At 44.1% G+C, this 66,480-nt stretch overlaps 2 long non-coding RNA genes across 3 annotated transcripts; one reads left to right on the top strand and one right to left on the bottom strand.

The window, feature by feature from the left end:
- Positions 1-21,782: 21,782 nt before the first annotated feature.
- Positions 21,783-59,553, top strand: LOC107978653. Of its 2 annotated transcripts, none has more exons than XR_004769724.1 (3): positions 21,783-22,035; positions 52,224-57,635; positions 59,425-59,553. It is a non-coding gene; the product is annotated as an uncharacterized LOC107978653 (long non-coding RNA). The 2 variants fall into 2 exon arrangements; XR_004769725.1 differs by having other exon boundaries at positions 21,784-22,035; positions 52,224-57,439; positions 59,425-59,516.
- LOC118238707 lies at positions 49,339-56,298 on the bottom strand. Its single transcript, XR_004769723.1, has 2 exons — positions 56,162-56,298; positions 49,339-50,369 (listed from the first exon to the last, which is right to left on the bottom strand). It is a non-coding gene; the product is annotated as an uncharacterized LOC118238707 (long non-coding RNA).
- Positions 59,554-66,480: the final 6,927 nt, after the last annotated feature.

Consider the following 66,480-nt stretch of genomic DNA (forward strand, 5'->3'; position numbering starts at 1 on the left):
AGGGGTGGCTGGCTGGGGCAACCTCACCCATGATGGTAGGTAAACAACGGGCCTCCAGACCTGTGGTTGTGTGTACAGACTGTGAGAACGGGTATTGTCAGATTCATGAATGATGCAATGGGCCCAGCTAAACCTTTTGGGTTGCTTGTTTGCAAAGATGAAAGGGGAACAGGTTCGTGGATTCTTTTTTCCTTGTTGCAATGGGGCAGTGTTTAGGATGGCCTGCCTACCATGGGTTCATCTCAGGATCAAGCTTGCCCAGACACCTGCTGGCTTGAGAAACCTGGCAAACAGGCTCAGAGGCTGTCTCCTAAGCCCTCAGAGTTCTATGTCCTTGTTTCAGCAAATTCCACCAGCACTCAAGAGTCCCACGTGTTGAAGGCATTTTCAGTCTGAATATTGTTCCTTAGGACAGGTTCCTGTTCTCTGAAATGTCTCACTGCAAGAACAAGCTGTCTATTAAAGTAGTTGGTTTATAAAGGGCAAATACTGTTTTCCTGGGAACTTAAGGGGCTGGCTGAATGAGTGGAGGGTGGCTGGCCCTTCCTCACTTGACTGCCACCCCTAGGGCGGGATTGAGGGAAGAACTGTTGCACATTCTGGCTTCTGAACAAGAATGCACATTTAACTAGGGTCAAGGACAGGTTATCCTAAAATGGACAGAGCATACCAGCTGCTGCTTTGGTGCTAGCCAGTCTGTTCCCCAACCTTTCCCAGGTCTTTTGCACTTGGCTCTGGGGACTCAACACAAGACAGTGAAATTCTTCCTGGAAAACAGGAACTGGGCAAGGGAATGAAATCATACACACACACACACACACACACACACACACACACACACACACACAATCAAGTGTATCACTTAGCACACAGTAGGGGGGTTCAGTGAATGCATCATAGATAACCCAGCAAGTACATCACTTAGCATAGAATAGGGGTCAACACAACCCAGAAAGTGAAGTATTTAGCATTCAGTTGGAGTTCAGTGAATGTCAGCAAATTGCTAGAGAGCTAAACTGACTGTGACCTGCCTACTGGACTATGGATAGAACTGCTCACACACCTAACCTTTGTAGAGAGCACAAATACAAAGAGATCTGGTTGATCCATGCCAAAAGCCTTTGGAGACCTTTCCCCTTCATGGGATAAAATCCAGGCTTCTCTACAGGCCTGCAGGCACCATGTTACCCACGGGGCACCCCATTCTCCCCTCACTCTGGTGTTCTCTTGCTCCACAATAGGCTCCCTTTGCTTCTCCCATCTGCCAAGTTTTTTCTGGCCCTGGAACCTTTAGAGGACCCTTGTTCAGGCACTGCCTAGGGATGGCTTCCTCTCATGCTCCAGGTCGAGCTCTGAAGTCATAGTCATCTATCTCTTCTCTATGCTCCCATTTTTATTTTCCCTCTGCTATGACTTGGACATGAAGTGTCTCCCACAGGTCCATGCATGCGTGACACTCGGTCCCCAGCTGGGAGTGCTGTCTGGGAAGTTGCAGCACGTTTAGGAGACAGTGCTTCACTGAAGGAAAGGGGGTTGCTGGTGGTAACCCCCACTTTGTTTCTTGATTCAATGCACCATGAAAGCAAGCAGCCCCGTGCTCCTGGCAGTCTGGAGCTGTCATTAAGTCTCCATGCCTTCCTGGTACATCTTTTCTCCCGTAGGTTGCTTCTTTTAGCCATTTTTGTCCCCTGTGACAAAGCAACACCCTCCTACCACCCTATTGCTTTTATATTGCTCACCTCAACCTGCATGTACTGGTCCCGAGTTATCTGCAGGGCCCAGACAGGGCCTCCTGCCATACACGAATATACTTTCCCCTGTACACACATCTTATGATAAAGGTTAACTTATAAATTAGGCACAATTAGACATTAACAATAATGAAAATTTAACAATTACACATACTATGATAGATGCTACCTAGTACTTCTAAGTTACTTCTGGAATTTCCCAATAAATATAATTAGACTGTATTTAACTTTGGAAAACTGAAACAGTGACAAGTCAAAGTCTAGATAATCTTCACACTTCTTCCCAGGAAGAAAGCTCTGGGAGGGACAAGCCTTTCTACTGTTGCTGCTTATGATACATGGGAGCCACTCAGCATTTGTTGGGTGGCTAAAGAGAAAAACAAACGAAGCAAAGACGGCTCAACTTGATGACAAGTCTAACCCATGAGGCCTGGTGTGGTGGCTCATGCCTGCAATTTCAACAGCAGAGGGGCTGAAGGAGGAAGATTGGGAGTTTGAAGCCAGCCTGCTTACACAACAAGCAACAGAGCTTATATAGATTTGAGGTCAGCCTGGGCTACATAGGAGACCTTGCCTTAAAAACAAAAACAAGCAAAAAGGAAAATGCAAACTGCCTATCTCCTGCATACTCATCTCTGTCTACCCCCACTGCTTCCTGACTCCCACAGCACACGGCACATTCCAGCTCCTCACACCACTTACTTATATTTACCATCCATCCATTTGCTAGAATTTAAGCCCCAGAGGGCAGCATGCTTTTACGTTTTCACTGGTGTGTCTTATGCACCTAGAATAGGGCCTGACACAGAGAAGGCCCTTGGTGAATATTTACTATCAGAAGATTACAATATTTATCTTCTAAATTCTCCAAATCCACTCTGGTTTCTAAGCTTTTTACCATGCTCCAGTGACTATACAGACAACACAAATTGGACTTTAAATTTTTTTTCCTTTGGAGGGAAGCCACAAGGATGTGGGGGATGGACCTGGGAGGGCTGGGAAGTAAGGGCAATTGGGGTATATTATGTGAATTTCCAAATAGTTTTTTAAAAAAGATTCACTTATTTTTATTTATATGTATATGTGTGTGCCTACATGAGTTTATGTGTATGGCATGGATGCAGTACTTGTGGAGTCCAGCAGAGGGTGCTGGATCTCCTGGAACTGGAATTTCAGGCATTTAAATACTACCTGATGTGTGTGCTGGGAACCAAACCTGGCTTCTTTGCAGGAGCAGAAAGTGCTCCTAACCACTGAGCTATTTCTCCAGTCCCCAAATCCTCTTTGATAACACCATTTTACTCAATACATTTCAGGTTGTGAAGCACTCTGCATATTAACTCATCTAATGCCCTTTGAAACCCTAGGGTTCTGCCAGATAAAATGAAAGGACAACAACACACTGGTAGGACCAAATGAACGAACAGAGCAAGGCTTGATATATAGAAGTTGATGTCATTGTCATGCCCACAGGAGAGAAGGGGAAATAGAGTCCATAGCAGCCACAGCAGTTGCTCATGCGTACCAGGATCTGCAAGAAGGTACTTGTTCAATACACAAAAGGGAGAGGAGTCCAAGCTGCACATTTATCACATTGCTAAAGCAGTTTGTGGAGATAGCCCCTTAAGGCTCTAAGCAGAAGGACTGTCATACAGTCATCGAGAGTCACAGACAAAAATCTCTGAAAGCTACTACTGAAGAATATGCTGGAGAGCCCTCAAGTGGGGCAGAGGAGGATGAGTGCCAAAGAATTACCTACCAGCAGTCTTCAGGACACTGTGGGTATTGCTAGGCAGCGGGCCTTGATGATGGCTCTGGGCCTAGGAACCCTCTAGCAGTCCAGATGCATACAGCAGCTGTACCATAGGTATTTCCAGGTGTAGCCTGCCATATCCTCAGTCAGTATTTGCCCCACAGCCTGGAAAATGTCAGCATAGCTAGGATTTGCTGATCTGAAGAAAGGCCTCAGAAAGGTGGGCTTGAGTGTGTCCCCTGACCTAAGAACAAGAGTGTAGACTGACCCTCTCATTGTAGGCCAGTGATGCAGAGAGACTAGGAGGCTAGGAGGTCAGAGTGCAGTATGAGATCAGCTGTAGGAAGCATCAGAAGAATGCTCGAGAGGGAAATCCCGCAGGGGGAGGCCAGCTTCTAGTGTGAACCTCCTACATGAGAGAGGGAAGAGTCTCCTGGCCAATGAGGAGCTAGAGTTTCGTATCTTTACAAAAGCATATTAAGTCCCTTACAATTCAACCTCTTTTTTTCTGCCACACTAACTATCCTCTTTTCACATATTGCTTCTGAAGCCTGGAATACCCTCCAGCTCAGTTAACAAGCCACCCTGGTCTCCATCCAAGACCTCCTTCCCTTCTCCCACAAACCACTCATCCGCTGCAGACTCTTGGCATGCAGCCTCCCCCTACCTTTTTAGTACTTATGACGAGAGAGAAGTTACTTGTTAAATGTATGCCTTACTACAGAGTAAAGATTCTAGGAGGGCTGAGACTGTTTCCCAGTTTCCCAGACTGCTTAGCTCTGCAATTGCCACTGATGTTTCCCTTATTACATCACCAGTATTTAGTAACTAACTATGCCTGGTTATATTCCCAGCTTTCAGGGAACAGCATTGGGGCAGCATGGGCAGTTCTGCTGTCTCCTACTGTGCTACTGGGGGAAAAACATCCTAGTGCAAGAAAGTCAAGAAGGCTGTTCTGTCTTGGAAAAAGGAAAAACAAAGCCACTCCCACAAATGAGCACTTCTGGAGATTTGCCAGTCAGGTTCCATTACGAGAGCTGAGCTGCATATGACAAGTGGTGCTATCTATGACCCATAAAGAGATTCTACCTCACAAGCTAAAAACACACGAGTTTGCAGTGATGAAACATTACTGTGTTACTTTGTTGTCTCCATGACAAAATACCTAAAAAAAATGACTTAAAGAGGGGAAGACTTATTTTGGTTCATGGTTAATTAATTTCTGTCCATGTTTTGCCAGGCAGACGTCATGGAGGAAGAACATGGAAGAGAAAGGCTGTTCACTGCATGGCAGTCAGGGAGCAGAGGTGCCAGGAGCGAGACAGAGCATACTGACCTATTTCTTGCCCAATCCCCTTGTCCCCACACTTCCTCCTAGCAATGCCATCAGATTATGGATCCATTGAGGATTTAGCAGCTGAGGTCAGAGCCCTAGGGATTCAATTGCTTCCCCAAAGCCCATCAGCTGGAAACCATGGCTTTAACCAATGGCCTTTGGGGTCATTTCCATCCCAAGCCAACACTGTCCACCTCAAAGGAAAGCAAGGAGAGGTCAGTCCTTTAAGTTCCATGGTGGCATTTTGCTAAAGCCCAGAAACCGGGTTATTATTTCAGATACCTACAATGTATTGGCAACAAATCTAAAAATTAATTTCCAGGCTTGGTGCAGCAGTGCACACCTTTAATCCCAGCACTCATGGGGCAGAGGCAGGTGGATCTCTGTGAGCTCCAGGATAGTCAGAGCCACAAGTAAGACTCTGTCTCAAGAGTTTTTAAGAATTTCTTTAACACTGTTTAGTAAAGTCGGCAGCATGCTTGTGCCGTTGACATTAAATGTATGTAAAGGACTAACTTTCCATGTGGCATCCTCCCTCTGACACTCACACAGCTTCCCACACCCTGTAACCACTTCTAAATTTCCTCTGACCACCAGTGCCTGCCTTCTCTACTGAGGAGCAGCTCTTCCAGAGCTGGTACCAGGTCTGTGACCTACTTCTGGGTTATGGAACTGTGGGCACATGTGCATTCCAGTCCCCAGTATGTGACCTGCCCTAAAGACACATGTGAGCTGTCTTCCCCTGCGAGGCAACCAACAGCATGCATGGCAGTACGTGGTCACCATAGTGGTGCTCAGCACAAGAGTGCAATTAGATGCAGTAGTGGGACCTCAAAAAGAATCAGCAGTACTACTGATGCTCTGCAGGACTTCAGGAGATAGGTCTTAGGCTGTCATTCTTCTTGTGTCCTACTGTGCACTTTGCTATACATGTCCTTCAGGACATTACAGGTGTGCCCTCAAGTCAGAAGTGGACACACTTATGAAATAAGTGACTGTGTCTTCTGCATGTTTATACTGGAGTCCCACTTGGCATCTTTTCTGAGTATTACTGTACAATGGCATCCACATTCCTCATAAATGCATCAAAATCCCTACTGAAAACTTGTTTGCTGGCAGAGAGATAGATGATCAGGCAAATATGACATCCATACACTGTGCCCAGTACTCACCAAGCACAATCTTTGTGTCCAACAGCATTGTACACATTACATACATTATCCCAGTAAGCCTCATTGCAGCTTTTTTTCTTTTAACTATTTGTGTGCACGTGGGTATGTATGTGGAGGTCAGGGGACAACTTTTGGGAGTTGGTTCTCTCTCTGCACCTTGTTGTAGCAGAGTCTCTCTTACAGTTTTCTGCTGCGCTATTCCAAGCTACCTGCCCCTTCAGCTTTTGGGCAGTTCTGTCCCCACCTCTCATCTCACTAGGATTACAGATGTGTGCCATCACATCTGGCTGCTAATGGGGTTCAGGGACTTAAATTCAGGTCTGAGATTTGTATAGGAAGCGCTTTTAACTGCTGCACCATCTTGCTGGCACCAACGGCAATCTTATTTTACAAATGATACAACTGAGAGTCAGAGAGACTTCGGAGCATGGCCAAGATCATTTAGCTTGTGAGTGGCAGAGCTGGGGTTCAAACCACAGACTGACTCAAAAACTGTGCTTTTCATTTCAAATTCAGGAACATGAAGATATAACAAAGAACTTAGATTTGGGCGCTGGACAGATGACTCGGAAGTAAAGAGCACTTGCTTCTTTTGCAGGTTTCATTCTCAGGACCCACATGGCAGCACAAAACTTTCTGTAACTAGAGTTCTGGGCGCTCCACCACCCTCTTCTGACCAGTGTAAACACCAGGCACACATGTGGTGCATATGAATGCATGTAAGCAAAACATGCATACACATGAAATAAATAAATCTCAAAAAGAACGAACTTATATTTCCTTGTCTCCTGGGTTGCAAAGAGTGATGTGTACTGGGGACCGAAGTCCCAGAGGTTTGTAGGATGTCAGCCTTTTCTCCATTGCATGTTTGGCATGCCTGGACTTAGACAGGGCTTCCGTGTGCCCCTAGGGTTACACTTTATACACAGTGGTAGGCTGTGTATAAACCACATACTACTAAGCCTTCTACTTGGTCAAGTATGTACCTCATATGGGCCTGTGCCCACCAGAAAGGGGTCAGTTTTCGTTTGTGGTCAAAGGTATAATGTGTTCCACAGGTGGCCCTGGCAAGAACATTTAAGAAAAATCAGTATTTTCCATAACTTCTTAACTCATTTTCTTAAACTATACAAACCTAAAAGTAACAAATGGCAGTTGACTATCACTTAAGTTTTTATTTTTCATCTACTTTTGTTTCAAGGCCTACCGCCTATTGCATCTAACACAGGAGTTATCATGAGATGGGAGAATATGGAAGAAATGGTAGGGATGAAAGTCACTAATCAGGGGAACAGAGAGGCTCTCAATGCCTAGAAGGAGTCTACTCACAATGTGGGCTTCTTCCTAAGGAGAATTTAGGATGAGTCAGGCTGGCACTGTTGGAGTCCGACCTTGGGTTAGGTGGCCCTGGTCCTGCAATGACTTGACTGAGTTTCTTAGATCTTTGTATCACAGTTTCTTTTCTTTCTTTCTTTCTTTCTCTCTTTCTTTCTTTCTTTCTTTTTTTTTTATGGTTTTTTGAGACAAGGTTTCCCTGTGGCTTTGGAGGCTGTCCTGGAACTAGCTCTTGTAGACCTGGCTAGTCTCGAACTCACAGTGATCCTCCTGCCTCTGCCTCCCGAGTGTGGGATTAAAGGCGTGCACCACCACCGCCCGGCTTGTATCACAGTTTCTTATGTGGCCAAATATCGCACTAGTGGCAGAATACCAGCTCTATCAGTGTTTCTTCTAGGCTGATGCAAAAAGGCATTACAGTTTAATACCCCTCCGTTTTTCAAGACAGGGTTTCTCTTTTCTCTGTGTAATGGTCCTGGCACTCACTCTGTAGACTCTGTTTGAGGCTGGCCTCAAACTCAGAGATCCACCTGCCTCTGCCTCCCAAGTGCATATGCTACCACCACTACCAGGCAATAAAACCCTTTTAAGTTAACTACTTATTAGCTGTTAGGAAGGAGGCAGAGTAAAGAGAGTGCTTTTATGATCTCCATGGAGTGCACTTTACCTCTTAGGTCAGAGGCTCACTCAGATTTGGCTATGAGTTCAGGAATAAACACTTACAAGAACAAATATTACCTGCCTGGGGTTTCTATAAGTTTCAGTGGAGCAGTCTTTACGTTTCTATACATTTTTATGTCTATAGTCTTTACGTCTATATGTTTCTATACGTTCAAGGGAGCAGTCTTTCCCTTCCCCCACAGTGTCTCATTACCTCCAGCATCTCCTTTCAGACTCTCCACAGGCTGTCTCTGTGCCTTTGTCTTCATGGAGGAGGGATTTCTAGAGTGCAGTCTTGGGACCTAGGAACCTAAGACCTTAGCAGTTTGGTTGAGATTTAGCTTACAGAATATTTTCTTTCTTTTAAGTACTGATTAATTCATTTCCTTGCAGTTTGTTCAGTTAAAAAAATTAAAAATTGGGTTCAGTTTGAGGCTTAGCACAGTTGTGCACTTTGTTGTAGATCACACTTCAAACTGCCATCAAATCCCTTGATCAAAATCATCATCAGGTGCTGGGTTAAGCAGTAATTTCAAGTTGCCTTGCTCAGCTGGACCAATCTTTCTCATCTTAAATGATTACCTTTCTCCTCTGAAGGCAGAGTTGGGTCCTGCCTCCTGTATTGCCTGGGCTCTCTCTAGCTCTTCTAACTTACTTGCTGTATGCCAATTTTCATAAACACAGTTTCTTGGGCCAAGTCCTTCCCTGCTAGAAGCTTTGTCAAAGCTGTGTCTTGTGTTGTGTCACAGCTGATGACCAAAGCCCACTTCCAGTTCACAGTGCAATGCCTACAAGATGGTACCAAACACACCCAAAGAAACACTCTGTCCTCCCCAGCTGGCAAATCCATTCCCCCAGATGTTTCTCAAAACAAGAAGGGTAGATACGCAAGCATTGCCCCAACAGAAAGGAGCAGTTTGATTTAGACACTCAAAGGTACAAGAGGAGCCCACACTTGAATTCATTCTTCACTTGCCAGAGATTCCAGAGCCTGTTCTGGAGACCGAGGCTGCTCCACTTATCTGAGGAACCCACGGGATCTTAAATGTAACCCCTGTTTCACCACACCCCTTTGTGGTTTTTCCTTTCCTTATTTTAATCTCAATTCCTCTGACCATTCTCTTCTGAAGAGAATAAAGCTGAGGGTCTCACGTGGTCAGCAAAACAGGTCTCAGACTTCTGGCTTCATGGGCCTCCCTGTACCAGGCTCCACAAATGGCTGTGCTGGGGCTGCACTTTTTTGACCTTGGAAACTGCCTGACCTCATGAAGCCTGCTCACACTGCTTCCGGAGTGCTGGACCAGATGGGAGATAAGCACACAGGGGCAGCCAGCAAACAAGTTGACTGGCTTTATTTTGGGTATGTACTTTTAGAGGATGGCACATGGGCTTTTCTTTCCTTTTCTGCCAGCTCGGAGTTCCAAACATCCAGGACTGAATTTTGCAAGTGAAACTCAAAATTTCATGCTATTCTTATTCTATTAAATGTGTTCATTTGGTCCCTTCCCTTTTTACCAGCTGACATATTGAAGAATACTAAATGTGTCTTAAAAGACATCCACTTGTTGTGGATCCCTGTTTCTACTTAGGATGGTGATGACCAAAAGACATGAAGGTAGCTAGAGAGAAATGTTCTTGCACCCACCAAATTGCCTCTGAAGGTCAGTACTGTTTATTTGCGACTCCTTAGGACACATCTCTCCATCTTTCAGGAGAGGAATGATAGAGCCTCAGTCTCCTTCTTGACTTCAGATTCGGAAAGCTACAGAGCTGCATGAAACAGCCTCAGAATGAGAGAGCATGATTTCACCTTCCCTGGAGCCAGTGACATACAGATCAGGACTGGTCTTTGGTTATAGGGACTTGAGTGCAAAAGCATCATCTGTCTAGTCACTCTTTCAATAAATGCTCGGTTAATTTCCTTTCTCTTCCAGTTTCTCAAACCCCAGCATCCTTGTTCCCTGCCTCGCTGTGGAATTCAGACAGCCTGTAATTGTTTCAGCTCCCCTATCCGCTTACCAAGCAGAATACCTCCTTCCCCATCCGACTCCTTCCAAAGTCAACTTTCTGGACTCAAACACAGAACAAAGGCAAGAGCACCTAGCCATATTCATACTGTTTGTTCCTGTCTCATTTACAAATCACTTTCATATACACCAACTCATTTTCCTTCACATGATGTCCTTGGGCTATGAGAAGATATTTCCATTCCAAAAGAGACACTAAGGCTCAGGAAAGTTAGACTGAAGACCTAGTACCATACAGCCTATAATTGGGAAGGACAGGAATCAATCTTGGTCATGTGGCTCTGTGTTTCAAAAATATGTTTGTGCGTGTGATCTCAACATTAGTAAACATAAACTACCATTTCCTTTTGACTCCCTAAAACACTCTCATGCAGGGCTTTTATTATTATTACTATTAAGTATCTGGGACAATATTGATTCCTCCTCTTGGCCTTTTGGGTCCCTTGATTTCTTTACATCCCACGTCCAGGAGGAGCTGTCTCATGGAATTGATGGGCTTGCAGAAACCCCCATATGGTTATCAGGGAAGCTGTTTATGGATGTCCAGGGCTGAGGAGGAGGGAACCTAAGCTTAGTTTGGGAAACTCAGAGAAAGGGGAAGGAGCTAAATCCTGGAGGACCCCAAGAGGGCAAACAACATTCAACTCTAGGAAGAGGACTGAGCGACACAGAGTCAGGAAATGGAATGACACATCCAAAGACGGATAGACAGAGGGGGGCGGCTGCTTCCCAGGGCCTGATGGGAGATGAGGAGGGAGAACGGCAGGGCCCCAGACGAGAGTGTCAATGCCGCGAGGACTTGAACTTTTCTTCTAGCCCCAAAGATTTTAGCACTAACTACTTAGTGGAGAGCAGAGAAATGCTTGAAAGCCATCTGGGGGCAGGGGAGAATCTCCTAATTGGAAATTGGAGGAGAGAGGAAAGAATGGCTGACTAGCCATTAACAGGCATACAGGTGAAAGAGCTAGTGTGGAGGGGGGTGATGGAGTGTGGGTCCCCCTTAGCAGCCTGTGGGAAAGGCAGGAGTCTCTGTGAATCTGGGCACCCACAGTGGACTTGGCTGCTGGAGGAAGCTGCACAGGAATGTGGAGTGCATGGGGAGGGACAGCAAATGGGATCATGGATTTTGTCCAAGGAAAACAATGGCATGAAAAGAATAGTCCCAAAGGAGCCTGAGAGGGACAGGCAGGCCTACCAGAACCACCTGGGGACCCTTGATAAAAACTATTCCTGAGCTGGAATAGCCTAGAGTAAATCTGAGTTTAACTGGTGCCCGCGTGCTTTTAGATCAAGGTTAGCTTGGGCATTAAACTAGTTTTCTAAGGGTGCTATAACAAATTAACACCCTTGACACTAACTCATTCTCTACAACATAGAGGCCAGAAGTCCAGTCAAGGTGTTTACAGGGCCAGGATGTCTCTGAAGACTGTGGGACATGGGCAGAACCCTTTCTTGTTGCTTTTAGCTTCAGTGAGTCCCACTTTTTCCTTGTCTTATGTCTGCAGGACCCCACCTCTACCTTTGTTTTCTTGTGGCCTTCTCTTCTTTATGTGTATGTCTCTCTTCTTTATGTGTGGCTTGCCTGATCATCTAGGATGATCTCATTTAAGTTCCTAATTATGATGATCTGAAGATCATTTTTCCAAATGAGGTCCCGTTCACAGGTTCTGAGTTGTAGGTATATCTTTTGGGAGGCCTCACCATTTGGCAGTAACTCATATGGATGAATGGAAGAAGGATAGTGATCCTAAATTGCAAGCTGAGGTCCCTAGCAGTTGACAGAGAAGAAAAAAACAGAACCATTGCAGGGATGGTTCATATATACAGTGGTATTTCCAAGCACGCCTTGGAGCTCACTGAGAGACCACATGCTGCTAAGCATCAGGGCAAAGACCACCTGAAAGTACTACAGGATAGTATACAAGGTATACCAGAGCCACTGTGACTATCTCACCTTCAAAACATAGGCAAGAACTTTGAAGGGCTGAAGAGACTTAGCTCATTTTCTAAATTGGATTAATTCGATATGAAACTCAGATTTCTTCTCTGAAACAATGACATTCTCTTCTCCCCACCCTGGTTCTTGAAGTTTGGACAAGCTACCATGGCAGAATGGGATTATTCCTGACTTTAGTTGTTTCTTTAGGGTCAGGCAATATTGCTAGTCACCAACACTGGGGTTGGTTCTGACTTTCTTTTCACCACCTATTACCATCCCAAACACCCTCAAAGGGAGTAGCTCATCCCGAATTTTTATAGTGATACACACTCCCCCAATAAAATGCCTCATTCTAAACATTCATGTCACTTCCCAGACACACAGAAAAGGTTCTCAGTCCCTTCAGACAGAAATGTCTCTTCTTGGAAACCATCACAGCAGTCTTCAGATTTTGATTCTTACTGAGAATCCAACTCTCCAGCATGCATTTCTAAAGCAGAATCCAACACAGGTTTGTCTTTGTGCTTTGATAGAACATCTATGGCAATGTTCCCCAAAGGTTAAACTCACGGTGTCATGGGGATCTCAGATACATTCTTCCACCTAGTGGGCCTGGGATAGTGTGAGAGGCAAGGATCTCAGGTTAGGTCCCAACTGCCAGTCCAAGGACCACACTGAGAAACAAACAGCATGACTTGTACTTTCTGATGGTTTTTCATCCATCAACACCCCTTGGAGCAAATTCCTAGAACAACTACATTCTGGCCCTGCTTGACACAGACCCTACAACCTTACTCACAGAATGGCAGAAATTTACCTTACTAACTCCAGCATTCCCAAACAAGAGTGATAACTATATTAAAGGTGGGTGAAGAAAACAAAAGCAACACTAGAGCGCTGTCTTACCTGTGTGTTCCATCTTCACTCATGTCTAAAGGAGATGGTGGCAGTTCACCTACACAAGTGGGTTAAATGAAGCCTAAGGAAACGAAGTTCCCCTGCCTCTGGAGATGACAACCAAGCCAGTGATACCACAGCTAACATTTACTGAGCACTTTCTTTATGCCAGGCTCTGTGCTGGCAAATTCACTCTCTGCCAAGAGGAAAACGGGAGTCCCTAAAAGATGTTGAAGAGAAAGGGAAGGCGTTTCAAATTCCAGGGTGAATTCAAGAATTAATAGAAGAGGAGGGGACAATTTGTACAATTCCCGGACAACTCAGAAAGCTGCTGCTTGACAGTTTAGTAAACATCCTTGCTGAGTAAGTCAACACCCTAAATCTCATGTCAGGAGTTGTCTGCTGTCCTTTGTTGGGACCCATCACCTGATGCTAGGCTTGGCTCCATCCTGTTGCCTTGGGAGTGCCCATCCCGGATAAGGATGGACTTCCTCTGATGGCTCCTCCTGTTTCACCCGGTACTGGCAGCCTAATAAAGGTTGCCAGATACCCGATGCCTTTCTAGACAGCACAACCATATGTGTTGTTTTTGGCTACAGACTTCACAGGACGTTATTCTGCTCACATGAAATGGGCGGAGTTAGATATGACGTGGGTGATTTATGTGCTGTGACAGAGAAGGAAAGGTCAATGGCCATCACCTTTCTTTGGTTTGGGTCGTGGACAATTTCAAGCCCAGTGCACTACAGAAAAGACTGTACAGGTTGCCACTGTGGTGATTCTCATGGCGGGACTCCGTCAGGATACAGTACAACCCACAACTGACAGCAGTGGCCTACATACCAGTCTCTTAAGTTCCCATAGTGTTTTTCAAAAGTCTTAGGGCTGGATAAATGGTTCAGTGATTGAGAGTAGTTACTGCTTGTGCAGGGGACCCAAGTTTGGTTCTTAGCACCCACGTTAGTTGGCTCACAACCACCTCTAAGTCCAGCTCCAGAGGAATCAGACTCATCTAGTATAAGTGGGTACCTACATTCACAGGCACATACCTGCACACATACATATAGTTAAGAAATAAAATAATTCTTAAAAATAAATAAAAAGGTCTAATGTCCTCTGGCTGGCCACATTCCAACTATGCCCTATCCTCACCTATCAGCCCACATTTAATGCTTATATTGCCTCCCTGTATGGAATGCATCTGGGTGACATTCTAGTTCTTCAGCATCCCTTTAGACTGTTCCTTTGGGTAAACTTTCTCAACACACAAATCCGGGACACAGAGTGCAGGGAGCACACTCCTCTCTTTAACTGTGTGTTTCCATGATGGGGTCTACTCGACTGCAAGAGGTGGTCAACGCCTCAGATCTACCCATACTCCCTTTCAAAGAAAGAGGCCCACACTCCTTGTCTTTGGGTGCCGTAGTGGGGAACAGTAATGGCTGAGTAACACACAGGCCTTTATTTAGCTCAGCGCTGTGTTAGAGGGCTCTGAGTTGACATCATCCCCGTACATCACTGTGTCCTAATATGACAAGGACAAAAATGACAGACCATGAGAATGGAGCCTGGCAGTCGGAGCTTCAAGACAAAGGGACAAAACAATAAAGCACATCCACTGAGACACAAATCAAAACTGCTCCATGGAACAAAAGAAGCCAATACTAGGAGGCCAGCATCCTCTCTAGAGATGCCATGGAGACACAGAGCTGACCCCCTTGGTCTGGAGAATAGTCTGAGTGGTCACTTTGCATTGGGAATTCCTGGAAGAGGACGCTGGCACTTTTGCCTGGCTCTGCTGTCACCTCCTTGCTACCTTCAACTGACAACCTCACGTTTGCTGCGGTTTCCCATGGAGTTCTAGACACATGATATCAATGTACAGAGTCATCTGTTTGGGGCTGAGCCCCAGATGTTCAGACTTTCTCAACGTACACATTTCCATCTCCCACAATTCCTCCTCCAAGTTTCCAGTCTGAAGTTGCTTTTAGCAGCACTGTGATCACTGGAGGGAGGCCAGGTATGGTGCCTTGGAGGTCTCCTGGGGTTGTAAAAGCCACTTCCTTCCAGAGCTTTGGAAGCCTGGGTGATTTGCAGAGTTGTTGAGCAAGCACATAAAGAAGGTCTGAGAATGAGGAGACATACATGGCTTTTCAACCATGGAAAGGCTACAAAAACTCTGGCCAGCCTACAGATGGATGCATAAGAGTCTAGACAGAGGAAATCAACAGGGAAAAATGGCCGGGAGTGGGAGAAGAGTATGAAGAACTAACTATATTGAGGTGACGTTTGCCAGTTTTGCCCTGAAAGTACTTTGATTAAAGCAGAATGCATCAGATATTGTGTGTGTGGTAGTGAAAGTCTGTAATCCCAGCACTGGGGAGGCGGAGGCAGGAAAATCATGAGTTGGAAGCCAGCCTGGGCTATACTGAAAGACCTTTTCTTAACAACAACAAAACTCAGATGCATGTTTCTGGCACTCTCTGGGTATTTAAATAGTTCCTCTGTTCACACATTTTAGGGAGAATTTATCTGCACTTTACATGGTAAAACTCCTCAAACCCCTAGCCCATCACAGATAAAAAGCCTACAATACGCTGTTTAGAGCAATGGTACTTTAAATATACTTATCTAAAAATAATCTAAACACAGGTTATGCTACTTACGCCAGTTTCTGCCTGTGCTTTCATTTTAGAAAACATGCTCATAGGCTGCACAGTGGGCGGAGCTTTACCCTGGACTCAGTACAGAAAATGGCCACCGGGTTAGGACCTGCACACAACAAACAGGGTACCTTCTGGGGACACTCTCACTCCAGACACAGAGAACCCTCTTTTTTCTACCAGTAATATAAATCTTGTTTCCCAAAGTATTTGTTTGCTGAATACCGCAGTGACTAACCACCAGAGCTTTTACTATCTCCCTGAGCAAGGGAGCCTCGTGGGGGGAAAAACACGTTATTTTTTAATGCAAGATGGTTTGCTGGAATTAAAAGGAAGACTCCTATTTAAACTTTACAAAAGAAAACCATGCTGACAAGGATTTCTGAAGAGAAGTGCAGAGTATTTCTCCAGAAACTCTAAAGTCTTAAAGCAGTTAGCTCTATCAAAAAACAAGCAAAAACCTCTTTTAATTGGGTTCCTGAAAACAGAACAAAAAAACCAAAAACAAACAAACAAACAAAATGCAAAAATAAAGAGACAGAGACAAATGCTGAGGAATTAAAGAGATACCAAAGCAGGGTAGGAATTCACTCAGAAGTACATTTCTGTTTAGGAAAGGGAGTGTCTCCCGGGTGACTGAGGGTGCATCTGTGCACAAAGTCAACTCCCAGTGAATGGGGCCTAAGGACACTCCAGAATCACTAGACCTTGATGTGGGGTCGGTGGGAGGATGAAGGTCAGGGTTGTTTTCTTCACCCCAGTTAGCACAGGCCCTGAGGACAGCCAGGGCTCTAATGCCCGCCTGGGAACAACTCCACTCGGGCTGCCCCTCAGTCCCCCACATTAGCAGACAGACCCTTCCATCGCTTCCCATTAAGGCAAATGTGAAACTCAGTTAAGCCATGGGAAGGGTGAACACATATGGAAGGCGTGATTCAACAACAAGCACCCAGAGGGTGTGACGGTGACACTTCCATCAAACAGATGTGTGATTCAGCTCTGAGGCAGTACAGAAAATGGCTATTTGAGTCACGTCAGGGACCACAAGACAAGACACATGCTTAAGTAGAAAGTGCCGTGTGTTTTTAAAAGAGGAAATCCTCATTTACATGTAGGAGCCAAACACAGTCCTCTTAGAGCTGAAGGAGACTTCTGGGGTCACAGGGCACACTGAGGTTTGGAAAGGGGGCTGTGCTTACACAGCAGAGAGCACAGAGGGTGGGTTAGTGCCATCCCATGAGCACCTGGAACCTATTTTTATGTGATTACAAATATCCATCCATCCATCAATACGGATGATTTGAGCAAGAAGCTTTTGAGCACAGACGCATCTCTAATTGAAACAGGATCTGAACCAGCACTTCAAGCAACAGGCTTATTCTTTCTTCTGCTTCCTAGAAATTGCCATTTGGTAATCTTCACCAGCAGTCATGGCAATTCTCTTTTAAAACACAGATTCCCTGGTTCCACCCCAAACCTACTGAATCAGACAGTCTCAGGGCCCAGAAGTCTACATGTAGGTCAGATACCCAAGGTGAAGTCTTTTTTATTTATTTATTTAAAGCAATTTTCCTTTAAAAGATTTGGTTTTGTTTTATGTGTATGAGTGTTTTGTCTGCATGGATGTATGTGCCCTGCGTGCATGTCTAGTGCACGTGGAGGCCAGAGAGAGTTCTGGATCCCTTGGGATTAGAGGTAGAGAGTCCTTTGTGAACCGCTATGTAAGTGCTGGGAACCAAACTCAAGTCCTCTGCAACCACCAGAGCCGTCTCTCCAGATGGCCCTGGTGAAGCCCGATCCATAACTACACTCCTGGTCACTTCAATACACACACGACAGAACAGTACAATGGGAAAAAGAAATACATTAAAAATGAACCAGGAAGGGCTGGAGAGATGGCTCAGAGGTTAAAAGCGCCAACTGTTCTTCCAGAGGTCCTGAGTTCAGTTCCCAGCAACCACATGGTAGCTCACAACCATCCCTTATGAGGTGCCCTCTTCTGGTGTGCAGATATACATGGAAGCAGAATGTTGTATACATAAGAAATAAATAAAATCTTAAAAAAAAATGAACCAGGAAGATAGAGCTTCTTGTGCGGATTCACCTTAGCATAAATTTACATCTGTGCTTCAAAACAGACCAATATAAGCTTAGGATGGAAAAATTCAGGCTTACAGGGACTTCACTTAAGTCACAAGTCTGGAAAATGGCCCAGCTAGTTCATGAGACTGGCTTTATCTGACTCCAGTATCCTCATTCCATTCTATTAAAATCATATGCTCAGAAAAAGAGATACATTATTTAATAGATATATGATAAAAGGCAATGGAATTAAGTTACTTTTAGAAACTTTTTGCAACAACAGAAGGTTTTTTTTTAATTCATTCTTTTAGGAGAGATTCTCTGATTTGTCTATTGATAACGGAATACAGTGTTAACATCACTATCAAAACCACCTGAACTTTAGTAATGAGAAATATATTTGGGAGCATGCTAAGGCCAATGATTTATGCAAGATTTACTCTTGATTTGTGCAAGCTATAAATGTATGCAAACAAAACCACTTAATATTCAGGTGCATATCACATTACATACCACATTGTGGGCAAAGGAAAATGCCCACATACACATAAGAACCTCCTGTCAGTCTCATGCTCTTGGGCCCATCCCTCCTACTCCAGGGCCCAACGAAAGCCACATTCCAGAGGCTTCTGGAAACACACTCCTCTGAGGTTCTTTGCTCTCTTGATGGGTGTCTTTCTGCCTCCCCAGGTCATTTCTTTTCTTAAAAAGTTCAATAGTCAATCACATCTTCCTATACTGCAATGAAAAGCCTCTTCTCTCACCTTTTCTCCTCCTGTGTGCCAATAACTCCTGAACTGGCTTTCCCCTCCCTATGGAGTCCTGAGCCCCATCTGGGTGAGAGATAGCAGCTTCAGTGTTTTACACGCAGTACCCCCAGGATGCAGCTCGTCACCTCCCTCTCAGGGTCACCATGGCACCACGGCTCTGGGAACGCTGTGCCAGCGCCTTCTCCAGCGAGACAGCTGACTGCCGTTTCTTCCCATCTTACTACCCACAGCCCTGACTGGATACCATCTACTCTGGGCCAGCCCCTTTTCTTGGTGGACTGCAGCACCCCTCTTCCTGTATCCTCTTCTCCCAACCTCCTCTAAGCTATGCACAAGAGCAGGCTCCTATGCACAGCCGTGACATTTCCTTGTTCATTAATGACACCATTGATTAACACATTCCAATTTCCTAGTTGGCATTCAAGACCATTATTGTTCAGCAACAAATATTCTCCAGTTCTGTTTCCCCCTGGATGCCTGTATAGACCAGTTCTAACTCAACTGGACTGGATACTGTCCACAGACTATGCTCCGTGCTTCCTTACTCTTCCTTTATTCCTACTTCAAATGCCTTCTTTTTACACTCTGTACACGTCTGGAGACACATACACACACACATAGACACACACGAGAGAGAGAGAGAGAGAGAGAGAGAGAGAGAGAGAGAGAGACAGAGAGAGAGAGAGAGAGAGAATGTGTATATATGTGTGTGCCCATGTGTGTGTGTATGTCTATTTCTTGTTGGCTTTTTTTCAAGCACTATTAACAGGCTGAGAGGGAAATGTCAGTTGTTTCTCTGCTAAATTCTCCAGTCCCTCTAGCAGGGTCATACTTATGGCAGCTACTTAAATATTTGCTGCGTAACATTTACAGAACTTCCTAAGCGCACAAACCATGTGCACACTCATGATCTCATTTCTTTTTATACGAGACCTATGTTGTAACAAGTGGCAGTCAGGTCACACAGTCTGACTTCCAGTGCTTACTGCAGTTCCTGGGGCCGCCTTTGGCTTCCTATTGCATTAATCAAACAAAAGTGTTTGTGTTTCTTCAGTTCCTTTATTTTAGAATACCCACAGCCCTCTGCTCTACAAAGCTAAGAGAGAGAGTTTTGAATCAGAAAGTTCTCTTGTCAGACTGCATCCCCTCCCCCGCCCATGGGCCACGCATAAAAATAAAAAAAGGCCTCCATTGCAAGCGACAGGAATGGAAAAATGAAAAATTTCAAGTTAGATTTTAAGAGTTTGAAAAATGAAAACTACATAAGTCAATCTCCAACATTCTTAAAGTTGATTACCAACAGAAAATCACTGACAGCTGGACAAATAATTCCTTGCTAAAAGACTGGACACGACTAATATAATTATAAAAGTATAATAATATTTTTGAATACCCAAGAATCTCAGAGAAGTTCAATAAAAAAATGAATCCAAATAAATTGAAAGCATAAGTTTAATAGACGTTAAAAGTGGAAAAGAATGAAAACTCAAATTGAAAAGCAAGACTTTGAAATGCCCATTATTATAGTCTGTTCCTGTGTCAACTGGCATTGCGAGGCTGCTGTACCAGTAGTAAGAGAAAGTCACGACCGAGGGGACTGGCCCACCCATTCTGCCTCTTTGGACTACAGGTAGAAGTTAGACTGTAAGCTTCTGGAGGACAGCCGCTTAACTGTGAACTCTGTGGTCCCAGCAAAGCACTGTGTACACAGGATACACCACAAAGGATGAGCTAGCTGCGCAGCCTACGGAGACCTGCCACTATTTTCCATCTCATTCCTTTAAACCTCTTCTTCCTCAACTCTTAGTACCGTTGAGGAGTAAATTATTAACACACTGCCTGGCACATAAAGACATACAACCATTTGACAAATGGTATTTGTTACTGCCACCACCCAGGACTTTGTAACCACCTCCAAGGTAGAGCTTAGTGTGTTGGGCTGCCAATACATCTATGTGAAAACTGGAAATGTCGCTTCCAGCTTGCGCACTCGACGGCTCGCAGAGGGCTCACCCTACAGCAAGTGGAGAGGCTGGCTATGTGTCTGGGAAATACATTCCTGCCTTGACCTCAACCCACTGGAGGTAACAAGAAAAACTCATTTGAACTCTCTGGGCTTCCGTCATGTTTTGGGGTCCATATGACTTTAGGAAGCCACAGATCTATCAAGACATGTACAAAAGCTCTCATAAAAGCTATCAGCAGAACTAACACGAGGCGCCAGTTGCCTTGAAGCCCTGTTTTCTGGATCTCCCTCACCACAGGGGCCTGGCACACCATGTGATCTCAATAACAGGCTGTTTTAGAGTCATGGAAATTTTGTAGTACACAAACCTGGCAGGTAGAGATCATGATTCAGACACCTTCAGGAATCTTTCAAAAACTGCCATTTCTTATTTCATGTAGACTAAGGGAAGGTGTACATTTTCATTACCTCAGTTAGAACACACCGGCCTTGACAGAGTTAGTTTCTGTGCCTTGGCAGAAATCACTTGGGAATCCTTGGTTCTGAGTCCTCCATCTCCTCCACATCAAGATCTAAGAGAAGACAAAAGTATGCAGTGTTTCAGGACTAGTTTCTAGGATTCAGTATTTCAGCCACAAAAGTAATTGCAGTTAGTATATGGGGAGCGCCTCCTGTATGTCAAGGACTGCACCAAGGGCAGCCAGTGGATGGGTAATCTCTGTAATGCCCCTCAGCTGTAGGAAACATTGACCCATTTTACAGCTACTAACACTGCCATGAACCTGTTGCTGGAGGTCACACAGTTAAGTGAGCTCTGGGACTCAAACCCAGGTTAACTTGAGCACAAAACACTAAGTTGGGGTCTTAAAGGCTTTTTTGACAGTGACCCATTTTTCACAGATTATGTTATATAAGCCAGAGGCTTCATTAGACAATACACATCTTCACTATATGCAATGCTTACTTTTCTTTTAGCCTTTTCTACCGTATTGTATATTCTAATCTTTTAAAACAATTTTCAGCAATGACCCACCAAAGGGATTCTACCAATGCGTTGTCTGGTCTTGGAAAAACACTGGTTTGTCAGGCGGCGCTGCAGAAGTCTTTAATCCTAGCCGTCAGCAGACCGCTGCAAGTTCGAAACCAGCCTGGGATGCATGCTTATTGAACGTTCTAGGCTCCTTAGCGAGACCCTGTCGCAAAACAAAAACTCTGCTCTTTGATCTCAGCTACAGTAAGTCACTATAAGTTTCTCCGGAACCACAACAAAACTCCCCTTCTTTCCAGCCACGGGAACCGGAGCGAGTACTTAAGCTTCCCCGTTAGAACAGTCTTTAACCTTTCACATAGGTATACACTACATAAACGCATATCATCTAGAATAGATCATTAGAAAGGGATTTTCAATCAGGCCCAAAGTCCAGGATGGAATCAGGCACTTACCCTCCGCGAAGCAGTAGTTATAAAGTGGAACCGCAGATAGGCTAAAATCTCAGGTTATTTATCAGTTAACCTGCAAAGAAGTGTCTAACAGCGGCCGGACTGTTGAGTTGTCCCAACAGACCTAGGGCTGCAGGAGGAGCAGGAGGCCGAGGCTGCAACCCCCTGGGGGCAGGGCCCTGCCTTTGCACGTCCGGTTCAATTCCAGGGGCTTGGTGTCGCACCAGGATCTCATCGCGATCCGGTAGGGTCAGGACTCAGCTCGGGTCCGCGCTTCAGGGGAGGGGAGGTGCTGCAATCCCGAGCGGTTCCCGAGCCCCAGGTGCGCGTCAGTCACCCCCACCCCCACCCCGCTCCCCCCCTGCAGCTGGGCCTGGTGGGGCGGGACGCTCCACCTGCGGACGCTGACTGCTCGGCCGGCTCAGCGTCCGCGGCTGCAGTGAGCGCTGCCCCACTGGCTCCCGGCTCCCTCCCGGAGATGCGCGGACCCCCGGGCACTTACGGGGCGCCGCCGCCGCCGTCCGCGCGCTTCCCGCGGGGTCCATGGAGCTTCCGGACCTGCGAGTCCGGCCGCAGCGCCGCCCAGAAAATGGACGCCGGCGGCTGGGCCCGGACGCCCGTTCCACCCCCGGTGCAGGCCGGAGGGCGGCCAGACCTCGAGCGGACGCACAGGCCTCAGGGGCGCTGCGGGCGGCGAGGCTCCAGCCCCCCGGTGCCACCGCTGCAGAGCTGGCTGGGACAAGGCCACAGAGCAGGCCCTGGCCACCGGGGCGCAGGCCTAGCGCACCCGGGTCCTGTGCGGTTTTAGCCGCACCAAATTCTCGGGAACCCGTGCTTTCCCATGGCTGTCAGGGGAGGACTAGGTTGGTTCCCAACATGTGTAAGAACTGTCTCACCCAAAAGAGCGGACCCTTTTCTCCAAATACAGGCCACCGACTGACTGCTGGCATCCTTCCTCCACCAACTCGCAGTGTGCTTACTTTTACTGCCTCATGCACACCTAGGTGCAGGTGTTTTGTTTTTAATCATTCAGCATTGAGTCTTTTTATTTTTTCCGTTGGAGAAGACTAACTCCCAGGTTACATCTTAAGATTTTGTAAAAGGGTTGTTTTCCCCCTCCCCCGAAATCAGTGCTTGCACCCCGATTCCTGCCCAAGGGTTAGGAATGTGATCATTTTTGGTGAGTTGAGTGGATTGCATATGCAAAGTGAAGCATCTTAAACGATGCAGGAAAGAATGGTGTCATTTAAACACAGTTGTGAAGGCTGAGGGATTGAGCAACATGCATAAACATGTAAGGAGCAGTTCCCAGCCTTCTCAATGCCAAGAACCCTTTTATTCTCTCTCCATAGGCCAGTGTTCAGAAAGATCAACTCCACTAAACTGCATTTATTAAGCAATGATTCATCTTCCCCTTAAAAAAAAAAAGCCTGAAATGTTTTTGTCTACATAACTGCCAATGAGAACTTCCAGAAAACCTGAGCTAACTTGTTGGTAATGGTGGATTCCAACTTTAAAAACAAAACCAAAGAAACTCATGGTCTAATTGCATGTTTATACGTTTCCATTGAGGCTTTTGGAAACTCTGAAGTTTTAAAAACTTCAGCGAGAACTGATGTACATAGAAGAAGAGTCTGTAAGCGATATTGCTGTTGGTGATTCCCTGCGACTGGCGGGTGGGAGGTGGGACGTGAGGCTTCAGCCTGCCTGTGTTGATAGCCCAGCTTTGTTGCTATAAGGCCACATCTCTGACCTTCAGATTCAGTATCTAACCGTGTGCAACAATTTTTAGTATTAATGCCTCCCTCCTAGGTGTTTTGTTTCTGTTTTTAAATAGAATTAAATAATATATGCGAAACATTTACAGTAGCACCTGGCATTGTAAGTGCTCTGTAAATTCAAGCAGGTGTGAGTGTGAATAGTGAAGGTTAACCTTAGGATGTTTGTTGTTGTCTGCGGTGATTTTCCATGGTGATCTGCTAGGGTCACATGGGACTTAGACCCAGGTCGGACTCCAGGGTCCACTTTTCTCTCCCTGCTAATGTGTTCCGGGAGGTGTCTAGATCAGGTGCTATCAACAGCTTGTTACTAGTAAAATTCAGCTCTGGCTTTCTTAAGTGTTTTAACTTGTGAGTGAATGGCTCCTCACCAATACCAGGGCATTTACAAACAGTTGCGTGTCTTCCTTATTGGAGCCAAATGTTTTCCAGAAGCAGATTTCCTCAAATTGTTATTAATAACTAAGCTATCACAGCAATAGCCTAAAAGTTACGTAATCAGCTAGTCCTTCAAAATTTTCCATCCTCTCTCATAACCAGGCTGTCCCAATCATCCTCCTGAGTATGGGGAACTATCTGGAAATTTCCAGAAACATCCCACCTTATCATAATTATATACTTTTCTGTAAAGGTTTTCTTTACAGAAATTTCATTTTCTAAAATAACTACATGTGGTGTTTTCTTTGTAATAATTTCCATTTTAATGCATTTAAAAAGGTTAAAAAAAGAGGAATCCAATACTCTACGTTTCTTCCTCTTAAAACTTCTTTCTGCTCATCTTTGCTGCACAGCTCCTATGCCTTGTCCAGGGCGCTATCTTTTGCTTAACACCCACACGAGTTTTGTTTTACTGCATGTGCTTTCTGATTAAGACTATGGGGGCAGTTTAACACTGACTGCCCCCTTTTCTTTATAGGGCTTCAAGACAGTAACTAAAAAGACTAAAACCTTGCCTCTTTAAACCATTATCTTCCACAAGACAGCTCTCTCAACTATGCCAATTTATAGCCAACATCACCCCTCATCACGACAGTCCTCAATTCTAACTCAGTCTTCCTTTTTTAAAAAGTTTGTTCCTATAGCCATCACCCCAGTCTCCCTTTCTGACTGGCTGCTTACCTATTTTTCCTTCAAGCCTTTCAGACCATCCCCATCCCTGTCATTTCCTGTGATCTGTACCACATTCCTGAAGGGCTCTGGGGATGTGAGGCTGTGTGGACATGGACCACAGTCTCTGATGAGGCATTTGGAGTTGAGGTGTCAACTTGCAGATAGATACCTTTGGGTAGCCGGCAGAGAAATGCCTGGGAATGTACATTCTAAGTGATGTGACCCTAACCTACAGAAGGATTCTTGTCCCACCCAGAGTGGGAATTGGGAGTTGAGTGCTTGCTACTCAGACCCAGGTTAATTGTTAGTGGGAATGGGATAGTTCAAAGAAAACCTAAATCAGGATTTTCACACAAGACAGATGAGATGTTGACCCCTCCCCTTAAAACAAGCAGGAGGCGGGGAAGGCCAGGTGGTGGTATAAGCCTTTAATCCCAGCACTCAAGGGAGGCAGAGGCAGGCTCTGTGAGTTTGAGGCCATCCTGATCTACAAATCGAGTTCCAGGACAGCCAGAACTGTTACACAGAGAAACCCTATCTCAGAAAAAAAAAAAAAAATGGAAAAAGGAGAGTTGGAATCTGACCAACTAATCCTGTAGCCCTAGACCACCAATTTAGAGGACATCTCTGTGTCAGGAACCCACGACTTTTATATATATATATATATATATACATATATATATATATATATATATATATTTAATAGCAATAGCAAGGATCAAAGAGAAAGAGGGGAAGTGTGTGGGGTAAATGAAATTCAGTGTACTGTGAGATGAACTTTGTGGAACTTACTTGGAATTGTGCTTGTTTGTTTAATGACCTAATGGGACAAATTCATGTATTGCCTATGAGTTGTGGTAGCATTTGGCAGTATGTTATGACCCTGCATCTATACATATTTCCAGTAATCTACAGTTTAAAACTTTTTTGTTTTTGTTATTTTAAGAAATATTTCAAGCTTACAGAAGAGTGGCGAGGATGCTGGAAGGTCCGTCCTCCCCCCCCTCATCTCTCTTTTCCCTTTCTCCCTCCCTCCTCTTTTTTTCTCCCCCCTCCCTTTCCCCTCTCTCCATCCTTCCTGAACCACTTGAAAGTTTCAAGCATTATTCTCTTTTAGGCCTACATAATTCACCATTTCTTTCCTAAAACAAAAAATTTTCTCTTAGAATTTGTCTCTTTTAGAGAATCATACTCAAGAGTCAGAGATAAAAAGATTTGAGGTGTGAAAACCAGACTTAGTGGCACACACCTTTAATCCTAGGACTTAGGTAGCAGAGGCAGGTGGATCTCTGTGAGTTCAAAGCCAGCCTGGTTTACATAATGAGTTCCAGGACAGCCAGAGCTAGAGACCCTACCTTTAAAACAACAAAAAGATATAAAGTGTGGGATTTCCTTTGAAATAATGAAGGAATTATCATGAAAGAAGGGGGACATTTGATAAGCCCCTTTGCTTCAATATATGTTCAAGATTTTCAAAGTAAAGTTTTATAAGGTTATGTTTGTGAAAGATTTTTAAATGGTATAAAAATGCTTGTGTTATCAGATAGGAAAATATACAATGTGTCTACAAAACAATAAAATGTTTACTGAGTACAGATAAAAGATTAAAATGATAGGTGTAAAACATTGATATTTTAGGAAGGAGAAGGGAACTGGTATTGTCATGTAATTCAATCTTTTTTGTAATTCAAATATATAAAAATCATTGATATTTTAGCTATTTCATAATATGTATATCGTATTTTATAAAAAAAAAGTAATAAAATTAGAAGACAACATTCAGCAGAGAATATTACTAGAAATTGGGGTTGGTGGGATGGCTCTGTAGGTAAAGGTCCCTGTTGCCAAGCCTGGCAGCCCGAGTTCAGTCCCTGAACCCCCCTAAAAGCTATCCTCTGATCTCCACATGTGTGCCATAGCATCTCGACTGAGTGCATGTATGCGTGAACTCACTCATACACACATGCACACACACACAGAGTTTTAAAACTATTATTAGAAATCAAACAAAACATATTGGCTTAATCTGGGCCAATTGGTCCTCAAAACAGATTATAATTTACAAAACAGAATCACCATCCATGCATATAATCTTAGTACTCTGGAGACTAAGGCAGGAGGCTATGAATTTAAATCCAGCCTGGGCTACAAAGGGAAACCCTGTCTCAAAAATGGGAGGGAAGAAGAAAGGGAGGACAGATTTTCAATTCTGAATCTGAACCGTGACCTGTTTTTGTATGGCCTGAGAATAATTTTTTATTTTTAAGCTTAAACAATATTTTTTAAAATTATATGTATTCATATGTATGCACGTAGTACAGGTGCTTGAGTCAGCCAGAGGCATTGGCTTCCCTGGAGCTAGAGTTACAGACAGTTGTGAGCAAGATGAGTTCTGGGAATCTAACATGGGTCCTCTGTAAAAGCATTATTCTCTCTTAACCAACTGAGCCATCTCTCCAGCCCAGGTTTTACATTTTTAAGTGATTGGGGTGGAGGGAGAGTCAAAAAGAAGAACATTATATGATGAGAAAATCATATGAAATTCAAATTCATTGCTCATAATAGTGTAGAGAAACAATCACAGTCATATATATTATAGTTATTATGGCTAATATTGTATATTATTATATTTTGTTTCATCAATACAAAACTTGTGGAAATTTACTTTCTTTTTTCTTGTTCTTGTTTTTTGAGGTAGGGTTTCTTCCTGTAGCTTTGAAGCCTGTCCTGGAACTAGCTCTTATAGACCAGGATGGTCTCGAACTCATAGAGATCTACCTGCTTCTGCCTCCCGAGTGCTGGGATTAAAGGTGTGTGCCACCACCGCTCAGCTGCTTTCTTTTTGTACAATGTCCTCAACTTTGCTTCAACTCACCGGTTTTGTTTTCTGTTTTTTTTTTTTTTTTTGAGATAGGGTCTCTCTGTAACCCTGGCTGGCCTGGAACTCACTGAGTAGACCAGACTGGCCTTGAACTTTCAGAGCTTTGTCTACCTCTATCTCTGGAGTACTGGGATTAAAGGTGAATAGCACCATGCCCAGCTTAAACAAAAAACTGATACAGAGTTCCTCGTGGATCCAATAGATGAACCAAAGGGGAGCCATTCTTACTAAATTTCCAAATTAGGTTGGTATCTGACCTTCTGAGAAATCAGTAGATAGTCCTGAAGTAGGCCATCCCTGGCCACCAGATAAGAAAGTCCCTCTGCTTTAACCCTCATAGGGGAAGAAACCTGAAGAACCCAATGTGAACCCCTGTGTTCCCTCTCAAGCTACCTTATAAAACTTGGCTCTTCTAGGCCCAAAGCCGTCCTGTTTTTTTTATAGATCAGGTGCTACCTGATTCACAGATCTTTAAAGAAAGTCAACTCTTGCTTTAAAATCAATTTGTTGAAGTTTTGTGTATTTCTCTATTCTGGCATTTCTGGGGCCTGAGCCCAAGGCCTTATGTATGCTAGACAAACACTCCACCCCATTTTCCTAATAAAAAACTTTATTTGGCATTACAAAAAAGCCTCAGCTATTTTCTATCTGACCTTTTATAGACAAAGGGCTAAGCTTCCCTGTTAACAATTGGTTTAGTAGAAGGAACATTAAACTAGGAATCAAATGTGAGTTTACAGTTAACTCCCCACACAACCTCCAGAAGGCACAATTTCTCTGGCCAGTTCCTTCAATTCGAGAAAAAGAGAAAAAGAGCGATGCCTGGGGCACATCAAGTCTGGTTTGAATTTCTGTCGGTGGAAGGCAAGAAGTAAAAGGAAGACAGCATACTCAGTGTTCCCATGCCACCCTGTCCTGGTTCTTCTGCAGACCAAGAAATTCAGACAATTGGAATATCCCCTGGGGATGGTCAAGGGGCGCTGAGACCACACAGGATTCTAAAGAAGATGGATGAAAGGGAGGGAAGGGGGGGATACCAAGGGAGAAAGGAGGGAAGGAGGGAGGCTAGGGAGGAAGAAAGACGGGAGAGGAAGGAGGAGGCAGGCTTTGAGGAAGCTAAACACAGAGAAGCACGGATTTGGGAAAGAGAATTTCTTGGCTCTGCATGTACAGCAGGTATTTTGGATAATGTTAGCCATGGTCACACCATTTTGTAAAGCCCCCATTTTGGTAAAAAAAAAAATGACAATTTTCAGAACTAAGGTAACTTTTTTTTTCTAGATTCTTACCCTCCCTATCCTACCAGCCCCTAGTAAAGGCTGACCGCCATGGGAGTTGATGCTCACCGACATCCTTTAACCCACTGCTCACTTTAATTCTCTAGCTACCCTAGCATTGGCTGACCATGGACCTAAAGAGGGACACTCCCCGCCCCCTCCCCATGTCTGCCCTAGGACTATCCAGCCTGAAAGTGGAAAACAGGTATCCTTAGACCACAGATACCCTCTAGGTCTTTGCCCAAATAAAGCCTGTGTTGTTCTTGAGTCACTGATCCGCCTCCAGCACTCCTGCTCCCAGAGCTTGCAGGTGGGGGCTCCAGTGTGTGTGCTCTGTAGAAGTCCAGCAGCACTTGGGCACAGCACATCCTAAAAGGCCTCTCATTTTGTTTACACTTTGGTGGAGGTCATTAATAGAACAATAGGGAAGGGGGTCTTCTCGTGCATCCTGAGCCTTAGTATGGAACTGGAGACTTTGTAAATCCCCAAGATGTATCACATCTAAGGAGAGCCATCAGTGGATGTTGCCCAATCGACTACGTGGCACAATTAAGTAACAAGGTCAACGAGATGTCCAAAGACCAACAGGAGAGCATAGAGCTTTGTCTCTATCAGCTGGCCTGCAGCTTACGCCCAAGACTTTTTTTTTTTTCTCTACGGCCAACGCTCTCCACTTTTTCCTTTGTACCCTGCACCCAGGCTTTAGAGTAGGGCAATGCAGCCTCCCCCACCGCTCTTACTGCCTGCTGGCTGCTCCCGTTGTTCCCACTTTCTGACCTTCTTCACCCCACCCGCTCCCTCTCAGTCCGCGCCACCCCATGCTTTCCAGATGATGCTCTCTTGTCTCCACTTCCTGGTACCCTGCGTTCTTTGAAGTATCTGTGGCGTAGTTCCTCCCTGTCCCCACTAGGAACCCTCCTTTTCCCCTTCTCACTTCCAGAAATAAAGAAATAAAGAAATAAAGAAAAGGGGTGGGGGCGGGGCAGGGTGGGGATTACAAGGGCACTGCCCTTCTGGGATTTAACCACATTCTCAGCTGGTGGCTTTTGTTTTCTCATCTCACTGGCTTGTAAGGCCCTCAGGCGGGCGCTCTGCAGCAAGCTCAGTCTTGGGAAGATCGGGAGGGCAGCCCCGCAGTGAGGCCTTAATTAGAGCAAGGCCTCAGACCTGGTGAGGGATTTTAGTGTGCAAAAGGAAAAAGAAATTTCAAAATACCCATTTGGTAGCAATGAGCGAGGGTAAAAAAGATGGTTATTTTATTATGTAAAGCAAACAATGAAAGCCTCCATGCGTTCATGAACACAGAATATTTACACTGGCATTTTAAAAAACAAAGCAGTACTAGCAAACAAACTCCCTCTGCAGGCCTAACAGAGCAAGAGTGGACACAAATACTGGGCTCCAACCCTTAGCAGAAAAAGCCTCGGAACCAAAGACACCATTAAATGAAAAGATGCAGAATCAGCAGCAAAACCAAAGAACAATTTTCTGGTCACTGAGATGTTTAGGCCACAGCGGTGACATGCTGGGATCACCTAACAAGGACATATGATTTAGCAACTGGGCCCAATTTACCTGCTGACCAGAAAGCTTTCTGCAGATTGTTCAGGAGCCAGGCCTCCCTGCCCCCTTGCTGTCAGCAAGGTGAAAAGGCAAAAGCATCTTGCCTGCATCACAAATTCTAATTTTTGCATTCAAGGGCTCCTCAACCTAACATCTGCTCATGAATTCGAAAGTGGCAGCCGTTATTGAGGTCACCTGGCAATGCAGGCAGACCAGCTTGGAGAAGGGTAGCCAGGCATAAGGTAGCTTATTAGGAGCTAACACGTCTTAGCAAGGTGGTGAGAGAAAAGAGAGTCCAAGCAAAGACCTGTCCTTGATATTGGCTGAGCTGCCTATAAACTGAAGAATGGATTCAAGGAACAGTAACAAAGATTTCTTTTCTGCAACAGGAATGATACATAATTGTGCCTGTCCATATCATTATCTAGCCTCATGTGGGCCCCAAACAGAGTCCCATGGGGCCCCTGTCATATTCCATCTTGCCTGGCTGACAACAGTGTCTGTTACCTAGTTAAATGCTCAACAAATGCACCAAGAGGTGAACCAAATTTCTGTGGCAGGCAGTTCTCTACAAGGAAGGACTAGAACAAGCTTGTCCTGCAGGAGGGTGTTTCACAAAACCAGTGAAGTCTGAGGAACCAGCCAGGCCACCTCTGTGGTACTATGTAGTCTTAGTTATGGATCAGTTTTAGAAAGTGCTTCTAGAATGTTCAGTTTTAGAAAGTGCTTCTAGAATGTGCTTTTAAGAACCATATAGTGCTTAACTTGCATAACAGATCATCCCTGTTCTCTGGTCCTCATCCACAGACTAACTTGACGGGCATAGATAAGCACTGGCTCTTAAGACCTTTCTTAGCCTTGTTACTATAATAGAGAGAGAAAAAAAATGACTTCAGTAAGGCCTTTCCAAGCCACTAGCCAGTGTGTTAGCCTTTTCAAGACAAAGACTGTTTACTGGCCAATTGAAATGTAGACCCTTTGAGCATTTTGCCTTTGTTTTAAAAAAGAAAGAAATGGAAGTCTCGGTGTTTTGCCATGAGTCCTTATGAAAAACAAAACAAGATACTTTCCAGAACATTCCTTGCTCCAAGAGGCCATTACTGAGTTGATGTTGGGTCTGTGCCAGCATTGCATCACTACTTGGTATGCAGTGCCAAGAGTTTCACTCTACCTTCCCAGGTAGATTCAGGGTGCTGTTGGGGTCAGAGGCAGCCATATCTGGTGTCTGACAGGCCAAAACCAGCCACATGGGCCTGGGCTGCCTTCCCATCAGGGACTCCCTAAGGCAGGAACAGCCAGCCATGAGCCTGTGAAGCTGCGTCAAGAGGCTGAAGGGTCCACAAAGACATGGTTGCAGTTTGTGCTCGCTGCACAGTCCTTGCCTGCTGCATCCTTACCTTGCAGGTCTCCACTCTAGTGCCACACCCTCAGGAAGGCTTTCCCAAACCAACCATTCCAGTGGTTCTCCCTACAGCGTATTACCCTTGCTTTTCTTTTTCTTTTACTTTTTTTTGAAACTTTTAGTTCTTTATATGTTTTTGAGACAGGGGCACTTGCCCAGGCTAGCCCAGTGCTGGAACTACAGGTCTTGCGCCACTGCACTTAGCTACTTTCCCTTCTTGTTCTTGTGTTTGTTAGTTATTTGCTTCTATGTTTATTTTTCGCCACTTCCCTTCTGTCTACCCTGTCAGACTGGAGGCAGGAACATGAGAAGCAAGCTCTGGTCCATCTTGCTGATTTTTGTATTTCTAGCTTCAGGAATCTGCCTGGTAAACAGTAGGTGCTGAGTAAATGTGCAGAATGTTTAGCCTTGAGAAGTAGCTGTTAGAACAAGCTGCATGGTACTTATCGTGATTTAGTAATAAAGAGAAAGACGCTAGGTGTTTTCTAGATGCCCCCACCCACCTGTAAAGCAATAATGAGGCTCCAAGTCTAAGCCATGGCCTGCCAGAAAAGACTGGGTTAGATCCACATCAGTGTAGAAGCAAGAGATGAATCCTTGCATTGCCACTGAGTTAAAGCTTGGAAAAACATTTTTCTATTCCTCAAAGAAAAACAAGGGCTGAGAATTTTATACCATAAATCATTCAGGCAGAAAACCACACATTTGTCCATTTCATTTTGGTAAGAACAAAGCAGTTGTTTGCACGTTCTGCTGCCGCACCTGCTCTGGCCTGCCCAGCGCAAACACCCCAGCCAAAAAGTGCAAATGGGTTCAGCCTACCTAGTCCATTAGAAAGCGAGAAGGAATAAGTGCACTTTCCCTCATTTCAGCTAATCTAGGAAATCCAATAATAATTGTAAATGGGTAAGTTTAGAAAAGCTCCATGCCTTGCAAACATCGAGCTAAGCAACACACAACAAAGTACTAAATAATAATTATTCTTCCATTCACTGGGCTATTTATTAGCTTGATAGTGGTGCAGTGTATTTCCCAACAGTCTTATTTGGTTTTCTGGCTCTATGAATTATATTTTAAATTCTTTTAGGCATGATCAAGAGCAACACAAATGAACAATGTCATTAAAAAATCACTAGATATGAAAATCTACAAGATGACGAAACCACACTTGAGTAGAAAACAAAAGGACCAACATTCTATGAATGTGGGAATTCTCAGGCATTCATTCATGCTAAAACAACAACTGCATTTCATCCTTCTAATCTTGTAATTAAGATTCAGATTCATTTAAAATGATTAATTTGCACTGGTCTACCAAGGTGGAAGACATTCTGTTAGGATCTTTTCGAACAGCAAGGGTTTTAACTACAAATGCTGAGCTCACTAGATTTGCCCAAGATCGAGTGACAAATAGCCTGATCCTTCTGAAATTGTTAATGCTGCTGGCCCTAAAATAAATGTCCATTCTGAATCAGGTTTCCCACATTTCCCTTTGGTCTGCAATTGGATGGATACTATATTCAAAATGTACTTAGTCATTTTAAGTCATAGGCAAGAAGCAAAATGGCTTCCAAGCAGATTGAAAAAAAAAAAAAAAAAAAAGGTGTTGCAGGAAGAAGGCTGTTTCGTGGCAAGCCCAGAGAGCGGATCACCGCATGAATCATGTTCTAATATAACTGAGCCATACAATGAGTCCAAGCAGGATAATTCAGTTGGCCTCAAAACAACATAATAACAATAAACAACAACTACTCTTTACCCCATAGAGATTTGACCGTGCAGATCACGCTGTAGGAAATGAAACAGACTGCTAGAAATAAGCAACTATTTACATATACGATTCTGAACCTCAAACTTCTTCACCTGGGAGCACCTCCCGGAGGGGGTTTCAGGTCTGGCATCAGCCACAGAGACCTCCCATGAGGGCTCAATGTGTACTTGTCATGGGGAAGGAAGGCTTGGGTTTGGGTCCAGCTCTACCCTGAGCTGGGAGGTTACCATGGAGGGCTGACAAGGATGGAAACAGAGGCACTGGCTGATTCTTAGAATTTTTGAAATAGCTTTTGTTTCAGAGGCACTGGTGAGCTCATGAGCATCAAAGTACACCTTTCTCCCCATACCTTGACCTGAGTCCTAGAGCGCATGGAGAAACCTTAATTTACAACGTACTGAACACAAAGGGGACAGAGAAAAGCTGTCACTGAGCAAGCCTCTGTAGATGTGGAAATGCAACCGAGATGTTAAGGTTTGAAGACTGCATTAAAAAAAAAAATGTCTAAAGCCAGTTCAAATTCTGCATGAGAGGACACAAAACTGTAAGACTCTCACTTGGCAAGGGTCTTCTTTTCTAACACGTTCTTGTGCATATCTATTACTGCATTTTTAAATACGAGTTGGTTACCAAGGAAACAGGTTCTGGCCCAGTGTTAATTTGAAACTAAAATATTTTTGAGGGGTTAGGCTCAAAGGAAAGAGCTCATGAAATGATTCTGAAAAATGCCAGGATTTGGTACATAGAGAGCCCCAACTGTATTTTTGCAATGAGCCATTCTAGGGGCTCAGCTTCATTTAATGGAGCTCAATTTCTGCTAAGAGGGCCATGGAAACATAGCATTTCTCCCTTGAAAAATGATGACTCCCCGCCCCCCAGCTACATGCACATACCAATAGTGGGTTTACCACTGTATATGACAAAAATATGATTTTGAAAGAATTTAAGTTTTAATTTTCATATTTCACATAGTACAGTTAAAAGTCCGCTTCTTAAAGATTAAACATTTTTGATACTTCCTATTGAGCTTACTTACGCTCTTGGAAATTATCTCAGAAACCCTTTTGTTTTTAGTTTCAAGCTAAAACTGAGCCAAATCACCAGACTTTTCAAAAAATTCTTTTGTCTAGTGGCGCCACACCTATCACACAACTGAATTTCTTTGAAAAAGAAATCATCTCACTTTTTACAGCAGAATCACTTTTTAAGTTTATGCTTATATTTATGTAGTATTTGGATACAAGAGACTATCCAGTTTAATGCCATCCCCAACATATTGCAAGTATCTTAGTTTTAATTTTAAAAGTCACATTTTAATGCATTTAATGTTTTTTTCCTGCATGGCTCAAAAAAATCTATAAAGCATGCAAATTCCAACCTACCTGTACGCATCACTCAGGGCAGTGTTAGCATAACAAGACTCTCGGCCATTTTTATATGAGGCGATGGAGACCAACTGATTTCTCCGTCTTCTTGCTCACAAGTTTTAGATGCAATTGCCACACACACCAAAAATCATACGCAGAACAGCTTGAATGCACTGTGATCACGAGGACTGGATTTATCAACAGCAAAACAGGACTGAAAAAAGAAGTTTTTTATCCAAGGATTCTCTGAGGCTGCAACCAAGGAGGTGGTGTGTTGATTTTTTTTTTCTCCCTTGTTCCTCTGAGAGTTCAAAGCTCAGAGCTGACCACTGCAAAGGCCACTGTCACATTTGCTGAAAATCACACCACTGATCCCAGCACCAAAAATACAAATATGAGGACCCGGGTTGCTTGCACATGATGCAGTGCCTATGAGTTAAAAATAGAGTCCACCTTGGCTCCTACCTGCATAATAAACATGTAAGTTTCAAGTGTTTAATTTGATATTCACATTAATTAACAATACAACATACATTATTTAAAAGACAGCAAATGCAAGAAGAAAGGGGGAGACACCATCTGGTAGCACAGTTTTGTTGTTCTTGTGTGGGTTTTAGGGTTTTGTGGGATTTATTTGGCTTTGTTTGAAAAAAAAAAAAGACAGGATCTTATTTTGAATGTGATGAAAAGCAAACCTCCAGAAGCAAACGAATCGGAAAAGAAAGGTGATGTGGAAATAACAAAGGTTGTAATGAGGCAAAGCAAGTCTTCGCTACCAGATGACATGGCATAGAGAGCATTTACATACTCACATCTGAAATACTAGGCAACATGTAATGAATTCTACACAGCACGCACACACAGCACAGCACGGCTAATCCTGCCTGCCATCTTAGGCTCACACAAGCAAGACAGGCACTGCATGCAGCACAGGAGCCAGCGAGCCAGCCAGCGCGAGGGAAGGAGGAGGAGGCAAGGGACAGCTCACCTTAAATGCAGTATCTGATTAATGTTGTAAGTGACATTGCATATCAGCCTCAGAGTCTTGGCTCAACTGGGTAGGAGGGAACAAAGAAAAATGTCATCAACTGGTGATGCAAGATGAGCCCAATCACTAACCACTGTTTAGCAAACTCAAAATTCTGCAACCAGGCAGTAGAAGGCATTCCATGCACTTAAGCAGAGCGGCTGCACAATGGATAGGTCCTTCTGCTTCTGAAAAATCAAACAGTCCTTTTGCTAAGGAAGAAAATCAGCTGGAACGAATACTGTCATATCCTCTTCTTGGAGAGAGCTTGCAATACAGTATGTATCTGCTTGGGGATGCATTTTATAGACTGTTAATTTCACAGAATTGCTAGCAGCAGCAGAACAAAAAAAAAAAATAAAAAAAAAACAACCAAACCTGCTATGCTGCTGCCAAGTGAAGATGAATTCTGAAAAAAGGGAATAGCATTTGTAGATTGCTTTTTCAAAACCCTAAGGTGTTGGCAGGATTGTAGAAGAATGCATGATCAGTTGTCTGTATCCGTTCTATAACCTTTAACCACAGGCAGCGTTAATGTATCCGGCTAAATGTATCTGCAGGACAGAATGGCAGATACCGCTGCAGACAGAATTGTATGAAGATGGAAGTGAATTTTCTTACAGTTAGAAGCCAAAGAAAATCAGTATAGAAAAAGAAATTGATGTCAGGTTCCTTAGGGTGTACAGCTGTCGGCCTTCGTAAACAATTAAAGCTATCTTTAGGATGTTGACCTAAATAATAGTAAGATTTATAGTAGCATACTGTACGGTGTTCCAAACATAGCAAATGCAGAGTGATTTGTCTTCCCCCCTCCCCCTCCCCCTCCAAAGCGAACAAGCCAGTTATAGGAATACCAAAAGGCAATGGACAGTACACACTGGAGGGGAGACGGTGTGTGCTGAGAGGCGATGTCCCTTTGTTTTTACTTTGAGGTTTATTTGAGCTACACTTGTACCATGGCGTTGACATTAGGAGGTCAGGGCCGATGGCGGAGTTGCTATCCATTTTATGAGTGAAATGTTTCCTGAAAATTAAATCTCATCTACTCAGATACCAAATTTCATGTCTTCTTCAGTGCCACCTCCCCCGCTGCTCAGGATTGATGGGACCTAGTTTGACTGTGTGAAATAAACTGGGATTGCTTTCTATAGACTCACATTCATAATTATGAGAAATTATATTTTAATTTTAAAAAGCCTCTAAGAATATTTCATAGGCACAGACCCTTTTGTTCCTTCCTTTCTCTCTCTCACACACACATGCATGCACATATATGTGCACACACACACACACACACACACACACACACACACACACACACACTTGGAGCTCAAACTGCAACAAAACGTTTAACATGTGAAACTAAGGGCTGCTTATGCAGGATTTTAAAGAAATACTTCATAAGCAAATACCACTTTGCTATAAAGCCAGTGTGACTACGTTCTCCAAGGAGGAAAACAGGGTAGCTTGGTAGATTATTATTATTATTATTATTATTATTTTTAAGGTCCTACAAGCAGATTAAAAAAACAGAAAAAAAATAATTTAACATGGTGCATAACAAGAAGTCTTTATTTTGAGAAAACAAAACAGATTCTTTTCTACAAAGAAATCCTACCCACCCCCGCCCTCAGAGCCCAGATATAAGCTAGCATTTTTATGAAATGCTCTGAGGTTATTTTTAAATATGTAATGTTTACATTTTTCTTTTCACCTCTCACACAGTCTTTAATTGCCTATTGCATCACCAAATATGCTAATGTTAATTAATTTTAACAATGCAACGATGAATTAATGTTTCCTTGGCTTGTCAGTTTTCTAGGGACTCTATCTTCTGTCTGAGCTGCCTGATGATAATAAGGTTAGCAAAGCATTCTCATGCCCTAGAAATTGCTTAAAGAAGAAAATCCATTTGAAAATTTCACAACTGGATTGTTTCTAGTTTGAATTCTGTCTTCTCCCTCGGAATGGAAGAGATTTGCAGCTGGCTGTGTCGAAAGCATCCCTGTCTATCTCTAGCTCATAGGCGGTATTCTGTCAGTGGGGTAGGCTGTCGGGATTATGGGTCCTACCTGATCCACAGCCCGTCGTCACCTTGTTGAAGCACACTTCTCTCTCACAAGTGCTCCAGACACGAATGTGGCTTTAATGAAAACAGTAGCTACAGTGTTACTAACACCAGTGATGGAGCCGCCTTCCCCACCCCCACATCATGGCTCTCTAAGCTCTGGCTAACAACATTGACAGCGACAGAAAATTAGAACGGAGTGTCCTTGTGTTAATTCCTTCTTTATCAAGGGGGTCTGCAATTAGACTGTTATTCAGAGTTACAAGCACCAAGTTAACTGCCATCCAGGCATCTGTAAAGTGGGGGTCCTTCAAGAAGAATTGAAGAAGGTGGAAGGAAACACCTTTGGCATGCAACATGCAATGTCTGCTGAGATAGTCCCCGTGAATGACACCGCAAAGCTAGACATCCGCATTACCCATGTACAAAGTATTATTAAGATATAGAAACAGTGGTGACTATATTGAGCCAAGTCAGTGCCTCATTTGTCTGGAATAATAAATGACAGTGATACAACCACAGTCATCCATCTCGAGCCCCCTGGAGATGAGTGAATGATGTTATATCTCTTTTATAGCAGTGGTTCTCGACCTTCCTAATGCTGTGACCCCCTCAATACAGTTCTTCATGTTGTGGTGACCCTCAACCGTAAAATTATTTTCATTGGTACCTCCTAACTGTAATTTTGTTACTGTTATGAATCGTGATGTAAATATCTGACATTCAGGATTTCTGATGTGTGACCTTGTGAAAGGGTCGTTCGACCCCCAAAGTGGTCATGACCCACAGGTTGAGAACCAAATCTTTATAGGGCAGGGTGGTGGCTGTGCTTGTGCCCTATACTGGTACTTTTTATAACCAGATGCCAGGGCAAAGGGTTTCCATACCTCCCTGTTGGGCACCCTTGTTCGCTATTTGTGTCAAAATGAGCAAAAAGCCACATATTGGATGTTATTGTATGATGTCCCAGACAGTGAGCAACCATGATATATCTACCAAACCTACTTGGGTTAAACAAACATGAATTCTAACTGTTAATATTCTAAGGAATGAATCTGTTTGGGCAAATGCTGTCAACTAATAAATCTTGTTTTATAGTGAAAAAAACAAGCCATGCTCATGCCTGAATTATTTAAGCTTTGTCACGGTCACAAGTGGCAAAGATATGCATTTGCTTAGGATTTTAAAAAAATTGTATGCCCTCATCCTCAGGGCGCATGCACAGACATTATCTTAAGTGAGAATCCCTTTTCCACAGTGAAAATTGTAGGTTTTGACAAGTCAAACGCAGGGTTCCCAGAACAATGCTGAGGGACAGAACGAGGAGTAGTGACTCTTTCACTGACGTGTGCTCTTGCTTGCTCTGGCCTCTGTGTTTTGCAGGCAGAGCTAATTTTATTTCCAGGCCTGTGGGTTAAAGTTAAATTGCATGGCTTATGCAAAGTACATAATTCAAGTATGAACAAAGCTTGACTCTTCTCATTTAAAAAAACCATCAAGTCAGGGCACCAAGTCCCAGAGGAATCCTTGGTTTATAAACATTTGGATTGGTTTGCAAGTTTCTTGATGTCATTCACGGCTTTAAAAATTACAGCTGGTTTCATTTTATACCTAATCTACATATCAGTAGGTGAACTCATGATCGGGTTAGCTAGTCAACTGAATTTTAAAAATAAATGCTTACCATGTACAACATTTTTGTTTAAATTCTTAAAAAATATAAAAGGCAGAAAATTTTTTATGATGTTGATTATATTCAGGCCTGGAAACAATCTGGTTGTTCTTTTTCCTTTTCTTTCCTTCTTTAATTAATGATTATTAATATATGTGGTCTTTGAGACAGACTCTCACTGTGTAGTTCTGACTGGCCAGGAACTCACTGTGTAGGTGAGCTAGCATCAAATTCAGAGATACCTGTCTACCTCTGCCTCCTGATGCTGGGATTAAAGGTGTGTGCTACCTCAACCTGCAATAAAGTGATTTACCAATGACTTGAAATAACTTTGGGGGGCTGGAGAGATGACTCAGCAGTTAAGAACACAGGCTGCTTTTTCAGGGGACCTATGTTTGATTCCCAGCACCGACACGGTATCTCACAGCCATCTGTAACTCCAGTTCCAGGAGATCCAACACCCTCTTCTGAATGCCATGAACCCCAGACACTCTTGTGATATCCAGATGCAAACTCAGAAAAACACACATATTTAAAAAAAAATCTAAAAAATAATCGAATGATATTTTAGCTGACATTTTTAAGAAAGCCCATCATACTTCCAATCTTGTTCAGAGATCAGGGCAGCAACTTCTGTGCACTGATCAAAGCTGAAAATCATACTTAATAAGTTAACTATGTTATATTAATAAATTCTAACCTAATAATACTATATCCTATAGTACTATCATGGGTTTTAAAGATAACTATCATATAGAGACTAGGATTAAAGTCTATGACTAGTTGATTGAAAGCCTGGACCTTCTCCTAACCCTAAGGGATGAAACTGCCTCCTGCATCCCATCTCCATCTAACTCCAGAAATCTTCCACTGGGATGACGTCCTGGGGGAAGGTTTCTCATGGAGTACCCTGGTCCCTTGCTGCTGTGGCTACTCCTGTTTATATGAACCAGGCCCAGAGTACTGTGGAGATCTAAGCTGTCACCAACCAGAGACGGCCTGGGTGCAGCCATTTGAAAAAATAAATAAATAAAAATAAAAAATCAAGTAGACCACGTTGGGAAATTAGGAGTAGAAAGCAGAGCAACAATATTGGAGGGAGGTTTGCTGCAGTTTGCAAATGTTTCATGATACAAAGTAGGTGGGAAAAGCTTACATTTCTGCACATGCTAACATCTCATTGAGGAAAGCCCTATTTTTCCATACTACACCTTAGGCTTGGATGTAGCTCAGTATACATAAGGCTCTGAGTTTGATCCTAACACCACATACATTCAGATTTGCCCCAAATCTCACCCCTAATAAGCTAGTTCACCCACTCATTGTATTAAAAATCATAGCTGGCTTCCTTTTATACCTACTATGTTTAGCATTTATAAACAAAATTGTTATAGATTATCTGGCTTTTAACCTAACTTAGCAATGAAGGAAAAAGTGCAATCATCGAGGTCAGCCTGGTCTCAAGTCACAAACAGTATTCTCATCTTAAATGGAAAAATCAATGAGGTGCTGAGAAGAAGGTATATTCTTTTGTGTTTGGATGAAAGGTTCTATAGATGTCTGTTAAGCCCATTTGAGTCATAACGTCTGTTAGTTTCCTTATTTCTCTGTCAATTTTCTGTCTGGCAGATCTGTCTATTGGTGAGAGTGGGTTGTTGAAGTTTCCCACTGTTAGTGTGTGGGGTTTGATGTGTGATTTAAGCTTTAGTAATGTTTCTTTTACAAATGTGGGTGCCCTTGTATTGGGGGCATAAATGTTCACAAGGATGACACCAACTAAGACTCTTAGCAATAGTGGAGAGGGTGCCTGAACTGGCTTTTCCCTGTAATCAGATTGGTGAATACCCCAACTGTCATCATAGAGCCTTCATCCAGTAACTGATGGAACCAGACGCAGAGATCCACAACCAAGCATCAGGCTGAGCTCTGGGAATTGAGTCAAAGAGAGGGAGGAGGGAACATATGCACAAGGGATGTCAAGATCATGATGGGGAAATTTACAGAGGCAGCTGAACCAAACTTGTGGGAACTCGTGAACTCTAGAATGACAGCTGTGGAGCCTCCATGGGACCCAACCAGGCCCTCCGTATGTGGGAGACAGTTGTGAAGCTTGGACTATAAAAGGTGCCCCTGGCAATAGGATCTGGATCTTTTCCTAGTTCATGAGCTAGTTTGCTGGAGCCCATTCCCTATGGTCGTATGCCATGCTCAGCCTTAATGCAGGGGAGATGGACTTGGTCTTGCCCCAACTTAATGTGCCAGACTTTGTCGACTTGGGAGCCCTTGCCTGTTGGGAGTAGTGGATGGGGGGTGAGCTGGGAGGGATGCAAGGGGGGGGACAGGACGAGGGGTGGAAGGGAGAACTGTGATTAGAATGTAAAATGAAATTTTAAAAAATAAATAAAATTGAAATAAAACAGAAAATCAAGCACATGTTATGAGGCCCTTTCCCCAACATGTTTTCCTTTTCTTTTATTTTACTATATGTAGTATATGTGTGTTGAGGGGGTATCCATGCACATGTGTGCACGTGCATTGGAGGCCAGAGTTCGTCCTGGGTGGTAGTTGTCCCTCAGGATGAATGTCAACACTTTTCTTTATGACTCCTACTTATGTTTTTTTAGTAGACTTTTTTAAAAATAAAATTTACTTTACTATAATGAACTCACAAATAAAAATATCACACAGCTAGATTAAAGGAGTCACTCAAACACTTTCCCAGCCACAAACTATATAGCTCAATGGACAGTTAGAATGGCCATTCTGAAGCCATGGAATTTTGCTTAGGATTTTACACTTACACTCTCAATTACATTTTAATGTGCGTTTTCCACCATAAAAAAGAAGAAAACTATGATAGAGTTGAAAGTAGAAAAACATTCAGTATATATTCTCTTTCATGACTCATGTGTGTTTTTAAGAGCCTAACTTTTGAGTAAAGCAGTAAGACATTTTCCTCAATTAAGCTAAATGTTTTAATGAATGAATGTTTAATAGCTGCTTGCCTTCCTTCCTTCCTTCCTCCCTTCCTTCCTCCCTTCCTCCCTTCCTCCCTCCCTCCCCCTCCCTCCCTCCCTTCCACCCTCCCTCCCTCCCTCCCTTCCTTCTTTCCTCCCTTCCTCCCTTCCTTCATTCCTTGAAATAGGGTTTTCTAAGTAGCACTGGTTATCTGGAGATTGCTATTCAGACTCAGAGATCAGCTTGTCTCTGCCTCCTGAGTGCTGGGATTCAACTGTTCATTTGCCCGGTTCTAAAATCCCTTCTATATAGTAGTTCTATTTGTATTTGATTCTAGAAGAGCCCACCCCAGCTTGATTTCTAGGTTGAGTAGACCAAGAGCTGGATCCCAAGCCTCCTGCCTCTTCATAGCTGTGGCAATTTACTTCCATTAATCGTTAGCAATTTTGTAAGCAGTGAGATGGCTCTCAAAGGGGCTTTCTTGTCAACCTGCCCCACCCTGCCTGGGAATGAAAGGGGGATATCTCACCCTGTCTAGTGAGGGGGTGAGTGAATGGCATGCCAGAGCAGCTGGGAAAGATCTGGTGGCAAGGTTAGGTAGCAAGCCTTGGGGACCATGAAGAGGCTGATACTCCCAAACCTTGAAGAGGTGGATACTCCAAGAAAGAGCTAGAAGGAGAAGGGGAAACTGAAACACAAGTTTTCAACAAAGAAAAGGTGGAAACTGGTAAGATGGAAGGGAGGCTGTGCACCCCAATCCAAGCTAGTCCAACTGACATCCTCTGTTGCAACACCCTCAACAGGTGTTACCTTCTGGAGGGACATCGCTACTTCAGCTTTAGCAAGCCGCATGATCTTTGCTTTCATGTCTTAGTGCATTTGAAGAGCAACATTTGAAGAACAATATTTAGACGACCTTGAGCCCATTCAGGTCATCGACATTGCATACCAGGCCCTTTTACCGCCATGTGCCACTGACCAAACAGACAAACAAAATGATAGGCTAGTCTAGACTCAGAATTAGAAAAATACTGATTGGGCAGGAAGTCTGCTTCTTTTTTCTAGAGAGAATGATAACTAGGTAGAAAAAGAAAGATGGGACTAGAAACAAGATTTCCTATGGATCACAGCATCTCCCTCACATGAGAGAATCGTCCTTCCCATATGCCCCTCCCCTTGACAAGAAATATTCCCAGATTGAACCTAGGAGTACACTGATCTTTTCTTTCATCTGTATCTCAGAGTCTCTAACTAGTACCTCACCTCAGCCCAGCCAGCTCAGCCAACACCGCAGTGACTCCTTGTCCTTGTCCTGAACAAAAACCACAATAAGCATTTGCTGGTGGAAGTAGCCCTCATTACCTGAGACTCTGGGCTTGCCCCCCATCCCACCCCTACCCCGGTGGAATTTTGTGTTCCTCCCAGAGCACCTGGAGTTGTGCCTCCTCAAGTAGGGAAATGACTCATTAGAGTATGTTACAGACTCCTAACTTAAGCCACTAGATTCTTTCGCTAGTTCCCTCACTACCAGTGGCAGCTACAGTCTTGGGGTTAGCAAGACACTTCCTAAAATGGAGAACTTTGACCCATGAGAGAAGGAATGGAGATTCCTATGGAGATCTTTTAAAGACTTCATAGCTCACTCCTCAACGAAAAACCGCAAGTTGACTCAGAAGCTGTGAAACCTGACCTTTCTGGGACTGGGAAAGGGGAAATGGGAATGCCGGTGACCTGACAAGACCACTCCCAAGAGTACCTCCCTGTTCCCTCCGGCCTTGGTGCCTGGGTGTGTTTCACAGAATTGTAGCACAGGGAAAATGGTTTGGAAAATGCCATCTACACACTCTCAAGTTCAAAGACAGTAAGTACAGTCCGACCTTACAATAGTATATAAACAATACTCCTTATGTCCCTGGGCTCTGCTCTTTGTGATTTTGTAGACCGATTCCTTTCAGAAGAAATTCCAGACTAAATTGCTGTAGATTACATGAAAATGATCAGATGCCAGAAGAGGGTTTATAATGTGTTTCTCAACTCCTCTCCAAAGCAAATACATTTACATCTTTAAAAAAAAACTCAACTAAAAATAATTTAAAACAAAATATATATGTATAGGCTTAAAATTCCCTAGGCCCAAGTGTCTTTGATACTTGGGTAGTATCAGAGACTTAGGCTTAATCTCTCGCTGTAAGTCAGCCATTCTAAATTTAGCTGGTTGAAGTCACCTTTCTTCTATTTGGTTTGCAAAGAAACATCTCATGAGTTAGCATGAACAGCTAAAAATAAGCTGCAAGTTTCGTTTTCTGTTGTTCAGCATGGCTTCGAAACAAAACAGTATAAACCTAGGAGATTTGTCGAGCGGTATGAAACTTCAGCGATTCAGACTGCTTCCTTTGCTGTACCGATGACCAACCCACCACCAGGCCTGAAAAAATCACACCTCTGTCCCTCTCATGGTCTTGAAGTACATCACCACATGCATAACTAAGATATGGCAGGAAACTCAGGGCTCAGGCTAGTAATGGGGGTGGGAGGGGCAGCGGCTTGTATGTGAATGCATCATCGCTTTCATACAGGGTGTCACATACAATTCAGCCTGGATCTCAAGTGATGCCAGAGACCCTTCTGCAGGGCGAGGGAGTAAATAAACCAAAGGTTCCATGACAACGGGTTCCAAGGGACTGAGCTCAGACTCTCCCTTGTCCCAAATGCCCGTGTTCTTATGCAACTCCATACTGCAGACCCAGGCAGCTCACAACAAGCTCAATTTCAAAACCGTCTTTTCAGGGCCAAGTCGGGCAAGAAGGTGTTCAACAGCAGTGCCTGTGCTTCAAAGGGAAAGCAGCCACCTCATTCCGGAGCATTCAGCTGTGTGCATGGCCGGCAGGCAGCGCTGGAGAAAGCAAGCTCTCAGCTAACCGAGATTGAAAGGGGGCAAAGGAGGGTTAATCTCCCTCCATTAGGGAGGGGCCGCTGGGTAGAGGTGAATAGCATAATCGTATGAAGTGCAGAGCAGACAAAGCACGTTCTGGAAATGAAATTATGGTGCAGAGTGAGAAGAACGATTGTCTTGATTTTCATTGTGTGGCCATTGCTTAGATCTTGGGATCTTTACTTAGCTTTGAAGTTACAGCCTGGCGGAGGGGGATGAGGGCATGTTCACACCGAGAGCAGGACTATCATCTGAGCCGAGATTCCATGGAACTGGGCTGTCTGGGAGCAGAGGGGAAGGCCACAGCTGCCAGGATATTAGACAGGCCTATCCAGCCACAAGTTAGACACCAGCCCGGTCAACAACAGGAGTCGATTCTCCGGGGTAGGAAGTGTCCTCTGCTGCTGCTGCTTTTTCATTTTGAAAAGCTTTTAATAAAAGATTTATTTTATTATTACTATCTTACATATGTGTGCATGTATGTATGAATGTGTGTGTACCTGTGCTCAGAAGCATGTTGGATCTCTTGGAGCTGAACTTACAGACATTTATAAACTGCCTGATGTGGATGCTGGGACTCAACTCGGGTCCTCTGCAAGAACAAACACTGTATCTCTCCAGACCCTATTTTATCGTTTTTAATTATGTATGTGTCATAAGTGCTGGAATTAAAGGCATACACCACCACCATTCGGCACCAGTAGTATTTTCTATTGAGCCATCCTGGTAGTTATATAGGGGCTCCTTTTGCTGATGTACAAGAAAATGGGGAAAAAGTTTGGGGCTACTGATCCTGGGTAGGATAGTTACTAAAAAGCTCTCACTGTTTCAGCTTTCCTGTCTACATGGCAGTTTATGCTGACTGACATTTAGATAATGGGAAATTGCTGGCCTTTCTCTCTGCCTGGGGTGAGCCTTCAGGTTTGCTCGGTTGCTCCTGGATGCAATGATGGGATATTTCTGTCAGGAGCCAGTTCCTCTTTGGACTAGTGGTACCTGCTTCTATAAGACAAGAAGGGTGCTAAAATTCATGAGGAAAAGATAGAGTTTTCTTGGGTTAGAACCTTTGTGCAGCTATGGTCATGGACTGTATAAATGCCTATTTTCATAATGCACGCAGGGCATGGAGTCAATACAGACAGATAAGAGTAGGTCTACCAGCAGTACCTGCCAATCAGAAGACCCACTGAACACTTTGGGCTTTCTGCTCTGTGACCGCATAAGACTTTCCAATGGGATGTAGAAACCCTGTTCAGATTTCATGGAACTCTGATTTCTCTCCTGCTGGTTAGGTATGGAAGCACCATTCTGACAAGTTTCCTAATCCAAGGATCCAGTCCTTTGAGTGGCCAGAATGTCATGTCAGTATCAGAAGATGCCTCAGTCATGGAAGTTTTCAAGGGGGAGCTGCAGAGATGGCTCAGTGGTTAAGAGCATTGCTCTTGCAGAGGACCTGGATTTGGTTTCTAGCATCCACATGGTGACTCACAACCATCTCTAGCTCTAGTTACAGAGATCTGATGCTCTCTTCTGGCTTCTGAGGCCAGCAGGTACATGATGCACATACATTCATGCCAGAAAACAATCAAATACATAAATTAAAGTAAAATCTAAAAAAATTGTTTGTAAGTTTGTTTTGAGACAGAGTCTCAGTATATAGTTCTGAACTGTTCTGGAACTCACTCTGTAGAACAGGCTGCTGGCCCCAAACATAGAGAGATCTGCCTGTCTCTGCCTCTTGAATGCTGGGATTAAAGGTATGCACCACTAAGTCTAACACTAAAAAAATTTTTTTTAAAGAAAAATTTGCAAGACAACAGGAATATGAGCCTCATATAGAGCAGACATAGGGAGGATATGGATTGGCTGAGTCATTCCTGGAATATCGGCCTTCACCATCTGAGCCCCAGACTTGAGGGAGAGCATAGACACCACTACAGTCCATGAGTATCATGAGCTTGCATTCATACATTTGGACTAGAAAGCTGAGTCAAGAGTCACCACCAGTGGAGATGAGGGCACCCATTAGAGGATGGGGACAAGGGTAGAAGTGGCGACACTTGGTGAAAACATCAGTGTCTCTGGTGTCTAAGCATGGAGATGGGCACAGCTGAACTGCTACCATTGGGTTTTCTTCACCAGCTGATGGTGTGGACATGCATAGGCAAAGAGTAACTACATGGAGGTTTCTGTTATCTGAATGTGAACAGGGGAACTGTTGACAGTGGGGCAGTCTATAGAGGAAGAACTCAAAAGGCAAACGACAGAGGTGCATGCCTTTAATCCCAGCACTCAGGAGGCCAGACGGGTGGATTTCTGAGTTTGAGGCCAGCCTGATCTACAGATGCCAGCCAAGACTACACAGAGAAACCCTGTCTCAAAGCAAATTAAACCAAAAATGAAAGGCAAATGGCAGGATGTGCCCCTATGGCAGTTGAGGTAGGAGAAGGAGAGGAATCGTTGGGCAATCAGAGACCATGCGACGGGTGGGAGTGGCTTAATGGTTTCTGTAGTGTTGTGCAAAAGCAATGGACCAGTATGATTCTTACTAGATGATAGAATTTTTAAGTCTTGGTTGGGTTTGCTCAACAGGTTCTCTTGGACTACTGTTTTAGTGGTTTCTAAGTTTCCATGCTCCAGTCCCTGCTGTCTGGCTCATTGTTCCCACTTCCCTGGTGTGAAGGTTCGATCACAGCACCTTTCAGATTCAACAGACACCTCCCCTGCTTGGAACTTCATCATCCCCTTCCTGGGGGTGGGATCCACTGGGGCTCCATACCAAACCCCGGCTCTCTGTCTTCTTTTCAGTTCCTGTCTCCTGTCCTGAGATCTGCCCACATACTTACTTCAGTGTGGCACTTGCCCTGACTGCTCCACTGTCCTAGTTTCTGCCCCTTGACCCACTGTGGCTCAGTTCTGCAGGAAAGTATCTTACAGATGCTCTCTGTTTGACTGTCCTATGTCCTTCTAATTCCACTTCAGGACCCAGAGATCACGGGGGTCAGTCATCACTAGGTGACCAAGAGGATGACCTGGGCCCCTCCCGAGGTCCAAAGTGTATGTGCGAGTCCTGAGAGATGACCCTACCTAGCAGAGAGCAGATAACAGTTTCCTTGGCTGAGGCAGGGAACTGCTTCAGGAGTTGGTCTTTTTGTTGGTTCCTTTTGTCTGCCACCAGAAGGTTGGGCATCTTTGGGTCCTTTGTCTAGTTCACTCTCTGCCAATAGATCTCTGTGTGATCATTTAGGAGGCAAATAATCTATGTTTACTGTGCCACTCACATATTTACAATAAGCTTTCCTGGTTCCCTGGCTAATAATCATCGTGCTGTAACATACCAGATAAAGTTGAAACTCAAGAAGCCAGAACGAATCTTTAAGTTTCTGGTTTGAATGTGTGCTATGGCTTGGGTGCAGTTTTTCCTCCAGAGTTTATGTGCCGGAGGCTTGGCCCTCAGGGTGGCAGTATTGCAGCAGTGGAGCTTTTAAGAAGAGAGGCTCCTGGAAGGTAATTAGGTCATGGGGGCATTGCCCACTGAAGGAATTATTGCAGATCTTGTGAGATGGGATTAGTTTCCATGAGGATGGTTGCTGTAAACAAGCCTGACTTCTCTCCTGAATCCTTCTTCTCTATGTGACAGGTGCTCCCACCATGGTGATGTCACTTGCCAGGGGCCCTCATCAGAGAAAAGCAGATGCTGGCACCATGTTTTTGAACCTCCAGAACTATAAACTAAATAACTATCTTTTGAATGATAGTTTTATTTACCAGGTGTTTTGTTATAGCAATACAGACTACAATATACCAGCTCAGGGTTCCCTAACATTTTTCTGTGTGATAAAAGCCTATGGAATTGATTAAGTATCAACTAGACACGACGTGTAAGTAGTTCTCAGGCTTTGATGTATATAAGAATAGGAAGGGTGTGTTAAAATGTGTAGTCCTGACATTGGAAAGATAGCAGGTGATTCTCAGACATGGTTAGCCAAAGTCTCCATGGAGTGATGTGGATACATCTAAAATGTCCCGGACTTTAATCAGAGCTTCTGATGTCTCTGGGACCTATGGGCATGCATTTTCGTGTGAGAGCCCAAAAGGGTCAGGTTCTAAAATAGACACTGATGCTTTTCTGGAACAGGATCTACCAACTGATAACTTTCAAAACAGATCTTTCAACTTCACACTTCAATTTCTGGGGATTTTCCTTAAATTGCCCACAAGCATTTACCTCCAAAAGTGTTTACATATTTGTAACAGTGGAGCACCAGAGACAATAAAAATATCCATTTAAAAAAATGGCTAACTTAAAATATGCCCATGCAAAGGTAATAGTCATTTAAAAAAACACCAAAAAACCAAAACTAAGACAACAACCTGAAAAGGAATTTGTCTTCTATAGAATGGAAGAAGGAGTGTTGTAATAGAGTTGAAAGTCCAGCCAAGCATGGCCCAGCCGCAGATGGAGGATGCAGCCTGTCCCTGGGGAAATCTTCAGCCACTTCTTTCCCAAGGCACCTTGGCATGGTTGATGTCACAAACTTAAGTCATGAGAAAGGCCTTTTCACTGGCTACTTCCTTCCTCCTGTGATTCAGGATGATAGCCTGTGAGATCCTGGACCGAAGGGTGACCCCAATCACACCAGCAGACTGACTTGCCCTATTGCATGCAGTTTAGGAAGTACAACCCAAGATCAGTGCATCTGGGATGGTCAGTGTCATTTGTCAACTAGACAGGCTCTACAATTGCTTAGGACTTGGGCCTCCAGGCATACCTGTGAGAAATGATTATTTAAAAGTTAGCCTCTGAGAATATCTGTGATAGAATTTATCTTGATTAGGTTCACTCTTGGGGGAAGACCCATTTCAGTTGTGGGCAGGACCATTCCCTGAGTGAGGAACCTGTACTTCATGAACAGAGAAGGCTGGCTGAGTAGAAACGTTCATTATCACTCTATGCTTCCTGCTTGCAGATGTGCCGTGTCCAGCTGCCTCAAGCTCTTGCTGCCATGACTCTCCTACCACAATGGACTATCCCAGACTGTGAGGCAAAATAAATGCCTCCTTCTTACAGTGGCTTTTGTCAGGGCACTGTATCACAGCCACAGAAAAGTGACTAAGATTGCTTCCATGGAGTGGACATCAAGCCTCCTTGTTGAATGTGCTGGGACCCCCCAGTAGAGTTCCAGGAATTATCTCTCAGCACAGAGCTAACTCAATCAGTTCTCTCAAAGACTTTAGTGAAGCAGACAGCCTTCCAGGCCTCTGGCCCATAGTCAGACCTTATCAAGTGGCTTTGAAGTTGTCATACCACGTGCTTTGGGTTAGGCAGGTTGCTAAGGATCACAGACACAAGGCGATTCAGAGAGAACTTTTCTTTTTTTTTCAAAACAGCACTATTTCCTAGCAATCTCCAAAGACACCAACACTGGCCATGGGGTGGCAATTGTTGTCATAAGCAGGCTGACTTAGGTGTCACGTTCCTATGTTGCCCAAACCATTCTGCACATGGAGCCTTACTCACTCTAATGGTCTCAACGCTATAGTTTAAACAAAACAAAACACTACTTTGGAGGTAAGAAGGCGCCTAAAAGTTCTGGTAAAAACCAGACACTTCTTGAGTTAACAACAAAACCCCAAAGTCTTTCGTGTGGTGTTTTCCAAATTGGTTCTTGACGAGAACTAGGGGATTTCAGTGTGAGAAATGCAAAGCCCAATTACTATGAATTCTTAGCTTTCGTAAGTATGACGTGAGCTCATTGCAAAATTCTCTAAAAGGGCTAACAGGGCATTCATAACGCTGAACCAGGAAGAAGGGAGCTAGCACGTCTGTGCTTTGAGAACCATCAACGCCTCAGGTCAAATAACCAACTGGCCCAGATGGCACCCATGTGAGGCAGCATGTGTTCAACTTGTCAGTGTTCATCGTGGAAAAACAAGGTCAGGCAAACATCTTCAGGTGACCTAACTCTGCAAAGACCATGGTGTCCCCGATGTGAATTACACAACTCATGTATAATTAAAATGGAAAAATAATAAAATATAAGATTAAAGTGAAACAAACTTATGAAAGCCTTTTTTCCCCCTGTGAGAACTATTTTGATGTCATTTAAAAAATGTCAAATAATAAAATATAAATCGTGTGTTTGTATACAACTCTGCCTTGCTGGTGATGTCTCTGAGGTCACCTCACCTGCCATCCTAACAATGTCAAGGGGTCATGAGGCTCTGTGGCTTTCTTTCAGACACAACATATTTATAGTAGTGAAATTCTGGTTACTCAGTTTGGTGGTCACACACCTCTCCTTGTCATACAGTATAGCTAGAAATGTCAGAAATCAGTCCTATTCCAATTTCTTATGCTATATGTATTGAGGGGATCATATCAGATGGTAGCTAAAATGAACAAAACATGATTAATATTATGGTTTGAATCAGAAATGTTCCCTCATGGGCTCGCAGTTTGTGCACATGGACATTAGCTGTTGCTAATACTGGGGGGGGTGGGGGTGGGGGCGGTTTCTGGAAGCTTTAGCAGGTAGAGCCTGGCTGGGAAAAGCGAGGGCATGTTCTCACAACTATGTTGTACCCTGTCCCTTCATAGATCGCTTTCTGCTTCCCATCTACAGTGTGAATCTCCTCTACCACATATTGCTGCCGCCACAATGTGCTGCTCGGGAGCACAAACCCGAAACAACCATGGAGTGAATCCTCTGGAACTGGGAGCACAAACAACGGTGTCCTCCTCCAGTCACCTTTGCAGGCAATTTGTCACAGTTTGAGAACATAACTACCACAGCCCATCACCGAAGTGAGTGGACCATGAGACAGCTCGCTCTTCCTGGCGGTGGCCTTTGGCTCTGCGTTTCCTGAACACCTCTGCCAGTTAAGCTGGAACTTCTGACACCTTGTGCTTACTCCCAGCTTACTCCTTCAGGTGTCCACGTCCAGTGGGCAGCGCCTTCCCACACTCAGTATGTTTCACTCTTAACTCTCTCATCATCCCAGCCTGCTCGGCGGACACTCTTAGTCCTCAACAACCCCAGAGAGTGGGCTTTCAGAGGTGGAAGTATTTTTTGAATCAACTTGTTATTTATTCGGCTCACTCCTGATGTGATGGAATTAACAGCAATCCAAGAGGTGGTCAAACTGGCCAGTAACTGATCTTTCCACACAATGGACAATGCTCACTTTTCAGGGTGGGGATGTGGGAATATCAAGTCCAGTGGAAACATTTAATCTGCTTAGACAGATATTAACCATGAAACTAGAGAACTATGTACCATGCAACCTGGGCAGGACTTTACTGGAGCCCTTTCCTGACATTTACCAGTAAGAATTCTAGAAAGACCAACATTGGCTAAAAACTACATAAATCGTAGAGTGAGACAAGGCTCTCCAAATAGGGCTCATACCTGTGCCCCTCATTGTTTCAGTAAATGAGACTTTTTCTGAAAAGAAGCTAGAATTACACATCAGGTATAATTTTTTTTCTGAGACAGAGTTTCTCTGTGTAGCCATGGCTGTCCTGGAACTCACTCTGTAGACCAGGCTGGCCTTGAAGTCACAGAGATCCTCCTGCCCCTGCCTCCCGTGTGCTGGGATTAAAGGTGTGTGCTACCACCACCTGGCGGGTATAATTTTTTTATATTTTGTGGGGTTGGCATTAATGTAACTTCCCAAGTCTTTTATAGTCTATATTAAAATAATTTTTGAATAATTTTATTTGAAGGTCTCTTCTTAGAGGACCCTGCTCACTAGTTAAGCATCACAGGGCCTGGTATAGGTGGGGAAGAATAGTGTTCCAAAGTCCCCAGGACCAGGCAGAACCATGAGCTCAGGTCTTTAGGATGTTCCTATGGAGCACTGCAGCTCATAGTTGTGAGAGCAGAATCCTATTGGAAAATCCCAGCAAGTTTGCTTGACTCAAGAACAGGAAAGGAACAAAGCCAGAAAAGACCTAGAACAAGAGATTAAAGGGAGAAAAAATGAGGAGATGCCCTTGCTGTTTCACTGGCCACTGGCAACAGGGATGTGTTTACCTCAAATCATAGGATTAGAATGGACAGAGGAATCTTGGGAAATTTCTCTCACTATTCTTTGCCTTCATGCTCAGATAAAACCTAAGGGCATCCAATTGAGACTTCTACATATTTCCTAATTTTTGCTGTTGTTTTGCTATGCAGTTCCAGTTGGCCTGGAACTCATGAGCAACCCTCTTGCCTCTGTCTCCTACCTGGGCTTACAGATGTGCACCCCATATGCTTGGCATTCTCATATGCTTTTCTAAGATTTGTTTTTATTTTATGTGTCTACATTTACTACTTATTTGCCTGTAAGTATGTTTGTGCACCTCCTAGTGCCCAAGAAAGCCAGAAGAAGGCATTGGATTCTCTGGAACTGGATAATTCCAGATAGTTATAATCCCCTGTATGTGCTGGGAACTGATCCTCTTCAAGGGCAACAATTGAGCTATCTTTCCAGCTCATTGTCTAATCCATGCCCCCCGCCGCCCCACACTGTTCTACTCTACAGCTTTATATTTGAGCATTTCCAAGTTTTTACATTCAATGCCAAAGAGAATTACCTTTTTCCAGAAAGGTAATTACACATCAGGTATCATTTTTTTTTTCTGAGACAGAGTTTCTCTGTGTAGCCATGGCTGTCCTGGAACTCACTATTTCCAGAAAGACACTTCCAATTGTCTCTGGGAAGTGGCTGCTCTGTGGTTAGCTATGGCCATGTGCCTGGGTTTTAGCTAGTGGAATGTAAAGAAAACCCCTTCAGCCCATAAGAACCTCCCATGTACACTCTTCAGATTCTTTGCTTTTTCTACTGCAGGGCAAAGATTCGCCCTGGTGACTTGCAACCACCTGCTGCAAATGGCAGTCTCTTTCAAACTTTGAATTTTTTTTTTGTTTTTGTTAGTGTTTGTTGGGCATCAAACCAAGGGACTTGGGCACTTTGGGCAAGGAGTCTCCCACTGAACTATACCCCTAGTCTTGAATCTGAATGACTACATGAAAGAGAGTTAACCCCAATTAACCTGCTCTGTCACATGATCAAGAAGTAAACTCTATTGTGTTTGAGGCGATCTATATTTAGAGTCTATGATAACAATTAGCCTATCTTGACACCTATCCCCTTTGACACAGTTGTTGTCATTGTGTACAGCAGAAGCATCTGTGCCCTGTGCCCTTTTCTTTATTATCCCCCAAACCAAAAGAAGTACAATTAGAGACTTCAAAGTAGGGACTCATCAGGGACAAATGACGCTCACCAAAGTATTTGTCCCAGCACTCAGATCTTTCTGCCAGAGGAACAACAGGCTGGCCTAGCCTTACTTCAAGACAGCCTAATCTGTAAAATTATATTTAAAAAGTAAGACACAAGACCTACAAAACATATATTAAAGTGTGATAGTTAATCTCAAAGGAATTTGTGCTTCTCGATAAATGATCAACTTCTGCACTGCCTTAAAGTAAGGATCGCTGGACGTTGGTGGCACACGCCTTTAATCCCAGCACTCAGGAGGCAGAGGCAGGCAGATCTCTGTAAGTTCGAGGCCAGGCTGCTCTCCAGAGCCAGTGCCAGGATAGGCTCCAAAGCTACACAGAGGAAACCCTGTCTCGAAAAACAAAAAACAACAACAAAAAAAGTAAGGGTCATTTTCTAAAATACACACAACCACATTAGTGTATGAAGAACAGCCTTAACGTGCTGAGGAAAATGCACAGAAAAGAGATGCTCACTCAGGAGGTGACTGGAGAAGCCAGAAGAACCGAGATATGGCTCTATGCTTGCCTGCTCTGTGGTTCTCATACACATGCAAAATGTTTTTCACAGAAACTGAAATTTCTTGAGTAGAAACTTCCAGAAGTCATAAATGACAGGTTATGCAAAGACCTAGGAGTTTTCAGATGAAATTAAAACAGATGAACTATGTTTCGCCTCTGCTTAACATGCCAGTGGCAATGTAAGTAGAAATGAAAAACTGTAAACAGGACAGCAAAGAGATAACGAAGGTGCTTCAGCCAGAGGAGGGAACATGCTCTCAAGGCAGGCTGGCTGTAGACCCTTTCTTACCAGGATTGCCATTAATTCCCCACCTTTTACCCCCTCCCGGGTCAAATGTGAAAATACTGTTTGATTGACAGTATATGTTTGCCTAGAATGGGGCTTATTTTAGGTCTTATCGCCCCATAGAAGATCCAGGAAGCAAACTGTCCAGAACCCCAAACAAATACTTTGGCCTCCTTGAAACAGCTCAGTTGGGCCAAGAAAACAAGAAGCCTGAATCCAGTAGGTCGTTCTCCCCAGGGTTTCGGCCTGAGTAGCTTTTGTTTATACGTTATTGCTTGGCCCCATGGGGAAGAGAGAGCAGGGCCTTCTGGGGCTGTATTTAGAGGGTGTCTTAAAGGCCCCACTACCCCCTCTGGGCCAGGGCCTGCCAGGCTTGGCTCTCAGGAGCAAGATGGCGCCCACAGTGTTGGGCCTTGACTGAGGGACTGAGGGACTGAGGGGCTGAGGGGCTGAGGGGCTGAGGGGCTGAGGGGCCTTCACTTACTCGGAGGTGCTGGCTCCTCTGAAGCCCACACGCTGCCAACTCCCCGGGCTCAGGAGTCACCACTGCGTTCTTCCTCTGGATTCCTCAACTCCTGGTTGAGATCTGCGCCACATAATTTTCTCATGGTGTCACTCATTCTGAGTGCTTACATTTGGAAAGTTGATTCACAAGTAAAGCCTTCCTTAAGGCTTAAAAAAGGAGAAGAAAGAAGAAAAATTAAGGTTGATCGTGGGGAAATGGAGTGAGCACAGCAGTGTCCTCTCCCGTTTTGATATTTGCTGCAGCTATGAGAACCACTCCCTGGTCAGGTTCCTGGCTGCAAACCGAGGCCAGTGGCAGGGCGTGGGTGACGTCAGGGCCAGGCCTGAGTCATAGCCAGCGGCCCGGCTGCCCTGCCACTCGGAAAGGGACAAAAGGAACCTTTGATGTCCAGAGGCCCTCCTCTCTCGCAGGCTGGCTGCACTGAACAGCAGGCCAGAACATTCCAGCTGTCTCCCCACCCCTCCCGCCCTCCCTCCTTCCGGAACAGTCCTAGACAGATTCAACAAGGCCTCCCTGAAGGACATCGCCCTCCTGTGCAGCCAAGGCATGGTCACCCTCTGGAACCAAGAAGCAAGGAAAACAGGCCCCCACCCCCACCCTCTCACTTCCCCTCTGTCACATGCCTGCATCTGTGTGCTGCCCACCTTAGCACAGAGTTCTAATGGTACTTAAAGATGAGGAAAGATGGGCTCACTGTCACCGTCCCTGGGGACAGCCTCCAGTGTTCAGAGTGTGTTTGCTTCTGCGCGAGCCGCTGTGGAGGCAGGCCTCAATTCTCCTCTCTGTTCCTCCTGCGTCTAAGTGGCTTTCCTCTGGGAATAGCCATATCCCAGAACCTGGCACGAAGCTCACTAAGTACACCATGGATGGATGGATGGATGGATGGATGGATGGATGGATGGATGGATGGATGGATGGTGATGAATGTTTATTTACATCTCTGTTAAGTATTTTATGGCAGTTATTTCACTTATTATTGTGATGAAGCTGTGGAGAAGGAAACTGACAGCTGAGGAAATGAGTTCTCAGAGAAATTAAGACACTTCTTTGAAGTCTCACAGCTCATCAGTGGCAGAGCTTGAGCTGTCGTCAGACCTCAAATTCTCTATTAGCTTCCATGTTGAGAGGCTGGGGTGAGTGAAGGAACACTGACTGATGTACTTTCCAGGAGAGGAAAGACAAGAATAAAGATGGGTCTTGAAACCCAACCCTACAAGAACATGGCAGAACAATCAGGTACGTTCTATCTAGGTGAGGTAGGCCTCCTGTCCTCTTGATGAGCCAATGCCACAAGCTGAGGTGTCTGTGACAAGCTACCAGTCTGTCCTGAGAAGCTGGAGCCAGAAAACAGAGGCAGGGAAGTCTGCTGGCCGAAGTTCTGGTGTGTGGTGGTAGAGCCCAGTGGGCAGAGCCCTGGACTCCATGAGCAGAGGTGAGAGGACCAGTGACATCAAAGGGATGAGTCTGGGTGGAAAGCTAAGGGGAAAAGGACTCAATAGTGCTCTGGAGGCCTGGGGGGCCTGGAGGAGGAGTTGAAACCATGTTTTCAGAGGATGAGAGGGGGACTATGCCTAACAATTGTAGCCCCTTTCTTCTTTTATCTCTACCCCACCACAGCCCCAGCTGTGCTCTGCTGGGGTGGTGGGAAGAAAGTCTGCTCAGGAGTTGGGACGCTATCAGATGAACTCCTTGGCACCTCCTCCACGGTGGCTTGTGATTCTGTCTTGTACTTTTCCATGACTCTCAAATGCCTCATTTCAAGAGGAAGATGAAGCCAGGAATTTCCAGCCTCTCATGAAAGGGACTGGGGACTTTGGTCTCCTCCCCCGACCCCAGGTGGGTCGAGGAGACCTCTCTCCATGGCTTACAGTCTATCTCTGATGGCCAGGGACAGTATGCGGTTCCCCTTTCCTGAGAGCTCTGCCAGATGACCCTCAGGAATCACACTTGTCGGCAGAGTTTGGATCTCTAGGCAGGTGGAATTAGCAGAGAACTTCTGAGGAGAAGCACGTGTGGTTGTCTTCAAAGGGGCAGCGATAACAGGCCAGTCCTGGCAGTGTCCACCAGTGCCTGGACTTGGCCTGAGAGGAGCTTTCTGAGTTCCAGGCTTTTATGGTAGAAGGTTTATTTACCCATTTCTGCACTGTCTACATAAATGCTAGATGTTCCCCTGCTGGGTTTCCCCTGGGGCTTGGTGGTCTAGCCTACATCACAGACACCAGCCTTTATTTCTTTAATAAGACTAGAGATTCATTATTTCCCTCTGTACCTAGTAGCAATGCAAACAGAAAAGGGAAAGAAAGTAATAAGCAGGAATGATCTGTAAACTTAAGTGAGTGGCAGATCCTTGTCTTTCAGGCACTATGGTTGATTGATAGGGGAGATGAGGGGATAAAGTCAGGGAATTGGGAAGACATTGCACTTAAAGAGAAGTGGCCCCAGGAGCTCTTCTTGCCTGTACCTCATCTCAGAAACCTTCTTGGCCACAATAACATAACTGTATTCTACTAATTTTCTGGTAAACCTTTAGGGGCTCAAGGAATTACTCAGACCTCTCTATACTTGCTGCCTCCAATCTTTCTCACTTCTTTTAGTCTTTTTAAAAATACAGTTAAGATATAATTTGCATAGCAGAAAGTTCACCCACGTAAAGTGTGCAATTTGAAGGATTTTAGTATATTTGCAGGTATTTACATATATTTAGTATGTTTACATAGTCAGTCTACTTTTATAATATTTTTGTTAGATAGCCCCTGCAAAGAAACATTGCACATTTTAGCCATAGGGAACCATCAATATACCTTCCAGATCTAAGGCTTTCCCTTCTCTGGACATTTCATGCAAATGGAATGATGCAATACATGGCATGTGGTGATTGGCTTCTTTCACTTAGCATAATGCCTTCAAGGTGTATCCATGTTGTAGAATATTTCCTTGCCTGTTCCTTTTAATTTGGATAATATCCTACTGCATGGATATGACATTTTGTTTATTATCTTTGAACCAGTTGATGAAAGTTTGAATTGTTCCACTTGTTTGTTTTGTTTTTGTGTACAATATGGAAGATTGAACCTAGAGTCTTACACAAGCCAGGCAAGTATTCTATCTCTGAGCTATATCCCCAGAATTCCAGGATAAATAAAGAAATAATTGAAATTGCAAAAAAAAAAAAAATCCTTTCTTCTATTTCAAGCTGACCTTGAGTTCACCTTGTGTTCCAGGCAGACTTTGAGAGCCCTCCTACAGCAGCCTCCTGAGTAGCTGAGATTACAGGTCTGTATCACAGGTACAGCACAACATTAAAAAAAAAAGATTTATTTTATGTATATGAGTGCTCTCTTTGCATGTAGGCCTACACATCAGAAGAGGGCATTGATTGGATCCTGCTATAGATGGTTGTGAGCCATCATGTGGTTGCAAGGAATTGAACTCAGGACCTCTGAAGAGTAAGCATCTGGTGCTCTTAACCGCTGAGCCATCTCTCCAGCCTTGTACATCTCACTTTTAAACTATTATGAGCAATATGGACACTGGTGTACAATGTTGTTGTTGTTGGTATTGTGTGTGTATGTACGCATGGTTAAGTTTTTGTTTCTCTTGGGCCAACACCAAGGAGTATGATTGCTGAGCTGTGTCAGTTACTTTATATCCATGTGTGTTGCGGTGGGGGTGTGGGTTCATGTGGCCCATGGCCTCCAAAGAGAAAATGTCAAATGCAAATACCCGATTAGGGACATCACAGTTTGCCAGATTGTTCCCAAACAAGCTTTGCATGTGCTTTGTAGCCTTGGGGAACTCTCAGACAAGATTCACATAGAGGGCAACAGGAGAAACAAAGGGAAACCAAGAAACAAAAAGATGCATTAGGGTTAGGTGCCCAGCTTAGCCCATTGGGAATACTTCCACAACTGTGACTCACAGTTTCAAAGGGTTTGGCCCATGGTTTCTTGGCCCCATGTACTTGGGTAGTAACATGAGGGTGCTGGGAACATGTAGCAGGCAAAAAGCAGAGAGAAGGGAGACAGAGAAGGGGAGGTGGCTCAGTTGGTCAAGTGTTTGCCATGTACAAGTGAACCAGAGTTTGGATTCCTAAAACCAATGTTAAAACAAAATAAAACAAACAAACAAACAAACAAAAAACAGGCAAGCGTGGTAGCCACCTATAATCCCAGTGCCTGGAAGCAGAGACAGGGGAATCTCTGCCTCGAGTGGCTGTCCAGACTAGTTGGAACTTGTGAGCTGTTCAGTGAATCAATGGATGAAGTGGAAAGTGGTTGAGGAAGACAATATCAACTTCAAGCTTTGGTGTGTCCATGGGCATGTATGTGCACATGCGCCCCTACATGTGTCCACACACAATAACACATACCATGTAGATACACACATGCAAAACGAAATATATATATATATATATATACATATATATAACATAGTACATATTATATACTATTATATCATATATTATACATATAATAAGTAAAGATTTTTAAAAGAATGGGAACAAGAGAAGTCCAACTACAAGCTATCCATTTGGCTCACCCTCATTGATCTTCCTTCTCCAGCAGAGACCTACCTCCTAAGGTTCCTAGGACCTCCCAAAATAGTGCCACCCACTAGGGACCTAAGGCTTTAACATATGAGCCTGTGGGGACATTTCATTTTCAAGCTATGACACGGGAGTTGTGGAAACTCTTATGATTAACATTTCTGAGGAACTGTTGAACTGTTTTTGCATAATGCCACCTCATTTTGCACTCCCGCCAGTCATGTGTGACCTTTCTGATTTCCCCATATCCACATCACCAGCCTCATTGTCTCTTTTTGATTCTAGCCATCCTAGAAGGTGAGCTATGGTGTCCCACGGTGGCTTTGAGTTGCATTTACCTAAGGACTAACGATGCAGAGTATCTTTTCATGAGCTTGTTGGCCATTTGTATATCATCTCTAGAGAATTGTCTGCTCAAATCCTTCATCCATCCCTAAATTGTCTTTCGTGTTCTTTGAATTGTAGAGGCTCTTTATGTTTTAAGTTTATTCTGGATATAAATCCTTCATATTTCATATTATCTCCCTGTCTGTGAGGTTTTTTTCACGTGGTTTAAAAGTATATATTATTATTTTTTACTCATGTGTGTGTGTTTGTGTGAATAAATATCATGTGTATACAGATGCCTCAGAGGCCAAAAGAGGGCGTTAGGGCTGAAATTACAGATGGTTGTGAGCCACTTGACATGGGTAAAGGGATTAAACTCTGGTCCTCCAAAAGAGCAGCAAGTACTTTTCACGCCTGAGCCATCTTTCCAGCCCCTCATGTGCTTTCTTTATTTTACTTTATTTTATTTTATTTTATGGTTTTTCAAGACAGGTTTTCTCTGTGTAGCTTTGGAGCCTATCCTGGCACTCGCTCTGGAGAGCAGGCTGGCCTCGAACTCACAGCGATCCGCCTACCTCTGCCTCCCGAGTGCTGGGATTAAAGGCGTGCGCCACCAACGCCCGGCTATTTTATTTTTTTTAAACATTTTTGTTTTTATTATGTATGTGTGTGTGTGTGGATCTGTGGAAGCATATGTGCACATCTGTGTGCATGTGCCCACAGAGGCCAGAAGAAGGCAGAGAATCCCCTGGAGTTGGAGTTACAGGCTGTTATCAATTGCCCAATATGGGTGCTGGCACTGACTACCAGCTAGGCCTCCCCAAGAACGGAACAGTTCGGCACTGATGAAACATCACTTCAGCCCTATGTTTCTTCACATTCTTGATGTTACCCGAAGCATAAGAGCTTTACGTTTGAAGAAGTGCAAATTCTTGTTCTCTTTTATCACTGGTGCTTTTCACATCAGAGTTGGGAAACCTTTGTCTGACCCAAGGTCATGACGGTGCCACTTGAGTTTCCTGTAACAGTCTTACTGGGTCAGTTCTTGTGCTTAGCTCTGCAAATGGGTTTAGATGGCGTGAGGTAGAAATCCAAGTTCAGTGTTTTCATGTGGATGTCCTGTTGCCCCAGTATTGATTATTGAAAAGACTGTTCTCACAATGATAACGCACCTCTAAAACTGGCCTAAAATAGGCTTTATTTGAAAGACGATCTATTCTCTCGCCTGTAGAATTGTCTTTACTCCTTTGTAAGAAATTGACAGGTAGCAATACTAGTAATTTTCTTTCTGGCCTCTTAATTTTTATTCCATCTACCTAGGTGTCTTTATGCTGGCACCACACTATCCTGCTTGTGGTAGATGCTTAAGTTTCAAAATTTGAATGAATATTTCTGTCCAGCAGCTTTGTTCTTTTTCCAATATCATTTTGGTTATTCTGGGTCCTTTGCATTTTATACTATTACTCCCTCCCCTTCCTTTTCTCTTCTCCTCCCCCTTCCTTCCCTTCTCCTTTTCTTTTGTTCTTTCCATTTTCCCTTTTCTATCAGTCTTTGCTAAGAACAGTAGAGTGTTGCCTGAAGTGCCTCACATGGCTGTGTCTGGAGTCTTGGAAGCTTACCTTCCTGTGACCTACACATGGACCTTGAGGGCTTGTTTGGAGGCTCTTACTAGGGAGTATGGCTACTTGTATACCCTTGACCAAAGAATGGTCTCTATCAGGGAGGGTTGTTCTCTTCAACCAACAGGAAACTTCTCGAGGGACACACACATAGGATGTTGGGTATGGCGGGTGGTGCACCTACATAGTCAGTCAAATTGTGGATTCAACTGTGACAATCAGTGTGCTAACAGGCATCACAGCCACATCACACTCACATCCCCAAATCGGACATTAATTTTTAATCTACACCTGCATTTATCGCGTGGCATCTTAGACCTTACATGTTGTGCAGAGCGCCGTGGTGCTCCTTGGTAGTCTTCTCTGGTCCCCAGAGCTCCAGCTGTGTTTTTTCCAAGCTTCTTCTGAAGCGCCCCATTCCAGTCCAGTCCTAGCCAGTGTTTCTCTGGTTCTGCTCCTGTCCAGTTCCTTTGCTCACGGGGCAGGAGAAGCTAGAGTGGAAAAGCCAGACCTCTTTATCAGGCAGCAAGAAGAAAATCAAATGCCCTCCAACGTAGTTCATGACAACCAGCATGTAAGTGCTTAGTGCAACGTCTGACATGCTATACAACAAGCACCAATAAGTGGTGGACTTTGATTTCTGTATTTGGATTTCTATAGTATATTGTGCCCGTCCTTCCTGTTAATGCTGTGGGGTTTGGATGCAGTCTAGGAGCTACTGCCCACAGGCTCCCCTTATATTTGGGGGTTTCAAATGTGGAATTGTCCTTGAATCGTGCCCCCTCCAAAATCAGCCCCTGAGAAACTGAAACAAGTTAATCTCTGGGACTCCCTGAGTAACTTGTGGGACCATGTCTCCTGCCTGCTCCCTGATCAGTGTGATGACTTCATGCTCCTTCCTGTCTTCCACAGACTTGACACCCTGGGCCTTACAACATGCTAGACAAAGGCTTATTCTTTAGTCGCATCCCTAGCCCTTAGCTTTTAAAATTTGAATCTCCCTATGAATCCCAGGCTAGCCTCATGTCCCCTTCCTCTACCCACTGGAGCTGCTATTAGAGGAATGTGTCACCGTTCCTGACAGTGCCAGGCTTTTAATGCTGCAGGGCAGCAGCCATTATTTAGTGGGTCAACATTGGTCTTTGGTGATGGTGTAAAAGAAAGGAGGACAGAAATGTTAACATCTATCAGCAGCAGAACAATTGTTTCTGCTTTACGGTATACTAGGGGCTGGGTCTGTCTCTGGAGAACGGGTTTCCTACTATGATAATTCAGGGTTTAAAAGTGATTAAGAGATGGAGGTGTTGGAATAGATCCTTTTCTTCTATTAGCCCTGTAAGTAACTCATACAAGTGAGCTTGGAGGACACCTGCTGCTCCCATCATGAACATCAGGGATGGAGTCACCAAGAGTGAAGGACCAGGAGACGCTACCCTCCTCCCAGGGCATCTCTCAGCCAGTTCCTCATTGCCACAGTGTGTACACAGCTTTATACTGAACTCTATCTTCTGAGACTCTAACACACCCTGTCTCACTTTACTCTCTCAGCTACCCCAAGAAGCAGATGACTCAGATTCAAATTCCTATTTGACCACACAGGCGACCTTTGACAAGTTACTGAATGTATTAGACTCCGTGTCCCCCGGCTCTGTTACACGTAAAACCAGAGAGGCTGAGGATCTCACACAGCCTGGAATTGTTAGAATCAAGAAGAGAACTAGAGTCTTTCCTCCCAGCCTAGATGTTCCACCGGCTCCCCTCCCGAAAATTCTTCTCTTTTTAGAAGGGTGATTCATCTGGCTGCCTTAGGAAGAATGTTTTAAAAAGCCAATACCATTTTGTTCTCCCCACCATGTCTGGAAACACCAGACAGACAACGCTTCGTGCCTCGAGGTTAAGGGTTACCACTCCCAACATCAAAGACCATTTAAAGCCAGAGCTGTGAGGGAAGCAGAAACCAGTCAAAGCCCAGGGGAAGACTAAGCCCCTGCCCCCTGCCTTTTTTTTTTTTTTTTCTTCTTCTTCTATTTTTGTTCATTGTATAGCAGTCTCCCCTCTAGTGGCTTTGGTGAAAATAGCCTGTATAAACAGATCACAGCCTCCACACTGAACAGGGCAGAGGGCTCTGGGTTTCTCTTCCCTGATGAGAAACTGAGGTTCAAGCAGAGGTGATTTTTGTCCCCTGCAATGTTTGACAACATTCAGAGACCCAGGATGTCAGTGGTGCTGATGTGGAGGAATCCTGGCCAGGAGGTGATGTGCCCTGCCTGAGACCTATGGGTTCTTCCTAGTTTATGAAGGCTCCAGCTGAGCATTCGATATCTTTTTATTAACTCTTACAAACAGTGGGGCAATGGTGGCACACACCTTTAATCCCAGCACTTGGGAGGCAGAGGCAGGCCAATCTCTGAGTTCAAGGCCAGCCTGGTCTATGGAGCAAGTTCCAGGACAGTCAGGGCTACACAGAGAAACCCTGTCTTGAAAATCCAAAACCAAACTAAAACAAGCAACAACAACAGAAACCTCTTACAAACTTGTATTAGAATTGTTAAAGATCCAAATGTAACACAGTAATCCGCACTCTCAAATAACAGCAATATAATAAGAGAACTTCTATTTTTTCATCTCTTTCCATAATCAATGTTAGCATCCTTGAGAGTTTGTTAAATTGAACTATACTAAAATGCCACACGGAAAAGTCTTGCCTCTCATTTTAGATGCCATTGAATATTATCTGACTAGATTTATGTTTAGTATTTTAGAACACAGACTCTGAAGCCAAATTCACTGATGTTGAATCTGTTGCCTGCCAACTAACGGCTTGGTTACATTTTCACTGCTGAGAGTTCCAGTACTTTTCATACCTGTCAAGTGGAGATAACAAAAGCCCCCCCCCCCCCCCCCGCCCAGTGGAGCGGTGGTGGCACAGGCCTTTAACCTCAGCACTCCAGAGGCAGAGGCAGGTGTGGATCTCTGTGAGTTCAAGGCCAGTCTGGTCTACAAAGTGGGTTCCAGGACATCTAGGACTACACAGAGAAACCCTGTCTCAAAAAAAATATTACAAAACAAACAAACAAACAAATAAATATAGAAGTCCTTCCCGTGAGAACTGCTGTGGGAATTAAGTGAGTTCCTATACATGTAAGGAAAGTGCCTGGATCAGGAAGCCCTCACCATGTATTAATGTCATAGGAGAATTTGAACTAGAAGCTCTAACCATATGTTAGCACAGACGAATTTGAACAGTTTTATTTTATTTTTTGTAAGTTTAGAGATCACTTGGATCTTCTTTTTTGCCCATTATCCTTTAACTATTTTTCTGTGGACTTGTTTGTCTCATATCAATTTGTAGGTTTGTTTTAATATTAAGAATATTTGGGTGCACGTGCAATATCTATTGCAAATATATCCTTTCTGTACCCTGTCATTGACCTTTTTTTGACTTTAAGTGTAATACAGATATTCAAATTGGCTATATATTAAGTGTGTATGCAGTTACTTCCCTTTGTGAATTCCAGGTTTCATCCGTTTGACTTTTCAGGTTAAGCAAATGTATTTATAATTTGGAAAGGAATTTTTATGGTTGTATTTATTTTGCTCCACTTTTTTTATACTTTACGATTGTGACTGATGGCAGTGAGAGGGAAACCCACATTTCGATTGTTTAAGTAAGTTTACTTCCTGTAAAGCATCCCTCATTGATCCTGGCGCCAAACTGCTTTCCCATGCTTGGTTCTAAGAGTCCCTGTGCTCTGGCCATCCGTCCCTGTCTTCTCCTCTGGTAC

This window comes from Cricetulus griseus, chromosome 4 (assembly GCF_003668045.3).
Source record: "Cricetulus griseus strain 17A/GY chromosome 4, alternate assembly CriGri-PICRH-1.0, whole genome shotgun sequence".
Lineage (NCBI taxonomy): Eukaryota > Metazoa > Chordata > Mammalia > Rodentia > Cricetidae > Cricetulus > Cricetulus griseus.